This window comes from Apium graveolens, chromosome 4, assembly GCF_009905375.1.
Source record: "Apium graveolens cultivar Ventura chromosome 4, ASM990537v1, whole genome shotgun sequence".
In the NCBI taxonomy this organism is placed as follows: domain Eukaryota; kingdom Viridiplantae; phylum Streptophyta; class Magnoliopsida; order Apiales; family Apiaceae; genus Apium; species Apium graveolens.
In genome coordinates, this window is record NC_133650.1 from 293,850,715 (window position 1) to 293,922,803 (window position 72,089).

General features: G+C 34.9%; 4 protein-coding genes, 2 long non-coding RNA genes and 1 other non-coding gene across 12 annotated transcripts; 5 read left to right on the forward strand and 2 right to left on the reverse strand.

The window, feature by feature from the left end:
- Positions 1-7,457: 7,457 nt before the first annotated feature.
- LOC141717224 (uncharacterized) lies at positions 7,458-10,240 on the forward strand. Its single transcript, XR_012573560.1, has 5 exons — positions 7,458-7,764; positions 8,919-9,152; positions 9,717-9,825; positions 9,900-10,000; positions 10,117-10,240. It is a non-coding gene; the product is annotated as an uncharacterized LOC141717224 (long non-coding RNA).
- A 1,407-nt stretch (positions 10,241-11,647) lies between these two features.
- Positions 11,648-15,408, forward strand: LOC141721218 (phosphatidylinositol/phosphatidylcholine transfer protein SFH6-like). The gene is made up of 10 exons (XM_074524035.1): positions 11,648-11,802; positions 12,264-12,570; positions 12,965-13,064; positions 13,896-14,162; positions 14,266-14,343; positions 14,435-14,539; positions 14,655-14,704; positions 14,813-14,912; positions 14,989-15,087; positions 15,216-15,408. The coding sequence occupies exons 1-10, from the start codon at positions 11,769-11,771 to the stop codon at positions 15,222-15,224; spliced, it is 1,149 nt and encodes a 382-aa protein (XP_074380136.1). The 5' UTR covers positions 11,648-11,768; the 3' UTR covers positions 15,225-15,408.
- Positions 15,409-16,768: 1,360 nt separating this feature from the next.
- Positions 16,769-17,760, forward strand: LOC141721219 (phosphatidylinositol/phosphatidylcholine transfer protein SFH8-like). The gene is made up of 3 exons (XM_074524036.1): positions 16,769-17,081; positions 17,257-17,334; positions 17,437-17,760. The coding sequence occupies exons 1-3, from the start codon at positions 16,806-16,808 to the stop codon at positions 17,485-17,487; spliced, it is 405 nt and encodes a 134-aa protein (XP_074380137.1). The 5' UTR covers positions 16,769-16,805; the 3' UTR covers positions 17,488-17,760.
- Positions 17,761-18,945: 1,185 nt separating this feature from the next.
- On the forward strand, positions 18,946-19,407 carry LOC141719842 (uncharacterized). Its single transcript, XM_074522210.1, has one exon. It carries the CDS (start codon positions 18,946-18,948, stop codon positions 19,405-19,407), a length of 462 nt encoding a protein of 153 aa, XP_074378311.1.
- Positions 19,408-24,425: 5,018 nt separating this feature from the next.
- On the reverse strand, positions 24,426-26,192 carry LOC141721221 (uncharacterized). The gene is made up of 3 exons (XR_012574675.1): positions 26,168-26,192; positions 25,906-26,019; positions 24,426-24,562 (listed from the first exon to the last, which is right to left on the reverse strand). It is a non-coding gene; the product is annotated as an uncharacterized LOC141721221 (long non-coding RNA).
- A 3-nt stretch (positions 26,193-26,195) lies between these two features.
- LOC141721220 (inositol-pentakisphosphate 2-kinase-like) lies at positions 26,196-32,582 on the reverse strand. Of its 6 annotated transcripts, none has more exons than XM_074524041.1 (9): positions 32,354-32,582; positions 32,155-32,261; positions 31,346-31,549; positions 30,912-31,059; positions 30,144-30,184; positions 29,912-30,022; positions 28,994-29,599; positions 28,275-28,473; positions 26,196-26,390 (listed from the first exon to the last, which is right to left on the reverse strand). In XM_074524041.1, exons 2-9 carry the CDS (start codon positions 32,254-32,256, stop codon positions 26,386-26,388), a joined length of 1,416 nt encoding a protein of 471 aa, XP_074380142.1. In that variant the 5' UTR covers positions 32,257-32,261; positions 32,354-32,582; the 3' UTR covers positions 26,196-26,385. The 6 variants fall into 6 exon arrangements, with proteins under 6 accessions (XP_074380142.1, XP_074380141.1, XP_074380138.1 ...); XM_074524040.1 differs by having other exon boundaries at positions 28,265-28,473; positions 32,354-32,581; XM_074524037.1 differs by lacking the exon at positions 26,196-26,390 and adding an exon at positions 26,554-26,891 and having other exon boundaries at positions 32,354-32,581.
- Positions 32,583-42,350: 9,768 nt separating this feature from the next.
- LOC141723073 (small nucleolar RNA R71) lies at positions 42,351-42,457 on the forward strand. Its single transcript, XR_012576066.1, has one exon. It is a non-coding gene; the product is annotated as a small nucleolar RNA R71 (small nucleolar RNA).
- The last annotated feature ends 29,632 nt before the right edge of the window (positions 42,458-72,089 follow it).

A 72,089-nucleotide genomic window follows, 5' to 3' on the forward strand; every position in this document is an offset into this window, starting at 1 on the left:
ATAAACTTTGTAGGCTGTTCTTTCCAATGAATATCCCAGAAAAATTGCTTCAAAAACTTTAGAGTCAAATTTTCCCACATATTCAGAGTTGTCTTTTAAAATATAACACTTGCTTCCAAACACATGTAGATGCTTCACTATAGGCTTCCTGCTAGACATGATTGAGTAAGGTGATTTGCCATGAGCTTTGTTTATGAGATATCTATTTTGAGTGTAGCATACAGTATTAACAGCCTCTTCCTAAAAACTAGTTGGCAATTGAGCATCTTATAGCAAAGTTCTAGCAGCTTCAACCAATGTTCTATTTTTCCTCTCAACTACTCTATTCTGTTGAGGTGTTCTAGCTGCTGAAAATTCTTGAACAATGCCTTTGCTTTTGTAGAATTCACTTAATGTTGAGTTTCTGAATTCTGTTCCATTATCACTCCTCAATCTTTTCACACTAACTTCTCATTCAGCTTGCTTCTCAATTTTCTTGATGTGCTCAATTATAATGTTTGGAGTTTCATCTTTAGAGTACATAAACTCAACCCAAGTGTATCTTAAAAAATCATCAACCATGACAAGGGCATATTTATTCTTTGAAATGGACAAGACATTTACTGGCCCAAACAGGTCCATGTGAATAAGTTACAGAGGTGCACTTATAGAATTCACAGATTTTGACTTGTGGCTTGATCTTTTCATCTTTCATTTCTGACAAGCTTCACAGAGTTCCAGTTGAGCAAATTCCAGACTGGGCATGTCTCTCACAAGCTCCTTCTTGACTAAGGTGTTGATTGCTTTGAAATTCAAGTGAGATAGCTTCTTATGCCATAATTTGCTTTGCTCTTCTGATGCCTTGGTGTAGAAACAACACACTCCTTCCTTATTTGTTGAGTCTAAGTCTGCAACAAACAAGCTTCCCTTTCTTACTCCTTTAAGAGCAACTTCACCAGTCTTTTTGCTAATAAAAGCACAATCTTCTTTGTTAAAAACAACTTGAAAACCTCTGTCTGCAAATTGACTAACACTAAGAAGATTCACTTCTAATCTAGCAACTACAGGAGTGAAGGGCCCATTCTTGAGCTGGAATAACCATATCTCCATCTGTGGTTTCCTTAACTCTAACTACAGGAGTGAAGGGCCCATTCTTGAGGATACCAATGTAAAGGTGATTGGCCATTCTTATAAACAGCAACATTTTCTTTTTCCATAAAGTGTAGTTGGCCTTATCAAAGGGAGGAATCTTGATACTACTGATTTTCTGTGTATTCATTTTTCCAAGATCTAATATGTTTACTTTCAGATTTTGCTCTGATACCACTTGTTAGGTATGAATACAATACAGAGGGGGGGGTGAATGTGTTTTGGCTTAAATGTTTGATTTTTAATCGACTTAGGCTTTAGCAGTTGATTGTTATCAATGATTTAGTAGAATAGATGTTAAAAATAAATAACTGTACAAATATGTAAAACAGAGATCTTCAAAACTCACTTAATTTTATATTAAAAATCAAGAAGTGTTTTGCTACAAAATCTCTAAGTTCTTGTTTTAAAACTTAGCTCTTTTCTTGAGAGAGAATACAGGATTTTCTATCTAGATTGTTACAACTGACTAGAGGACCAGTGTTAACTTTATAACTCAGTTAACTGCTGGTTTACACAGAGGATAATAAACATGCTATTAGCTTTTCTAAACTGTCACTTGTCATTTTTATTTATAGAAAAACAAATCTTCCATTTCTAGCTTAGCATATCTTTAGCATCCCGTGTTTACTTTAATCTTCCTCTGTCAGTTAATCTTTGCCATTGATCTTGCACATCTCTCAAGCTGCTTTTTGTAGACTTTTCAATCCAGCTATGTGAATTGTTTATTGATTTGCAACCTTGGATATTAAACTGTTCTGCAATTTTGTACTTAGAGAAATTTCTTCACTTCAAGATCTCCAATTAAGCTGTAGAGAACTCGACATCTCGATAGGCATGTTGGCTTGTCAATATCTCTGAAACTTCATTGTTGACTTGACTTATCGACAACTCTGAGTTCTCTAGTGAATTTTGGTTTATCGATAACTCAGAGTTCTCTAATGGACTTTGGCTTATCGATAACTCAGAGTTCTCTAATGAATGTATACTTGTCGATATCTCTGAGTTCTCGAAAGGTATCTGACTTATCGATATCTCCAATAGCATTTCCTGAGTTCTCGATAGACAATTCCTGAGTTCTCGATAGGCAATTCTTGAGTTCTCGAATGACTTCTCTATAACACTAATTCTATGACTTGTAAAGATCTTGACTTAGAATGTTTTTCACCAAACAGAATTATTCAACTCCAAGCTTCTTTATAATTCTTCTGAGGCATGATCTTCTTCCATATAGAATTCTTAGGTTTGACACTGTTTAGAGAAAAATGCTCCAGTCTGCTCCATTTACATTTTACAGACATTAAGTCATACAAGTATAAATTACAGATTAAGGTTACAATACAACTAATCTCAGGGTTGGCCCCAAGCTTGACTGATTTCTAGTGACATTGTTAACATCAGTAATCTTTGACATCATCTATTATATATTACAATCTCCCCCAACTTGTTCACTATAAAATTATGCATAAGTTCAGATTATTGAAGATTAATGACATTGTTAGCTCCAGTAATCTTTGACATCATCTATTATATATTACAAGCTTCAAGCCTACTCAGTTGAACAGCAGTAACTTCTTGACTAGGTCTATTAGCCAAAGTAAAGTTTATCATACTTGGATTTATAAATTCAGCTTCCTCATGTCCAATTCCTGGTCTAGTATGTGACCCCAAAAATCTGAGACTTTGTGCTTGTCTCAACCAAGAAGGTGAAGCTGAATTATTGTTTACTGCATGCTCAATTTGTGTTACTTCTCTCATTCCATCCGGAAAAAAGTTCATCTGTCTAGAACAAACTATGTCATCTATTCCTTTCCATTTTCTTTCCACTTTTCTGATTGGAACGTGACTTCTTGACAATACCACCATTTTAGGATTTTGAACAAGCCACCTCTACTTTCCAAACTTCCTGAGCATAGCATAAAAGTCAGCATTTGCTTGTTTACTGCCTCTTCTCTTTTTTCTTCTTGATCAACTTCAAAATTATGAGAGTCAACAAAGACAAAAAGAATCATGATATTTAGTTGATCTAGACACCCTTGATCCTCTTCTGAGTTAATATGTTTTACTTCAGCTTCAGAATCAAGATTTCTAGAAATAGGTCTTATGTCAGAATCAGGAGTAGAGTTGTCAGGATGACTTGTGTCAGGATCAGAATTAGGAACATCGGGATCAGGATTTGAAGGTTGCTCAGAACTTGTTATTCGCAGATGTCTTGGTATTTTATTTAATGGAATTTCTGGTTCCTTAACGGGTTCTTCCATGAAGGGATTCATATTTCTTACTGCATATGCTCTTGGCTCATGATTAGGAAATTTTGGATCAATAAGAATTTTTGGAGCTTGAGACTGAGATGTCTCAGGAATTTTTTCAATCCTGACACCACTTGACCTTGTTCTTCTTTGAGAAGGAACAATGACTTGACTTGTTCTAGGAGTCCTTCATCTTCCTCCTCTTCTTGTGCTTCTGAAACCTCTAGTTCTTCCTCTTCCTCTAGAGGAACCTTCACTTCCAGTTTTAAATTGTTTCAGAATTTCCTCCAGTTGCTTTAGCATTAGTTCTTATGTCATGTCAGGAAATTCATCCACCAGATGAGTAAAAGCTTTTCTATCAAACAAATCTTCAACTATTTTGTCCTTGTGATCAAGTGTAACAATCTCACCCTTTTTGGTTTTGTAAGACCTGCAGAATTTATGTGCATCTTCAGGATTATCAATGATCACTTCATCTTCTTCTGGAATTATAGACAAGGTTTTTTTTTCCATCAGTATATGAGAGTGAGTCACTGATTCAGTTATAATAGTCTTCTTACCATCAGTAGAAACATGAGTTGACCATGTAGTTTGTGTTTGAGTTCTTATTCCAGTTCTTGATTGTACCACAACAACATCAGAGATTCTTGTGCCTTGATTGTTACCATCACCATTAGTATTGGCATTATCATTCCTCAATACTGACTCAGGTGCATATTTTATTTGACTTACTTTCCCACCCTTTTTCGCATCAAGACCATGTAGCAAGGACAAAATATCATCCATCTTTTGATTAGTGGAGTTTTGATTGTTCTCCAAAATAGACAACCTTTCTTTCATAGAATCTTGATTTCTTTCCACAGCAGCAAGCCTTTTGCTTAAATCCTGGATAGTTGTTAGTGCCATTGATATAAGTAGTCAATTCATCTACTGAATCCTTTAAAACTGAATTTGTTGTCTTGATTCCAGAGATACTAGAGTTCAAACCCTTGATTAGAATCTTGGTAGCCTTGACAACATTCTTGAGATCTGGATTTCTGATGGAATTCGCAGCAAAATCAACCGAGGTGTGAGCAGCCTCATAAGAGATGGTCTCATTTTCCAATCTCCAAGAATTGTTCCATTCGTAATTTCTGTGATGATTGAGAGATGGAGCCTCTAGAACTGGTGCATGTCCTGATGAAGAACCAAAAGCAGAGTGCTTAGAAGCCTCCAAGATAAATTTAAGAATATGTGCATTAGGATCACCATCGTCATCATCATCACCATTAGAAGGTGGAAACTCAAGATCGGTATCAGGAAATGGTTCTTCAGCTATACCTTTAAGCTTTTGATCAGCTTTGGACAGTGTAGGTACAGCATCCTGCTCTGTTCCTGAAACAAATGAACTAGTAACACCTAGGTCTCTCTGTTCTTTTAAAGTGATCCCATCACTTCTGACACTTATATTACTTTGAAGAGTAATAGTTTGCTCACTCTTTTCACTCAAGTCTACCTCTCCTTTTGCCAGTACAGGAGACTGCCTTTCAGCAATTTAATTTTTTATTAATTGTTTTATCAAATTGTCTTCCCTTTGAATCATGATTTTCTTTCTTCTTGAACTTTCTTTTGTCACCACCGGAATACTTCTTATTGAAACCACCATTTCTCTGTGATTTTTTAAATCTCATCTTCCTGAACCCTTTGACTAACATTGCAGCCATCAGAATCACTTGAGGATTATTTAGCTCTATTTAAAATCCTCATCAGTATTAGTGTCAGTATCTGATGAATCATCAGTATCTGATGAATCATCAGTATCTGACATCACAGAAACATTTCTTCTCCTTAAATTTCCACTAATCTTCTCCTTGGATTTGTGAGTTTCAGCATTCAGGTGAACAAACTTCATCTTGTTTCCTTTCTCATTCTTCCTCTGTCGAACCTCCAAATCATGAGTTTTCTGCATTCCATAGATTTCATTTAGTGAGAACTAATCTAAATTATATTGATACATGATGATAGAAGTCTGAGTATCCCATTCTTCGAGAAGGGCTCTTGAATAAGAATAGTTCTTCTATTCTTCTTGATAGCCGGAGTTCCTTGACACTGTGTTTACAGTGCATCCCAAATCTTTTTTGCAGTCTTACAGGCAATCACTATGTTTGACATAACAGTGTCTAAACTATTATGAAGAATGTTCCTTACTTAAGCATCCTTAAGTTAAGCATGGCAGCCTTTTCTTCAGCTGGCCATTCTGATCTTTCTTTTATGATGTAGTGTTTGGGAACAGTGGGGGTTAATGGAACAAGATCATGTGGATAGGGAGGACCTTCATTGATTATGTCAAGATAATCACAATCAACAGATTCAAGAAACATCATCATTTTCACCTTCCATGTTGAGTAGTCAGCCTTTTCAGTATTGGTATTTCATACTTTCATACTTACTTCCTAACATCCTTAATCTTCTCTGATTAAAATTAAATCAGACCGCTCTGATACCACTTTTTACCACTTTTTACCCGGTAAAGATATAATTGTTTAAGGGGGTTGGATATAATTATACCAATAAATCAAAATTAGGATGTAAGATATAATAACAGTTTATTAATTCTGATAAAACTGTTACAAAACTCTCTAAAAAAATCGGATATTCTTGATAGGTGCTCGGTTACAATGATAATCGTGATAAAGCTAATCTAATTAATAACATATTATGTGTTTATATACTAAACAGTTGTTCTATCAATTACAAGATATGTTATAGAGATGATTATTCTGTTCTCATACATATCCTAATCAACAGATGTGTTCCTACAAGTCAGGAACCGACAAATCAATCTCTCCTAAAACACTGGGACTGTATAAATCAGTAGATAATGATTTATTCTAAATATCCTGATAAGCACACATATCCTGACGCCTGTCTTTATCCTGACTATATGTAGATCCTGACATCCTACATATCATGACGCCATGTTTTCTCCCCTGATTTTATTTAGAGCATTTTCACCTAACAAATTTAAAATTAAATCAGACCGCTCTGATACCACTTTTTACCACTTTTTACCCGGTAAAGATATAATTGTTTAAGGGGGTTGGATACAATTATACCAATAAATCAAAATTAGGATGTAAGATATAATAACAGTTTATTAATTCTGATAAAACTGTTACAAAACTCTCTAAAAAAAATCGGATATTCTTGATAGGTGCTCGGTTACAATGATAATCGTGATAAAACTAATCTAATTAATAACATATTATGTGTTTATATACTAAACAGATGCTCTATCAATTACAAGATATGTTATAGAGATGATTATTATGTTCTCATACATATCCTAATCAATAGCTGTGTTCCTACAAGTCAGGAACCGACAAATCAATCTCTCCTAAAACACTGGGACTGTATAAATCAGTAGATAATGATTTATTCTAGATATCCTGATAATCACACATATCCTGACGCCTGTGTTTATCCTGACTATATGTAGATCCTGACATCCTACATATCATGACGCCATGTTTTCTCCCCTGATTTTATTTAGAGCATTTTCACCTAACAAATTTATTTTTACATAAGTTAAATTCTGAAATATCATGAAACGAATCAGGATTAAATCTTTTAGAATGAAAAAAATAAGGTAAAGTTGTAAGGTGTTTCGAATTGATATAAGATACATGGTTGAAATTAAATAAAGATGTGAGTTGAGAAACTGGATTCAAAAATGAAAGATAAAGATCACTGTGTTAATAAATTAATCAATCTACCTTGGTGAAAAAGGCAAGAAAATCGTATATCCAAAAATAACTAGTAAAATAAATTAAAAATATTTCGGACTTATAATTTATTTTATTATTTATTGTATTTGATATATCTTAAAGTTGTGTGAATTTACAAGAGCATATAACGTCTAAACCCAACCGAATGTATATTGGACCCAACAACCCCCTATATATTAGTCCGAAAAAATTAGCAATTTAATACACATTAATTGTTGACTTGTATGCATAAAATTCTCAAATACTCTTATTATTCTCAAACACTATTCTCAAACACTCTTATTATTATCATTGTCTGCACCCCTCTTATAAACTCTAAACTCTACGTCCTCTTATAAACTCTAAGTCCTGGTCGAGTTCACAAACATGGAACCCGGGAGTGCCTCTACATCTCCGGCCCGGCAGAACTCTAGTATCAAATACATCACTGTTACAGTATACACAGAATTATGAATAGTCAATCACTCTGCATATTCTTCTAAAAAGACTCAACAATTTTTAGTCTTTTATCATTTCCACAATTTTCTTTAATCAATATTTACAGTAATTCGATCGAGCACCATATAACCTTCGTGTTCTTCAATCTGGCTGATGCATGCCCTCGGCTGCCTCAATGTTTGGTACCTTCTTTTATTCTCTTTACAAAAGCCATTTTGATTCTACTTTTACATGTATATTTATGATGACCTTTAGTCTACGCATGGTCTTCATCAAAGCATTGTAACAGTTTATAAATTGATAAATGGATCAGTTTAAACTTTTCTTTTTGTTTTTTTGTGTATGAGGAGTATTATTTGGGATATGGGAAAGACTGTTTCTAAATGTTTAAATCAGGGCACGTATTGACTCAAAGGGGGAATTGACCAGCAAGATTTCAGTAAGCAGTGTTTATATAAAGCAAACAATTTTGTAGATTCTGATTCTGTATCCAAGAGACTTTGTTGTTACTAGCAAAATGTCATATGGAGACGAGGACATGCATTTATGCATGCAGTAAAATTATACTACCGCTTTCTAACCACAAATTCTCAAGGGGGACGACAATATTTTTTTTATGACTAATCTGGCTTATACGCTTTACAAATGAGTATATATTCTCAAAGAGGCACGGCAATATTATTTTAACATTTGTCTTATAATCGCAATAGATAATAGTACAATGTATAAGAATTCAAGTGTGTAATTTCCACCGATGAAGATTGAGCGTCTTTTAGAATTCGAACTCACAACATTTTGCTAAAAATCTCATGTCCAGTCAAAATTCATTGTGTATATTACTAATTTTTAAAATTAGGGGACATGTTCGCCTATTCCTCCTTCTAGATTCGCCATTTACTCTGTCCCAAACTGAAAAATGGACTCACTGAATTATGTAATAAGAGCATGGATCATTGCAATTGTTTTCATAGTCACAAATAGATGTTCGAAAACTACTTATGTGAGTTGAACTGTGTACTACTTACTACTCAGTACTCACCATAGCATTTTCTAATCCAGGGCCTGGTGGAAATCCAACCCTTACTCACTGAAATATGGACCACTATAACATAGCAAAAAAGAAAAATGAAGTACCAAAATAAATGCAGAACTTCTTTATGTAGGTTCCTGTTTGTGTTTGTTTGAAATTATCCACTCTATAATGGTGAGACAGGAGATCTGTTCTGATTTGGTGTATGTTTGTGCATAGTAAATGTACCTTGGTCCTGATTTATTAGAGGTGATAGATGAGTTCTCTACTAATGTTCATGTTAATTTCCTGATGATGTTCATGCAGCCCAAATTATTGTCCGGACGCTGCCTGTTAATGGACCTGTTAGGAAATGTAGAATTTTTCACCTAGTGGATTTTGGGGTGTGAAAGGATAATTTGTGGTAGGAGTTGAATGTCATCGACTGCGATTGCATAATGTGAAGGTTGTAAATTTATTGTCAGCTCATCGTATTTATGATGGTAATGGTAACATAAGGAAGAGGAATATGTGAATTCCTGTGCAACTGTAGCTAATCAGGTATTTACTAAATTATCGACAATTCTAAATCTGATTTCCGTTCTCAGTTATTATTCTCAAAGGAGATAAATTTAATATGCATATGAATATTTATATTCCTTGGACCAAAATATGCAAATTGGAGATGTTGTGTCTTTTAGCATGTATAGATGTACTTGTTGCACTAGTTCGAAAACACACTGTAATTATGGTTTTGGTTATGAGAGGGCATAGGCAGAAAACAGAAATTGACAGATGCTACGACGATTGTTCTCGAGTACAACGTGTAGCATGCTGTTTCATGTTACAAAATGTCAGGAATCATGAATTCTGAACTAACATTAGAAAACATAAACTTGGAGTTGGTATGAAACTAAAATCCGTTCAGTTATAACTTCTGTTGCAGCTATCTTTGATGAACTGTAAGGGCCTTGATCACCTGTGTAGCTTTATCCTAATAATAGAGGTTCTGTCATTAATGCATTTATCAGGACTTATATACAGGGGTTCTACTAGTAGATAGATAAATTAAAGAATTGATTTAAAGACTTTCCTTGAATTTTTATTCATCTTTTTTGTCTATAGTAAAACTTTCTCATCTCCAGACCACAGTCACTTCAAAAATGTTGGATTGCTCGACACTTGATCACCATTGCAGAGTACTGAGGGCTTCCCACGGAATCTTACACACCTGGTAAATGAGTTCCTGTTTTTCCTCATGACATAATTTATTATGAGGAGTTCACTAATAACACTGAATATTTTCAGGGATCTGACCAGGAAAGGAATACAGTCGCAGATAGTGAAATTTATGTAGGAAAGCAATTTAAGTTCCATTATATCTGACATCTGGCTAATCCCTGTAATTGGTATGCTTTTCTTAATGTTAGGTCCAGGTTACTTAATTTTGTTACAATGTCTGGCCTCATTTAATTTTTCTAGTTGTAATTTTTCTTCTGATTTTTTCTATCTCACCGGGGAACAGGAGGAACAAATTAAACCATTTTTGGTCGAAGATGAACTGGGCTTACAAGGTATTGAACAGTTTAAGCATGTCCAAAAGCATTTGATTTAAAAAAACCAACTGATCGGTTTTCTTATCTCTTGAGCCACTTCTACAGGAATAAGAAAATTTCTCATAGATATTGGAAATAAGGATTAATACATAAGTACTTACCTGTAAAATACTTCTGGATATCTGTATATCATCCTCTTAATATGAACAAATTCATAAAACTAATGTCAGATTAATCGGTATTTTTCTGTTTTCATTGTACCCTCTTGGTTAATTTGCGTTCAGTCATTTCTCAATTATTATTGTTTATTAGACTAACTATTAAGTTTTAGAAATTGTTAGAAAGTATAAACCTCGGATGGATAATTCTGTTTAAAATATATTCTAATGAAAGATAAATAAATGGCAGTAGCACGCAAATATAAAAGGGACTATAAATGGATATTTGTCGAGCCGTTCACTGGCATATTTATAACATAACTGTAAATCATTTAACTTAAATATTGAAATACATTATCGAGATGGAAGGCAAACAAAGAATCAGCACTGCTAGCATTTTTAAATGGCAAAACTAATTCTTTTAAGTTCTAAAGGAAACACTAATAGATAGACCTAAATTCATGTGCCTAAATGTTGGACTGTTTTAAGAAGTTCTGCCTAAAGTTATATGCATGAAGTCTTAGACTATTTTAAGAAGTTTTGCTGCCCTGGTGCTAGGAAATTCAAAGTGTCAAGCAGAAATGGTGTAAACCAATATTGATTTCTTCTAAACCTTTTTCATGCTTAGTCATTGACAGGAAAAATTTCACAAATTCGTTCAGATATCAAAACATCTGCATTTTATTGACAGTTCCTGCTGCAAGCGAGTTAAAAAGTTTGAATGTGCCTTATGTAAAAAATAATCAACTATGTATAAATCCAAGAACTGCGCTTCAGGCAAGTCCTTTAGCCCATAATAGCCAGGCATAACCGCTGCACAAGTTGTTTTCACAATTATGTAGTTGATAACAGTTGAGAATTATCAAAGAAAATTAGGTCCTCACTGAGGTAAATAATAATTTTCCATTGTGTTTGGTCGAAATACAATATCATACGATTTAAAGTAATGTTATAACAATAAAGAAATGCTGTTGTATATCGATTGATTTGATTTTTATCTATCTATTTTGTTTGACAAGCTAAATATAGAGTATGAGTTCAGGACGTGAACATATGACCTGACATTTATAACAGAACAAAAGAAGAGTTATATGATAAGGTACTTCATTTCATGTATACATGGTCAAATGGGAGAAATTTTCATATTAAATGACATCACTGCGTGATATTTTGTTTCTGGTTGAGAATATGCGTAAATATTTGTCTCTCTCTTTATGATAATGGATAAAGATAGAACAAAGTCCAATGGAAATGAACGTCATAGTTGATATTGCAATTTTAGTTGGGGAGTACAAGTTTTAGAGTTACAGTTTACAGATAAGAAGATAACAGGACGAACAATAGCACTCATAATTTGCCTTATAAATACAGACTTTCTAATTCTTCAAAGTTATCATGGTATACAGGCATAATTTGGATATCAATATTACTCTTATTGGCACCAAATTTGAATTAGCAGAAAAATGTCAGGAGGTTACGATCGCTTTCAAAGACCTGGTAATCTCTGACTGCACAATGATTCTTTTACTGATTTCTCAGCCTTTTTATGACTGAAATCATAAATATGCATAGTGATTTGTATGTCATCATATCATTATATGAATTTACTCATAATTTTAATGCGCAGATAATAGAGAATTTAGTCTATGCATATGCGAAGAAATTATGTGTTTGTGGGTTTGTGTTCTCTAGAGGATGTTAATCTCGGATAACTCATCGAATCTTAGTACATACAGAAAACCCTATGATATGAACTTCGGTCGAGGTTTTATGTCTTAATTGGCACCCATTAAACTGGTTTTGTGACTTGTGGGTTACATCAACTTAGTTCCATGTGTATTTTTATGTCTCCTGAAAGCAAATTACTTTTGAAACTTCAGAATTATTACTTCTTGGCTATCTCTTAGACTATATATATGTTTTCTGATTGCAATTACAATACTTCTTTTGGTTTGTAGGCAATGGAGGCTCCATTTCTTATGAAGAAAAAAAAGAATTGCAATCAGATCAACAAAATGCAGGAGATGAATATACGAGAGAGGGAACTTTAAAGGAGAAAGAGATGCATGCACCTAATGACTTGGAGATCTCTGTAGGAAAGGAAACCAGGAGTAAAAACAGGATGAAGGGTGATGACAAGGTTTCTTTTGGGACAGAGAGCCTCCTAAGTTCCGAGGAGCTAAAGGCAATAGAAGCTTTCAGACATGCATTAGTTAAAGAAAACTTGCTACCCGCTAGATTTGATGACCAACATATGATGCTGAGGTGAATTCTCTCCTTCCTTCAATTTATTGAACAAACGTAGTTCATTGACAAGTTGCCAAACTAGATTACAATAACAAACTTAGTTCATTGAAAAGCCGCTCATTTAGGTTACTATACGTTGTTTACCTTTTTGCTACAGAATTTCTATCCAAATTTCTTATTGTGACCCCCTTGGAAAATTATATAATTTTCTATTTTACTTGTTCAATAGTGGGAAACCGTATGTTAGAAGATTCTTTCTTCCTCCTTTTTTTTATGTCAAAGTTGAAATCAAAACTGTGTGCATAACATTTATCTAGGTGGCTTGCTATAAAATATGTCTTTTCAGTTAAAATTGTTGCACTAGTTGGTCACTGTCCAACAGCTTTCAACTGATTAATTTCGGTATTTCCAGGTTCCTGAAAGCCAGAAAGTTTAATGTTGAGAAAACTAAGTGTATGTGGGCGAATATGCTTCAGTGGAGACTAGACTTTGGTACTGATACTATTTTAGAGGTGATTTTCTTGGCTAATATAATGTGCTGCTCTCTTACACTGGTTTTCTCATTGGACTCGCTACCTTTTAGTGGTTGATGCTGATATATTAGATATTCATTAATCTATTGTTTGGTCTGGTCCATAATTGTAAACTTAACTCAGGTGCTTGAAAATTTTGAGAGTGCCTGCACTTTCATCAATCTTTTAGTGGTTAATCAGAACTTAAAAAGAATTAAAAAGGAAAACAGAACGCAAAAATCGATTAGTTACAATATTGTTTGGTCTGGTTCATAATTGTAAACTTAACTCAGGTGTTTGAAAATTTTGAGAGTACCTGCACTCTATTTTATAGTTATGAAGATCATTTCTGGGGGATACCATAACATTTACGCCTCTGTTACTGCCCTTATTCCTAATGATATACAATCTTCCTATTTGAAAAAATGTTATTGTAATGTAATTGGTTATAGCCACTGCAAGGATTTTTCTTGCTTCGTTTCAATATATGCATGATACATGTATTTCATGTTACATTTTTATGTACTTCTTTTGATTAGATTGTGCTGACTAGAGCATAATGTAGTATCTCAAAAATTGAAATGACATTCTCCGCACCTCGTATGTTCTATTGTATTTGCAAAAAGATGAAAAGGGAACTCTAGGAATGACTGAAAATATCATTGAAATTGTCAATAACTAATTGATGCAATCAAGGCAGTTTGACATAAACCAGATAAACCTTAGCTTTCATGTTTGATGCCCATCTCATAGTGTGTATTATGTGCTCTCACTCTATGGATGTAAGAGTTTCAAGGGATTTTAAATGTTTCTGCTAATGTTTCATATCAGGATTTTAATTTTCCCGAGCTGGATGAAGTCCAAAAATACTACTGCCACGCTCACCATGGTGTTGACAAGGACGGAAGACCTATTTACTTCGAAAAAATAGGTACAATTAACCCAAGTAAGCTTATGCAGGTGACAACATGGGATCGTCTTGCGAAGCATCACGTGCAAGACTTTGAAAAAAGAGTTTTAATTAAGCTTCCAGCCTGCTCAGTATCTGCAAAAAGACATATAGATTCAATTACAGTCATTCTCGATGTTCAAGGCGTGGTATTTAGATTTTTACAATTTATGTTACATTCAAATATATAGTCATGCTTTAGAGTTGTTATATACGCTTTGTGTCATATGCTTTCGGTATCTTCTAATGCAGGACCTAACGAAATTTGCTGGTCCCTTTGGTGAAGGTGCAGATAAGATGAGGTTGATTGACCTCAATTATTATCCCGAAGTAATTCTCAAAAAATCCTGTCAAGTGGTCTATAATTATTATGCAATTTACATTTGTTTGTATAATTACTTTGAGTATGTATTTTGTGCAGATACTTCATCAAATGTTTATTATAAATGCTGGTCCTGTCTTTTGGTTGGCCTGGAAAATTATTTGTAAGAACTATATGGATCCTGCAACTCAATCTAAAATACAGGTGTGTTCAGAGAGTTCGCTTATCGTTCTAATGTCAAATCGCTAGAGTAGTAATGTCTTTTAGTGTATCTTGTTTTCTGTCCCTCTCTATTTAATCTTCGTTTTACCACTGTCAGGTTCTTGGCAAAAATTACCAGAGCAAATTGCTTGAAGTAATAGACAAGAGGTAACTCTCATATGTTCTTGACAGTACTTACATATTTCAATTGAAATGCTTCTCCTTCGGTAGCCTAGTCATTCTTCATTCATAGCTACTTCGCATTCTTGTTGCTAGTGAGTTGCCAGAGTTTCTAGGTGGTTCTTGTACGTGCATGGATCAAGGAGGCTGTTTAAGATCTGATAAAGGGCCATGGAATGATCCCAATATATTAGAAGTAAGGAGGCGCTGCTCCCGCATTTGTACTTATTTCTATAATTTTCAAATCCAACCTAACATTACCTGTCATGCAGATGGTTTGGGGTAGTCCAGCAGAGTGTTCTACACAGAGAGGAAACACATCAAAAAGTGATGGAACAATTACAGACGAGGATAAGCTTTCTCATCCACAGGTGTGAACGCGAATTTGTGTTAGCTAAAAATTTTTAGGTTTATTGGTATGGTGAACTATGTAAACTTGTGTTTGCTAAAACCTTTTATGTTTCTTATTTGTGTTTGGGTTTTTTTATCATCAACACAGATATATTGATGCTAAAAAAACAAAAAGGCACACCGTGATCCAGTTGGGAGCTGCAAGCCAGGAGTGTTGGAACTTTTATCATGTTTTAATGTATTTTTAATTATAAGGGATTTGTAACTCATATTAAGACTACTTATGTGGCAATAATAATGTGTATGTAATTTGTATGAGCTCTATTGAAAGAGCATTATGATAAATAAAATCATGTACTTTCAACAAATATTATATCTCTTCTCTTCTTGTTAATAAATAACTTACATTGATTTTAAGAAATTTGCGAGTGTTGCAAGTGCGTAGCTATGATGTTTTATCTGAGAGGTTCAAGTTCATGAATGGTTGAATGTCGGAGGGAGATGCAACTTCTTGAAAACAACCAACACTAAGTCGAATTAATCAATAAAAATTAGCCAGAATGAGGGCCGCCCTACTAGTGTGGTTGATTTGTTGTATAAGACTGAAAGTGCAGAACTGAAATCAGAAGCATTCCACACATCTAGAGGTTAGAATGCAGTTCCTTGAGTTCTTTGTTACTCATCGTAGTTGTTGGCCCAACTGCTGTAACTTATTTTTACAGACTTTAACCTGTAAAGAGCTTCTTGTACATTCTTGAGCTTGCACTAAAACTTGTAGGCGTGCTAATGTGTGCATAAGCTTACTAAGCTGATTCAAATGCAACAACTTATACTGTGTGTAAATGACAGGACCAATTCTGACAGAAACAACAAACTTATTCTGGAAAATGCACTAGTGAGTGAGAGATGTAATGATGCATAAGACAAGCACACAATCTTCAAGATTGTTTGGCATTTTTTTGTCAGTTCTTATGCTTGATCATCTTTCTTCTTGTTGTCTGTTTACTATGAACGTCGTATATTCTATATTTCATTGTTTAAGTACAACTGCACAAGTCCAGACGACCTTAAAATGTCTTGTGCATAACGTTTTCATTTATTTTATGTACTTCTTGTTCTTGTCAATGTTTTTATCCTCATCTCGTCGTTGATTTCAGAAATCACGGATAAACATAGCCAAGCACACTCTCACCAAAACACATTCATAGTTTCATACTTGTCTACGCTTCACAAGGTTTGCATAAAAGACAGCAATTGTCAAATTTCAGATCACATAAATTTGTCCTATTGATTGTGTATCTCCTAATTGGAGGGACTTCTATCTTGAACTTGTCCAAGAAATGAACCCAAGAACTTGAAACATGAAATTGTTTTCTGTTGCAAGCACGGGAAGATAACAGTATTGTTCAAGTACAAACCTTCTTGATTAGCCTACAAACTAAGGGGGTTTACGAGGCATTAAAATCATCAGGACTTCATTTTTGGATGAATTTTCCTTTTGATTGAGCATGGTAGTTTGATCTTCCGGTTTGTCCCTATATCAACGCTTCGCACATTTTCAATTTTATGCAATAATTTATCAATATCTTTATAAAAATCATACTCTGCTATGCAGAAGGACTTCATTTGCCGGGAACATCACTTTTTAAGAAACTTCCTAGTTCGTGCTCGGATATGCACCATACTTATGGTCATCATCATGGGAATTTTCACTTTCATTCTCTCAATAATATCTCACATGAACAAGATATTTGCATCTACAATTTCAGCCCTGAAATCCATAGCATGGACTAGTGAATTATCAGATATTAAGGAATTCGTGGATCCTCTAGATGATGACTTCCGTGATGAAGATAGACTCTCAAATCCCCTCCAAATGATTCAGGAACTGGAGGGAAAGGTAAACATGTTGCAGGTCAAGTCATGTGCAGTACCGAAAGAGAGAGAGAAGCTGATTAATGCTGTTGTTTGTCGTGTGGATGCATTAGAAGCTGAACTAATTTCTACCAAGAAGGTAAGGATGCATCTTAACTGTCTTTCGCTCTCTAACCACTTAAAGTCCTTCATAGTGTAAGCTAAATTATCGACTTCTTGCATTTGCTGCATACTCTCCTATAAATAATTTTATACGGGTTTGATGGCCAAACATTCTGTTGTATTCTGTACTAATTTCGTTTAATCCTCTAAAGGCTCTGCACGAAGCTCTGATGAGGCAGGATGAACTGCTTGCATATATAGATAGTCAAGAAGCTGCTATGACTCCAGTAGTAAGCTAACAGCATATACGTCTTCCAAGCTAAAAATGCAGTCTCTTTAAACTCTTGATTCTACATTTACCCTCTTGTTGGTTGAAATTGTGGAAAAAGCAGGGAAAGAAAAAGAGATCGCACGCGAGAAAATCGTTAAAGAAAATCTACTAGATCAAAGGCCATGGACATATGGATTCTTCTCAGCAGGGCGGCGCCGGAAGCAAGTTGATTTGAAAGAACTCTTTTTATAGTTTCCGATCTCTTATGTTGTCATATCTGTGACTACATCTCTTCGGCCTTATTACTACATTTTACCGTCTAGATGATTGGAAACAGCAGTATGTTCCTAACTACATAGGTAATAGCCACACTAGAAACTTATACAATCACACCGGATTGAAACTCTTTTCTCTCTTTTAAAATTTATTATGTGTTGCGAATGGATGTCCCTAAAATTTTTTAAATTTAATTTTTTGATCTTTCATAAATATGAGTCCGTTGACTTATCAAGTTCATGTATCTTATATATCCTACACCTATAAATAGCGAGTTTGTAAACATACTTGGAAATAATATATATTCTCTCTTGTTCTCTCTTTCTCTTCCTCTCTCTTGATGTATCTATACTATATTTAAAATACGTAACGATTTGCTTAAAAAGTTTGGAGGCCACTTACCGTACAAAAATCATCTACATATCTTCTTCATTTAACTCACCTAAGTATGTAATTTTTTATGTTAAGATAACTTGATTTGTTATTATATCTTTACATAATCATATATTCAGAATATGTCCATTTTTGGTACTATAATTCTTTGCACTAGACATATAATAAAAAGAAAAATTACATGCATGTGTCCCGCCTTGTATTTATTTTATATGTACATAATGTTAAACCTAGTTAGAAGATTTATCATATGTTAGACTAGTTAATTACCAAAACAATTTGTTTTAATGTGCCCAAAATATACAAAATTATTAGTTTATAAGCATTTATGTAAATGTATAGTTTCATTTTAAATCATGGATGCAAGTGATCAAAGTTGTTTATGGATTATATGATACTTGTGATATAATAGGCATCAAAATATTATATGGTAATCTCTAGAAATATTTTATTCTACCGACATCAATGATAATTATAAGTTTTCTAGCATATATAATTTGTTTAGCTTCACATGCATGTATTTAGACATCACAATTTTATTTTTGTAAAATTAGATAAACATACATGTTTGAAATAATAATAATATATTTTTGTGATTATTTTTCTAAGAATGGCAAACTTCACCAAACTTGAATTTGAGACTCTTGATATCACCGAAAAGAATTATTTATCATGGATACTAAACATTGAAATTCATTTGGTCGCACAAGGTCTTGGAGTCACCATTAAAGAGGGAAACAAATTAAAACTGAATATCTTACTGTGAAAGATCCACTTGAACTTTGGAAAAATATGAAAGATAGATATGATCATCAAAAGACTGTGATTCTTCCCAAAGCTCGATATGATTGGATGCATTTGAGGCTTTAAGATTTTAAAACCGTCAGTGAATATAACTCCGGCGCTTTTTCAAATCAGTTCTCAACTAAAATTATGTGGAGAAAATATTACTGATGCAGACATGTTAGAAAAAAATTATTCAACTTTTCATGCCTCGAATGTACTCCTCCAGCAACAATATCGAGAAAAAGGTTTTACAAAATATTTAGATTTAATTTCTTGTCTTCTTGTTGCTGAACAAAACAACAAGCTTTTGATGAAGAATCATGAGTCTCGCCCACCTGGCTCTAACCCTTTCCCTGAAGTGAATGCGTCAACTTATAATTTTGGGCATGGACATGGACGCGGTCGAGGAAATCAAGTAAGAAACAACTATCCTTGTAAACAAGGAAAATCAAATTACAACCCGAAGTTTGTGAAAAAAGATGAAAAGGTGGAGAAAGATAAGAGAGGGCAAAAGAATGTTGAGAATATTTGTTGTAGATGCGGTATGAAGGGTCATTGGTCGCGTAGCTGTCGTACGCCTAAAAACTTAGCTGACCTATACAAAGCATCCCAGAAGGAGAAAGGAAAGATTGCTTAAGCAAATTTAGCTTTCCAGAATGAAGGACCCGAGTACAACCCCTCTGACATGACACATTTAGATGCGTCTGATTTTTACGAAATCCCTGAAGGAAGCGGCAATATGAATGATACAGATATGATATAAATAATTGTTTGCATGAAAGTTTTTTATGTGTAAGACATTTTATGATTATTATCATTAAATTACTAATTATATGTACTTTTATTTGAAGTATTATGGATATTTCTCATTCTCGATTTGATCACAAAATAAACGAAGATATTTGTCTTGTGGATAGTGCAACTACTCACACCATTCTTAAAAATGAAAAATATTTTACTCATCTACAAAAATGTAAAAGTAATGTATATACAATTTCCGGAAGTACAAGTATAATCGAAGACTCCGGAAGAGCTCATCTTTTGTTACCTGAAGGAACAAAATTTATTATAAATGAAGCATTATTCACTCCGAACTCACAAAGAAATTTATTAAGTTTTAAAGATATTCGCAGAAATGGATATCATGTCGAAACAATGAGTAAAGAGAATAAAGAATTCCTTAATATCACATGCATCATTTCGGGTAGGAAAAGTATCAAGGAACAACTACCCGCCTTTACTTCCGGATTATATTATACAAACATTCGTATTATTGAAGCAAATGCTATCATAAACCAGAAGTTTATTGATACAAATAATTTTATGATTTGGCATGACCGGTTGGGACATCCGGGATCAAGTATGATGCGGAGAATTATTGAAAACTCAAATGGGCATCCTCTGAAAAATCAGAAGATTTTTCAGACTAATGAATTCTCTTGTGCTGCTTGTTCTCAAGGAAAGTTGATTATTAAGCCCTCTCCAGCAAAAATAGGAGTTGAATCTCCAAAAATTTTGGAACGTATTCAGGGTGACATATGTGGGCCCATCCACCCTTCATGTGGACCATTTAAATATTTTATGGTACTAATTGATGCATCAACAAGGTGGTCACATGTGTGCTTATTATCGTCTCGTAACCTGGCGTTTACGAGACTACTTGCACAAATAACTTGATTAAGAGCACAATTCCCGGATCATAATATTGACACGATCCGTTTAGATAATGCTGGGGAATTTACTTCACGTGCATTTAATGATTATTGTATGTCAATTGGAATAAAGGTTGAACATCATGTTGCTAATGTTCACACACAAAATGGTCTTGCGGAATCATTTATTAAAAGACTCCAATTGATTGCTACACCTTTAATTATGAGAAAAAATCTCCCAATTTCAGTTTGGGGGCATGCTATTTTACATGCAGCAACACTTATACGCATCAGACCCACAAGTTATTATAAATTTTCTCCCTTACAATTGGCCTTTGGAAGAGGGCCTAATTTTCCCATCTTAGGACTTTCGGGTGTGCGGTATATGTCCCTATTGCTCCACCACAACGTACAAAGATGGGTCCCAAAAGAAGATTAGGGGTATACATCGGTTATGAATCTCCCTCTATAATAAAGTATCTCGAACTTTTGACCGGTGATATGTTTACAGCAAGGTACGTTGACTGTCATTTTGATGAAACAGTTTTTCCAAGTTTAGGGGGAGAAAACAAGATAATCTTAAAATCAGGGGAGAAAATAAACTGCTGGAAAAAGAAATTACATGGAATGCATCAACATTAAATATTTATGATCCTCGTACAAATCAGTGTGAACTAGAAGTTCAGAAAATAATTCAGTTAAAAGGCATTGCAAATCAATTACCTGATGCATTCACTGATATAAATAGAGTGACTAAGTCACACATACCAGCTGAAAATGCTCCTGTAAAGATAGAAGTCCCAGAAGGACAAATAATCAAAGCAAGTGAATCAGGACCTCGCATGAAGCGAGGTAGGCCGATCGGTTCCAAAGATAAAAACCCTCGAAAAAGAAAAGGGGTAAAAAGTGGAGTTGCCCAAATAGAGGAAATAAAATCTCCAGAAGAGACTCCTCAAGAGACCTGTGACACGATAGATGAAACCTCAAAAGAGGACCAGGTACCTGAAAATGTTGAAAGTGAAGAGATCTCAATTAATTATGTTGTCACAGAAAAGAGATGGAACCGATATGACACTGCCGTCGACGAAAATTTTGCTAATATAGCGCTCGATTTAATGACAGAAAATGAGGATCTTGAATCAAAAACCGTCGATGAATGTCGACGTAGAAATGATTGGCCAAAGTGGAAAGAAGCAATTGAAAGTGAATTGAGCTCACTTAATAAACATAAAGTGTTTGGACCTGTAGTCCGAACCCCTGAAGGGACAAAACCTGTTGGTTTCAAATGGGTATTGTGCGAAAGAGAAATGATAAAAATGAAATTATAAGATACAAAGCACATCTAGTTGCTCAAGGTTTTTCGCAAAAACCAGGCATTGATTATGAGGAAACATATTCTCCTGTAATGGATGGAACGACCTTTCGTTATCTTATCAGCCTTTCAGTGATTGAAAAATTAGAAATGCGTCTGATGGATGTTGTGACAGCATATTTGTATGGTTCTCTTGAAAAAGATGTATATATGAGGATCCCTGAAGGATTCCGAATACCAGAAGCATCTAGACCACATTCTCGCGACCTTTACTCGATCAAGTTGCAAAGGTCAATATATGGATTAAAACAGTTTGGTCGAATGTGGTACCAAAGGTTAAGAGAGTACTTGTTAAGGGAACGATATATAAATAATCTCATTTGTCCATATGTATTTATAAAGAAGACTGAGTCTTCATTCGCTATAGTTGCTGTGTATGTTGATGATTTAAATATAATTGGAACTCCTGAAGAGCTCCAGAAAACAATTAATTATATTAAGGCAGAATTTGAAATAAAAGATTTTGGGAAAATAAAATTTTGTCTTGGACTTCAAATTGAACATTTTAGAGATGAAATTTTTGTTTACCAATCAACATACACTGAAAAATTACTTAAACGATTTTACATGGATAAAACACATCCATTCAGTTCCCCCATGGTTGTTCGATCACTTGATAAGAAAAAGGATGTGTTCCGGTCAAAGGAGAAAAATGAAGAGGCACTCAGTACTGAAGTACCTTACATTAGTGTTATCGGTGCACTTATGTATCTTGCTAAAAATACACGACCAGACATTGCATTTTCTGTAAATCTATTAGCAAGACATAGTTGTGCTCCAACTCGGAGGCATTGGTATGGAGTTAAACATATTTTTCGATACCTTCGAGGCACAACTGATATGGGATTATTTTATTCTAATAAATCCAAAGCAGTGCTAACTGGTTATGCAGATGCAGGATATTTATCTGATCCCGATAAAGCTCGATCACAAACAGGTTATTTGTTCACTTATGGAGATACGACTATCTCATGGCGATCAGTGAAACAATCTTTGGTTGCTACCTCTTCTAATCATGCAGAAATTCTTGCAATCCATGAAGCTAGTCGAGAATGTGTTTGGTTGAGATCAATATGTCAGCATATTAGGGAGTCATGTGGCATGCATCATGACAGGAAAGTTTCGACAATAATGTTCGAAGACAATACAGCATGCATCGAGCAGTTAAAGAAAGGATATATCAAAAGCGATAATACTAAACATATATCCCCCAAGTTTTTCTTCACACATGATCTTCAAGTGAATGCAGAAATTAAAGTCCAACAGATTCGCTCAAGTGACAACCTTGCAAATCTATTCACGAAGTCGCTACCTCCATCAATTTTTGAGAAGTTGGTACATAAGATTGACATGCGTTTGAACTAAATTTTTATAATCGATGTACTCTTTTTCCTTTACTAGATTTTTTTCCCAATGGGTTTTTTCCTAGAAAGGTTTTAACGAGGCACAATTATCGAAAAATGGACATCCAAGGGGGAGTGTTGTGAATGGATGTTCCTAGAACTTTCTAGATTTAATCTCTTGATCTTTCATAAATATGAGTCCGTTGACTTCTCAAGTTCATGTATCAAGTTCATGTATCTTGTATATCCTACACCTATAAATAACCATCTAAATGAAGTTTGTAAACATACTTGGAAATAATATATTCTATCTTCTTCTCTCTTTCTCTTCTTCTCTCTTGTGTATTTATACTATATTTATAATATTATGCTTACTTGTTAAGGATTTTTATCGTTAATTTTTATCATATTTATCAATACACGTACTTTGAAAATTGATCAGTACATTTCGGTTGTTACTAGTTGGCATGAAAATGACTGACTAGTGCTAGGGGCACCCATTTGGGGCCATTCCTGAGTCTTCATCAATAAGAATCTCTGTTCTCTTCACGTTGGTCTCAGTAGCATAGCCCTACCTTCATTACATTTTTTTCTTCGCATAATATCGTAATCAAATCTACATATAGAGACCTATCTTAAGTATTCTTAGTATTGTTATAAATGCAGCACTGTGATAATAGAGGAATGAAACCCTCTTTCCTGACGAGGCCTATTGCTTGTTTAGTTATGGGTTTCTTCAGATCAGCTAACCTTTACTAGTTGTCAATTTCAAACTAGATATAACTAAATAACCATTTGAATCATCAAGCCATACTATCTGGTAAAGTAAACTTGCACACAGAATACGATTAGTTGCATTCAAAGGGAAAAACCCAGAGATTAGAATTTTGACAATGTCAATGTCTAATCACACAATTACTGGAGAAATAGAGGTACATGTACGATACGAATTTGGACAAAGGCCAAGTTTGACAGAATCCAGATTCTTTTTCTTAATAATTTAAATCAACATCTGCAAGCAGACACAACTGTAGCAGTAACAAATAGCTAAAGTTCATAGGTTTGTCCGAAAATTTATAAAATGTAGCATCTCTTTCATCATAAAATGTGGCAGGGACTATAATCTTGACCAACAACATACCAGACATCACATCTCTGACATGTTCTTGGAAGAGAAGGAAATGCATCTTTCTTTTCGTCCCTTTTTTCTTCTACCTTTGGAGGCCCAATACTTATAATCTGTGCAGTACTTCTAAACTTTCTCACCTGTTTAATGATGAATACTGGATCAGATTCACCAATTACAGTTACCGTATTTTTTGATGGGTCAAGGACAATAGAATTTATCCCTTCTATTGACGATATTAACTTCATCACCTTCTTCCTGCACTTTGAACAGAGTAAATCCACTGACACAACCGTTTTCTGCAGCAAAATGGCAGAGCAGAAGATAAGGTTATAAAGTCTGCTACATTCGACCAAAAGTACAGCAGACTGTCAGTATATATAAATATAGCAAAAACATGGCAGAGTTTGTATATAATAATAACTACATGCACAAATAAACATTACACAAGAACAAAAGCATGTAATTTAAGCAAAACAGAACCTTTGACATGGTATCTCTAGCAAATTAAGCTCTGTCCCAAACAGATATGGAGGTTTCTAGTGCATATATATTATGGAATCAATAATCTATTTATAAAAATACTAGGACTTCTATTACTAAATTTTCTTGCTGGAAAATACTTTCCTACCCTTCACAAGGTTTTATCTAATGCATTTCCAGTCAGAGGGCTGGTAGAAAACTAAATAGTCTGACAATCTTAGTAGGTAAACTATCAATGCTTGCGGTTAGAAGTAAATAGAGGTCTGACATTTTGCATTAAACATAAATTTTGTACTTTCTCTGCACCACAATTTTTAACCAAAAAATTCTAGTGTGCAACCAAGTTAAACACCAATTAGCATATTGAGCATTGTTTTTCCTGTAAATAGAAATTTAAAAAGGGATATTCTCAATGATACGGTATTGACTTTTCCCAGTAGTACCGTCGCGTATTTTTTACTAGCTCATGGTGCACCTAGACTTTTAACTTATCGAACTTATACTCTTATTGTTAGTCAAATTAAGAAACTCCTTCTAACTATCATTAATATTTTAAAATTAAAAACAAGATAAATTTAGTTTAATGATCTTCCTCTTCTTAAGCAACAAGTAATTTGGTATATCCATCTTCAATCATCTAATCTTCACTATCTTCTCTCTAATCGTTTTCCTTTTGCTATTTTATTTTCTTATGTTAATAATCTGCATTTATGGGATTCTCAATTGTACCACTGGTGTCTGGTACCATTCGGAAAAGCCAATACTATTGAAAATGGTACCCATCGGAAAAGCCAATACCATGATGGTACCATTAGGAGTATCCCATTTAAAAAATCAATCATCTACTAGATGTAAGTGACTACATCTAATACTCTTAAAAGGTGTATAACTCGTTCTTTTGCACCCCGGACGGTAAGGTTTATAATATGTGAGACATCATTCCGTAACACATTAATGTCAGATATTAAGAAAAATCCATGTACCAGCATGCCTTTCAGTTGTAAATTTCATGCTAATAATGTTAAAAAACCTGTATGCCTAGAACATTGACCATTTGGTTTGCTAGGATGTGATTAATCTGCTACAATTCCTGACAGTAGAATATTTGAGAAGCATAGTTCCAAATTAATTACCATATACAGTATCCAGAAGGAACGACCTGTCAGAAGCCCTGTAATCAAGGTTCCCTGAGGGTAATTTGCAATGGGTACTGAGCATAAATGGTCCCCGCAGATATAGTGTATATCTTCAATGGTCCTACCAGACTCATTACCTGTTTCCGTTTTGTTTTCGTTAGGCTTTCGGATCACCCTCAATAATAGAATAGTAGCCACTTTTGTGTGTGTGTGTGAGAGAGAGGGAGGGAGGGAGGGAGGGAGGGATGGAGAGAGAGAGAGAGAGAGAGAGGGAGAGAGGGAGACCTTGAAAAGCATAGAACCATTCTAGGCTCATACAGTAGACTTTTCAACTTCTGCATGGAGTCCCTCACATCAGTATTCGTCAAGTTCTCTGCCATCTGGTTTCCCATTTTTTGAGGTGACCACCATCAAGGTTCCCTAATCCCTATTCTACAAAAAGCCTAAAGTGCAATTGTTTGGTAGATACAGTTAACTAAAAGATTACGCCGAGTTATGTGTCTTCATCCTGTTCATACGGCATTTCTGACTTGTAAGCATAGAAGATATATATTATCCTTTTAACTTGCATCAAAGCAATTCCACTATAAGTTTATGCTAGCAAACAAGTAATATTTCAGAGGCATTACGACCTGCAGAACACTTCCGTACGAAAAGAAATATAGGCCATCTTCACGAAACAATCTATTACACTACTTTGCCAAACAGACCACTCGTTCTAGAGGCTTCATTAGAAACCTGAATGTACATTACAGAAACCAGGTACGCCTTACGACTAATCTTTCACTACATACAACATAATATACAGCAAAAAATTTCTAGATGGTTTGTATTCTACTTGGATAGCACCTGTTTTTTCGAATTAAGTTAATGTAAGATCCAACTCTGCAAAAAAACACCGCATGTGAATTTAGACAGAAAGGTGGCATGACAACAAAGTTGTTGACATATCACTTTCCTTGCAGTAAAGGAAAAGTCTGATCTGGTGCATCCCATTAAGCTCCAATTACTACAGCAGAGAATAAGCCAATTATAGTAACTGTGCAACTGAAGACAGTTGATATTTAAGCACTATTTCATAAACATATCTAGATAATCAGATGGAGAGTAAAAAAGATTTTGGTACTTATATAACACATTTGTACGTAGATATTGAATAATATATGGTTGATGTTTAACGTTTACTGGAAACACATTTCTAGAAAATAAAAAGTGGCAAGAGTACATTTGGTCAGTTTGAAGAACTGGTATCACAGAAAGAAGGGAAAGGAAAAGAAGATACGCTAACTGTACATGTGTAATTGTGTTTCTAAGTATAGTATTGTGTGCTTGAGATGAAGATTTGGTCCACCTTCCACATTGGTAAAGACTTTCAGAAAAAACCTATAGGCTAACAGAAATTGACGATCCTATGCATCAACAAAATTACATCATAAATGCTTCAATTATCATTGCTCTCAGAACTTAAAAGGTGTGTGTATACCACATTTAATTTATGAGTAAAGAGAAAGTACAACACTTAGACAAGATAGACATGTTAGCATAAGCAGAAAGCAAAGGGTAAAACATATTTTCATCCTGTTTTCCTTCAAGCACTATGACATTGGCAAGGGGTGCAAGGAAGCAAGGTTACAATGCATTTACATGAAGATGCCTAGAACATAAAATTTTAATTATATAACTATTTATCTAATATGTAGTGATTATAATAACCTATAAGATAATCAATTACCTAACTGAACTAAATTAGCCAGATATTAAGCAACATTATTCAATTAATTACTTTGAAAAGTGTAGATCACAAACTCATACATTTAACAATAATATATTACATTACTATAAACAATATATTAATACATTACTACAAATAAATTTATGGAGTAACTATGAATCCACCCTTGACTTATCGGGAATTATTTACAGATGAAAAGATGTCTCTGTGTATTAGACAGTTGACACAATCATGAAGATCCCAGCCATGCTGGCAGCCATCATTGACTTTCATTAATTCATAATTCAAATTTGTCATTAGTGGAGGATGATCATATCACATATAGCAGCAAACTCTATACAGTATTGGATAATAAGAAACTAGTATTTAAATTGCCAAAAGATAACTATTACCAAATATTCAAATTTCTAATATATAACTATGTCTATTACCATATACTTTAATTCTAGAAATTTACTAATAAGATAATAGAAATATTTTACTACATATACACTTAAATTAAATAACAATACAAAACAAAGAATTTACTAAATATTTTTCGTACTTGGGTACTTAAAATATTTAGTAAAAGTGAATTCATGTAAAAGAAAACAAGTGAACTGATAACATACTCGAAAATTTCCAAGAAGAAGACAATCATAGAATCTTACTATCAATTACCAGAAGAATCTCTCGTGTGAGAAACATCTTCCACTGCACTTGTTTGTTCATGGTGTAGAGTATCCTTGATGCTTGCAACTCTCTCCGAGTAAATGTTTGATTTAACCATTTGTGAGTAATGTCTAACAATTTTCTGGTCCAACTCGAAATAGTAAGCCATCTTCTTCAAAGGCTTCATATCCAGGTCAATAAATGATGCCTACCAAAGGTTTATTCAGTTAGCTTTACCAAAAAGCAAGGGAGGCTTCATTCGATTTGGTCTCTATATATTAGTTACGAACTGATTGCGAACTTTCACAGCTTTCAGAAATTTTCTAATTAGTTCAGGCAGGATTAATGACATGCATCATTTGTTGATGGCATTAGATATTAAAGAAATACAAGATACTAAGAATTCTGAAACTAAAACTTCAATTAGCATTCAAATGCTTCAGCAGATTGAGAGGTTTCTATGCTAAAAAAACAATACGAAATACTTCTGTGCTACATACATTCTCTTCAAATACATATAACTCTAAGAATCAAGAGAACTTGTTATCTAACAGTTGATGTCATTAAAAGTACTAATCCTAATCCATCATTTCAATGTTGCAATAAAAAAATGGGAGAATTATCAGGCAAGGAATGAACCATCCGAGGACCCCCTACATTGTTTATTAATTATTAAAAGTATTTAGCAAAAAAAAAAGCAAAATGGAGATCTTTTGGAGGGAGCATACCTTGTATTCAAAGCATTGACTGTTTGATTTCAGCGAAACAATATCATTAGAAGATCCCATGAACCGTTTCTCCGTGGGTCTAAAACTAATCATAATACTCAAATCCTTAGCAGTCGCAGCTATCAGATATTCCTTAACAATTCTCAAGCTCTTACTTAATGGGTCTGAATGCAAAGAGGTGTATCTTTCTGAAAGTTTCTTTTTGTCTTCCTTCAACACTCTGCATATTGGACAAGGCTGGGAAATGACATTGTAATATGCATGGATTGCCCCTTCTATGTCAAGTTTATCAAGCTTCTGGACCTTAAGAAGCCTATCTAATAATCCTGGTCTGGAAACTGCTTCAGCAACAAGATGTAAGAAAGTAGTTGTACGAATGCCATCTTCTGCCAGAATTACACATTTCAGTGCCTCTTCAAGTAGTTCCTCATTCAAACAACTAGTGCTATCAGCAACACCACCTGATCCCCCAAAAATAAGGGAACCGTTCAGGAAAACACGAAGATTGTTCTGTGGTGTGAAAAGAAGGTCCTTCATTGCTTTATCTACTCTCTCTAAAGACCCAGAGAACAAATCCAATGGATCATATTCACTTATATTGGATATCTGACAAATTTTGGAACTCATTAGACAAAATAGCAGAAATACAATTATAATAAAAAAAAACATATTAAAAAAACATTAACTTCAGGTAGTGAAAAATCTACCCAAGCTTGATTTTTTATTGTTGTTCTACAGGATAATTTTCAAAGTTATCCATGATTTATATTTAAAAATTAAATGATATCCCCTCCTGCAAAAATGCCATGAAATGGGATGCTTTTCGAACTAAATTTTACTAAAAATTATGTCTAATCTCCATGTCCAACTAACAGTAGCTTGTCCTCCAGGATCAAGTAGAGGGGTGATAAAAAATACCTTTCCTTGATGTAGTTTCAGTGCCTGGTGCATTTTGAATCGTGTTATACATCTTTTTACATAATTTTCATCTGCTATATATCTTGAAGTTGGCAGAAATCCGCATTTAGGCTGCTTTGGACAACCATAAATATAAATATAAAATAAGTATAATAAATTGTTTCTTTAAGAACATTGAACTAACGGAAACACTCAAGAGTAAAAAAACACAAAGGTAACAAGGACAGAGTACCTTTATCTCAACAGAGATGCAGAATTCATCTTTAAGAGCACCTGGGTAGAATAAAAAAATTGCAGGAAGCACATCATGAAGCAAATCATCAAGCTTCATATACTTATATAGATCATAAACTCTATTCGTTCATGGATCCCTTTGTATATATGCCTATGCTTCAGCTACTTGATAACGTTTATGGCCACCCTGATCCGCAAATAACTCAATTGCATAATCAACAATAACAGCCATGTTTAAGAAAATGTTTAGTTGTTCTATAGTACTCCCTACTACAAAGTAGAAGTGATCAAATAAATGAAGATCAAAAACGACTCTCCCTTCCAACCTTAGGGCCTAGTGAGGTTTATTCATTATTTCCATGCAACAATTACAAATATGCATTACAAACTCAGGAGATCCTCTTTTAAAATAGAGGTCATTTTTACTGTAATATCGTAGTCTGCCAACATTATGTCAATCATATAATCTTATTTTTTTTTATTATATAAAGAATTTGGATGTGTGTTACATTGTCCTCTCTTTACAAAAGTAATCAACTGCAGATCTGACCAGACATCTCAATTGTTTTCTGCTAAGTACACATATCAACATTAACCAAACAACAAATTCTTCTCATTTGAATCTCTTTAAAGCACATACTTCAGAAAGCTTGTAAATTAAACAGGAGAAATTCTATTATTCAGTACCTCCTCATTTATCAGAGTAGAAACAGTTATAAAAATATTGTCTTGGATTATGTGAGGCCTAATAAAAGTTTGTTCTTACTGTGGGGAAAGACTGAGAGATCAGATAAAAGAAGTGCAGATTCACATTGTGTGTTGGCTTTTGCATCATTGACTCGCCAGGAAGGACGCTGAGAAAGAACGTTTCTTTCAACAGCCTCCAAAAATTCCTTGGCCACAAAAACACAAGTCTGCCAAATGTACAAGAACAAAGATCAGAAGATTCCGTTACAGCAGTACGAGCCACATAAATGTTTTAGCTTGTAGAATATAGCAAGCTTTAACCACAAATTATAAAATAATAATTATAATGGGCTGTGATTAAGCAACAAGATAAACCTATAAATATAGAAAGTGCTTTCATTAACCAATAGGCACGCTACTATCCGTAGTGCACTCATTGTAATTTTGAAAACGCGACTCTGAAAATGATGTACAGACACACACAGCACATCCTTCGTGTCTAAAATACCTTACCCCAGAGTCAACATGTTCAGGACCTAGCAGTGGGCACATTACATGTTGCACATACAGATGCTCAGCAATTTCCCTAGTAGGGGCTAGGACAAGGTCATCGATTTCCTTCCATAAAAGGCACTCATGAATGGTTAAAGCAGTGAGGGCAGTCTCACATTCAGATACAGTCGTCGAAACCTTATGCACACGTAGTACTTTTCCAACCTACAGATTACATAGACAACAATAAGCAAAAGAATAGAGTATACCAAAAAAAGAATCGTAAGCACTATAGGTGATCTAGCTACACTCCTAGATCTCAAGTCAATTTCAGTTACCAATACATAATGGAAACTCGTATAAATAATACTCATAAATTTGATGCCAAAACCAGCAAACGTTTATATATTTTACAGAGTTGAAGAATCATAAAATAATTTCGGAAGCAAAAGCTGAGATCAAATTGGTTAAAAAACAAGATGTACAAGACAAAGTATGGTTGGTTTAATAGCTGCCACTAACACTGGCAGCAGTAGTTGTATACACTTCCTTGGTTTGTCTCGTAAAAAAATACAATTGAAACTAGTTATTCCAGTAAAGTAAAACTAGAACTAGAGTAGATTTAACACTAGAAAAAAGAGAATCTAAAACATAGTAAGAAAGAATGGAGACAGCTAGAAGGACAAATGGTCCACACAACAGTTAAAAGAAAAGGAGGGATATAAAAAAGGTTCACTGAACTAAAATCGAAAAAATCATAGACAAAGGTAAAAACAGGGGGTGAATATTCGAAAGAAATGCAAAATGTAGGGCTGGGGGGGGGGGAATACAAAAGAAGGAGAAGATCCAATGTAAGCGAGAACGAGATTAGCAGCTCCTTCGCCTCTATAAGTCCAATCCACTGCATCTTTTGCCTCTAATAGCACTTCCATCCCCCCTATCAATATCACACGATTAATGTACATATAATAAAATTAAAATAAAGGGGAATTGAATTGTAGTAATTGATAGTAGGTGAGGAGTGAGTACCCTTAGATTGGGGGATGAAATATGAAACAAATGGAACCCTAGCTCCCTCCTTAAGATCGCGTACGGTGGCAGCAGCTGTAGTAGTAATATTGTGTAGAAAACTCGCGCACGCAGATATTTTAACAGCAAATGTGACGTGCGGTACAGTAAACTTGTTGTATCGCAACTCCAGGACAGTAAAATGCTTCACTGCTTCTAAAACCCTCTTCCCAATTCGCCAGATTTTTTCACAGAGGTAATTTATTTAAAGCCATACCAGGCACGGCTGTGTATATATATATATATATATATATATATATATATATATTTAAATAATTTTTTGCACATTGTGTGAGTGTATAAAATATGATTAATAATGATTTTATTATTTTTTATTTTATTAATATTAAAAAAAATAGAGATTGCATATCGTTTTGACAATAAATTTGTTATATTAATTTGATTAAGTTTCATATATTTTGGATAAATATATGTACTATAAAAATCACACAAAAATATTTTTTAATGTCTAAAATAAATAATTTCTTACAACATGATATTAACTTTATCAAATTAAATATTTGAGTATAATAAAATAATTATTTCCGCATAATCGCTTGGGTATATTAAGAACATTTATAATGTTTGTAGAGCAATTCCAACAATATCCTTATATAGGCTCTTGAGTCAAATTTTGAAGAAATGAGGATAAAATTTTTCTCCAACAAGCTCCATATCCCCCTCTATAATATTAGGAGTTTCGAATGCTTCCTCACTTTTAGGAGTGAATATCCTCTCAACTATTATTATATTATATTTTTCTTAACCGTTATTTTATATTTAATGAATGAATATAAACAGGGTAGTGAGTGTACGTTTAAAACGAAACGATTAAACTTAATCGGTAGAATGCTGTTAGTATATTTACAAATAAAAACTGCAAATTAACATATATGTTGAATACATAGTTGACCAAAATCTTGAATTTTATTTAAATAAACTATATGTATTACTCTATATTATTACTGAGTTCACTGCTAACTTACAATTAACTTGCTCAATTTAAAAAGATAAAAAATGCATAACTGAAGTCAGAATGACTTGCAATCATAATATACAATAATGTAAAATTTACATTATTGTTAATATTAAAGTTGATTTTAATGAAAAATATTTGTTTTTGAAATTCAACGTATGTATGTATGGGAAAATGTTAGTTTTTTATTTACACTATTGTTTAAAAAGTAAGATTAAGTTATATGTATGCGTGTGTGTTGGCATGTAAATTATTGTATGTTACATCTCTTTAGTAAATTATGATGGTTTCAATTATTTATATGCTAAATATCTGATTTATGTACATATATAATCATTATTAACATCTAGTGAGATAATTGATTACATAAATAACATGCATTTATAATTATTCAAAAATTAAAATTATGTAATAAATAAATTGCTATAATTTATATAAGGTATTCACATTATCATTGACAAACAATCCATATCTATTTTTAACGCAACCGGGTATCAATCATGGTTGTAACATAAAAATGAATTATATATTTTTAAGACTTATTATTGATATTCATGATTTTTTTCTAGAATTCGAAAGAAAAAGTTAGTTTTTTTTTAAGTGAAAAATGAAAAATAAATCGATTTAATATATCATCGTACTTTTAACAAATCTAGTGAGATTTCATTTCAAATTTCAAATATTCTTAAAACTGGGACAAATCCCAAAAATAATAATGTGTTACCAATGAAGTTAGTAATTTTAATATAAATAATCAATAGGTTTGTCCAGTGTGTGCCCATCACACATTAAGCACTAAATTCTATGGATTTGAAATATTTTTATTGGTGGAATTAGTGTAAATGCAGGGGGTCCATCAACATTTATGATTGAAAAACCAATCACATTTTGACACATATCTTCTTATTATACATAAGAAAATTGGTATGCCCATGGACACACAGCAAAAAATTCGATAATCAATTGACTTGATCCTATAAATATCTCAAACACATCAATTTATATTAACATAAGATATTAAAAAATTTCACGTTATTGGTAAGATATTCTCGCCGAACTTGTAATTTAAATTTACTAAACGTAGAATGTGACGATGTTTTTCGGTCGGGTCGTAAAGTCAAATTTCGAGTATTGTTTGAACAATGGGCCAAGTTCTAAAATGCATTGACTCATTATAATTCGAACTTATCTAAATATGTAATACCAATATAGATTATTTATGTATAAGCGATTCTATTTTCAATATTTTTTTAAAAATTATATATGTACATTTTAATTACTTTTCATAATAAAAAAATATGTTAAAAATATATTAGATATATTTTCAAACTAAAAAATGATTAATAAATAAAATAATAATCCATTTGTGTAATATGCCTAATTTTATATCTGTAATTCAATTCTTTAAAATTAACTGTACAAATATTCAACTAACTATCCTTTTTTTGCGGAATTCAAGTAAGTATCTTTAAAGTTAAATAAAATATTCATTTAGCACACTTATATATTATGTGTATGATAAAAAGCATATGTGATAATATGGTGTAGTGGTAAGATGTTGTATAGTTGAATGAAATAACTTGAGTTTGATTCTCACAAACTACATCTTTTAGATAAATATTAAAAACAAGGGTAATTTAGTCTTTTCAATGAGACTTTTTAATCTCATGAAATTATACCCTTGTTCTCCTATTATATATTGAAGAGATTTTTATAGCTTTTGCAATTAATGTGTATAACGCTATTGCAACAACTCATTAATCGCTCATTAATCGCGTATTTTTGTTTAGTGTCATTATTACTTTTAGATACAAGTACACTCTATATAATTTGTAAGGGTTTCATCTATTGCGTCTATCTTGTATCCACGTAATTACATTATTTCCATGTTGTTATTATTATTTTTCTTAGAATATATGCATGATAGGTAAAATATTGCATTAAATAATATTATTTTGTATATCATATTCCACAATCACTATTTTATGGACAATCTCGAAAACCTTGTATATTTAGAAAGTACATTTTATAAAATGTATTGACGAATAAAAACTATTCAATTTACAAAAGACATATTGTTTAAATTATTAGATATATTTCTTTAGACTACTTATACATTTTAATTATCTTAATTCTAAATAATTGGGCGACTAAACATATCTAATTTGATTCAAATATTTTAAAAAGAATATCTTAAAATTATGTGATGTAATTGTGTGATATAATAAAAAATGGATTCTATAACTAATCCTTTATTGAAATATCTGATATAAGTATTATATAAAGTTTTATATAATGACTAAGTACTTTACATATGTTTATCATGTCGATCGTGAAATAGTGGGTGTGAATTATTTTTTAATTAATAATAGACTATAGTTTTTTGTCAATTAGTTTACCATATTAATTCATAAGTAGTATGCATGTTTTTTTATATTTTTCGTAAAATATTGGCGGAACTTTTCGTAAAAAATTTTGGTTAATGTTTATTCAAGTAGTGTAACTAAAAATGATCCTATATATTATTTGATCATACTTGACCCAGGTTGGATGGATCACAAAGACACAAACTATGAAGTTGGGACAAAAAGAGTATGATACTCACTCGTATTAGATATAAACCTGAATTCTAATACATGAGATTGACTTATTTTCTAATAAAGCGGAACTAAACTCAAACTTGAAAATGAAAAAAATATTGATCCCAAACTTAAGCACAAGGGTGTTCGATTCTATAACACTTAACATTCTTGTCAATAACTGACTAATTCAAAAGTACAATAAGAAAAATATAATTATTATACAAAAAATAAAAATATAATTAATATCTATTAAATCGTAAAAAGTCAAGCGCAATAAAAATTATCAAGATGATTGAATACATAATTATAAGTAAAACTACGGGAACTACAAATATGGAGTAACATAAATAATATAAAGTAACATTTTATTTACTTAAAAGTAAAATTAAAAAAAAAGTCAACAAAATGTCGCTGCAGTGGTTGAGCTCGTATACCCCTTTGCGAGAGGTCAGGAGTTTGATAAAAGTTTGATTTTTTGCGTGTTTAATCACTTAGTAAAAAAATTTTATTAAAAAAAACATGATAAAAAATGATGTGGTTTATCTAATAAGATGTTTAAAGTAAACTCAATGATCTATGTAGCATAGTGGTAGTAACATATAATTTATAAATAGAAGGTTAGGGGTTTGATTCTTTGTCTTTACATAAATTATACTTATTTTGGCATAATTTAGATAAGGATGATATTTGTGAAATTTTTTAAAATAAAAGGACAATAAAAATATTATTAATAACTATTAAATTGTAAAAAGTCAAGCGCAATAAAAATTATCAAGATGATTGAATACATAATTATAAGTAAAACTATAGGAACTAAAAAAACGGAGTAATATAAAAATATAAAGCAACATTTTATTTACTGAAAGGTAAAATTAAAAAAAAAGTCAACAAAGTGTCGCTGGAGCAGTTGAGCTCGTATACCCCTTTGCGGGAGGTCAGAAGTTTGATTCTCGGCGTGTGCATGTGTAATCACTTAGCAAAAAAAATTCTATAAAGGGAATATGATAAAAAAAAAAGATGATGTGGTTTATCTAATAAGATTTTTAAAGTGAACTCAATGATCTATGTAGCATAATGGTGGTGACAAACACTTTATACATAGTGTTGTGCATGACATGCCTGTACAATAACAAGACTAAGTCAAATTGACAACCCTGAGTAAGTTGTATTGTAATCTAAGTTTGCATTTTGCATTGTACCACTTAAGTCTGTAAATATGTTCAAGGGCAGACTGGAGTCTTTTTCTGTAAACAGTATCAAGCCTAAGAATTCTATCTGGAAGAAGATCAAGAAGATCATGCCTCAGAAGAATTATAATGAATCTTGGAGTTGAAAAAATCTGTTTTGGGAAAAATATTCTAAGTCAAGGTCTCTACAAGTCACAGATTAAGTGTTATAGAGAAGTCATTCGAGAACTCCAGAATGACTTATCGACAAGTCAGGAAAAGCTACTAGAGAACTCAGAGATATCGACAAGCCAATTTGAAGACATGAAGAATGGAGATATCGACAAGTCATTTCTTCACTGGAGAACTCTGAGTTATCGATGAGCCAATTTGTCACTAGAGAACTCAGAGTTATCGATAAGGCAATTTTTCACTAGAGAACTCAGAGTTATCGATAAGTCAACTTGTCATTAGAGAACTCAGAGTTATCGATAAGCCAAAGTGAAGACATGAAGATGAGAGATCTCGACAAGACAAATTCTCTTATAGAGAACTCAGAGACTTCGATAAGTCAAAACAACTGTAGAGTGATTAGAGATCTCGATAAGACAATATACTTATCGAGATGTCAAATTCTCTATATACCAAACTGGAGATCTCGGGGTAAAACTCAAAGTACAAAGTGCAGACCAGTTCAATATCCAAGATTATCAATCAACAAACAATCTAATCAGTTGGATTGACAAGTCTACAAAAGCAGCTTGAAGAGTACAAGATCAAAGGCCAAAATTAACTAGCAAAGTAAAGTCACAGGCGTGCAAGATTAGCAAAGATACACTAAGCTAGAAAAAGAAAGATTTGATTATCCAAAAATAGAGTTTAGTACAGATTCAATTTCTTCAAAGCCCAATATGCCTTATGCTCGAGCTCCACAGGAAAATGACACCCTTTACCATAAACCAACTGAAACGGCGACATTCCCAAAGGCGTCTTATATGCTGTTCTATAAGCTCAAACATCTTCTTCAAGTTTCAAAGCCCAATCTTTCCTCAATGGACACACAACCTTCTCTAAAATGCGCTTGATCTCTTTGTTAGATACCTCAGCTTGACCATTTATTTGAGGATGATAAGCCATGGCAATGTGATGATTCACATTATATCTTTGCATCATAGCAGTGAAATTGCGATTGCAAAAATGCGACCCCTCATCACTGATTATGACTCTTGGAGTTCCAAACCTTGTGAATATCTGCTTGTAAAGAAAATTAAGCACCACTTTCGCATCGTTTGTTGGCAACGCCTTAACTTTAACCCATTTCGACACATAATCAACCGCCAACAAGATGTACTGATTGTTACAAGATGAGACAAATGACCCCATGAAGTCAATTCCCCAAACATCGAAGACCTAACCTCTAGAAGCACATTAAGAGGCATCTCATCCTTCTTAGACATATTTCCCACACGTTGACATCGATCACATTTCAGAACGAACTGATGAGCATCTTTAAACAAGGTCGGCCAAAAGAAACCTACCTGAAGAATACGAGCTGCTGTCTTTTCTCCACCATAATGCCCTCCGTAAGCCGTTGAGTGGCAATCTCGCAAGATTCCCCCCGTTTTGCTGTAAGGAATACATCTCCTGATGATTTGGTCAGCTCCTTGTCGAAAAAGAAACGGCTCATCCCATATATACCACTTCACTTCATGTAGAAACATTTTCCTTTGAGCATAAGATAAGTCGGGAGGCATGATATTACTCACAAGGTAGTTCACAATGTCTGCAAACCATGGTTCTTCTTCTTGCACTCCAAACAGCTGCTCATCGGGAAAAGACTCAATTATAAATATCTTATCCAATGAAGTAGCATTAGGGTTCTCCAAACGCGAGAGATGATCAGTGACTTGATTTTCAGTCCCTTTTATATCCTTGATCTCTAGTTCAAATTCTCGGAGCAAAAGAACCCATCTAATCAATCTAGGCTTCGAGTCCTTCTTTGAGATGAGATATCGAATTGCGGCGTGATCAGTGAAAACTGTCACCTTAGTCCCAAGTAGATAAGATCGAAATTTCTTAAAACCATAGACAATAGCCAAAAGTTCTTTCTCCATAGTAGTATAATTCAGTTGAGCACCATTTAGGGTCTTACTAGCATAGTAGACCACATGAAATATGTTGTTCTTCCTCTACCCAAGAACTGCTCCAACTGCATAGTCACTTGCATCGCACATCATCTCAAAAGGTTGGCTCCAATCAGGTGCAGTTATGACAGGTGTCGTGATTAAACTCTTCTTCAATGTTTCAAAAGTTGCAAGGCACTCGTCATCAAACTTGAAAGGAACATCATTTTCTAGCAAACTGTACAACGACTTCGAAATCTTAGAAAAGTCTTTGATGAAACGCCTGTAGAAACCCGCGTGACCAAGAAAACTGTGAATTCCCTTAACAGAAATATGAGGAGGAAGATTCTCAATGACCCCCACCTTGGCTTTGTCCACCTCAAGACCCTTACTAGAAACCTTGTGCCCGAGAATAATGCCCTGTCGCACCATAAAGTGACATTTCTCCCAATTAAGAACTAGATTGGTCTCAACACACCTCTTGAGAACGTATCCAAGATTTTGCAAGCATTCATCAAAAGAATCGCCAAAGACTGAGAAGTCGTCCATGAACACCTCCACATTCTGGCCTATCATATCAGAAAAGATGGCCATCATGCATCTCTGAAATGTGGTTGGTGCACCACACAAACCAAAAGAAACTCGTCTGAAGGCGAAAGTACCAAATGGACAAGTGAATGTAGTCTTCTCCTGATCCTCTGGAGCGATATAAATCTGATTGTAACTCGAATAGCCATCCAGAAGACAGTAGTACTCGTGACCAGCTAATCTGTCAAACATCTGATCAATGAAGGGCAAAGGGAAATGATCCTTCCTAGTGGATTTGTTCAGCTTCCTATAGTCCATGCAAACTCTCCACCCCGTGACTGTTCGTGTAGGAATAAGCTCATTCTTCTCATTTGCTACCACATTATTACCACCTTTCTTTGGCACACATTGAACTGGGCTCACCCATGAACTGTCAGAAATATGATAGATGATCCCTGCATCTAGCCATTTAAGAATTTCCTTCTTCACTACTTCCTTCATGATTGGATTAAGCCATCTTTGCTGCTCGACCGTAGGCTTGCTACCTTCCTCTAACTGAATTTTATGCATGCAATAAGAAAGGCTGATTCCCTTGATATCTACTATAGTCCAGCCAATTGCCGATTTGAACTATCTTAGAATCCTCAAAAGCTTCTCCTCGTCACTACCTGAAAGGTCAGATGCAATAATAACAGGCAGAGTAGATGCATCACCTAAAAACGCATACCTCAAATGCTCAGGTAAAGGCTTAAGCTCAAGAGTAGGAGCTTCCTCAATAGATGGCTTGAGGCGTTTTGGAGCTTTGTTCAATTCCTCCATTCCAAGAGATTCAAAAAGCATATCTATCTTCCTCTTCCACGGAGAAGCATTCAAATATTGCAACTGTTCTTCACCTTCGTCATCTTCACTTTCTGAATTCCCAATAAGGCTTTCTCTGAGGCATTGGACCTTAGCAATTGATCAAGTTCTGAGGTAACCACAGACTCAACCAACTCCAATTTTAGGCACTCCTCATTTTCCGTAGGAAAATTCATAGCATTGAACACATTAAAAGTTACATCCTGATCCAGCACTCGCATTGTGAGCTCACCCTTCTATACATCTATCAAGGTTCGGCTAGTTGCCAAGAAAGGTCTTCCCAAGATTATGAGAATCTTTTTATCCTCCTCGAAATCAAGAATGACGAAATCAGTAGGGAAGATGAGTTTATTAACCTTGACCAAGAAATCCTCCACAATACCTCACGGATATGTAATAGAACGGTCGGCCAACTGCAAGGTCATATAAGTTAGTTTTGGATCAGGCAAGTCCAACTGCTTGAAGATTGACAAGGGCATCAGATTGATGCTAGCTCCCAAGTCACATAAGCATCTGTCAAAAGACACTTTTCCAATAGTACACGGAATAGTGAAGCTTCCAGGATCTTTAAGCTTCGGAGGCAACTTCTGTTGCAGCACATCATTGCATTCCTCCGTGAGAGTGACCGTCTCTAAATCATCCAGCTTCACTTTCCGAGAGAGAATACCTTTCATAAACTTTGCATAACTAGGCATCTGCTCAAGAGCCTCAGTGAAAGTTATGTTGATATGATGTTTCTTGAACACCTCCAGAAACTTCTCAAATTGCTTGTCCATCTTTTTTTTCTGCAGCCGCTTGGGAAAAGGCGGTGGAGGATAGATCTGTTTCTCCCCTGTATTACCCTCAGGAGGAGTGTGCTCAACAGTAGTCTTCCTTGGTTCCACTTCTACATCCTGCTGCCCTACTTCTTTCTCAGCACCAGCTTCTTCAGTCAACTCTTGAGTTTGTTCGAGATTCGCAACCTTTTCAGACCTCAACGTGATTGCCTTTACCTGCTCCTTAGCTTCCTTCCTTCCTGGCACTTCAGTGTCAGTAGGCAATGTACCAGGTTGACGATTTAGTAAGGCATTGGCAATTTGTCCGATTTGATTTTCCAAGGTCTTGATAGAAACAGCTTAACTCTTGCACATAAGCTTCAACTCCTCTAATTCAGATTTTTCTTTAGCTTGTTGCAGCTGGAGTTGTTGTCTTGGTGCATATTACGGTTGCTGAAAACCTGGGGGGTTGTACTGCTTAGCTGGATACTGCTGATAAGGTTGTTGAACCGCATTCTGAACGTTGCTCCAGCTAAAATTTGGATGATTGCAGTTGTTAGGATGATAGGTGGCTGGCACAGGTTGCTGCGATCGCTGAAAATTGCTCACGAACTGAGCTGATTCACTAGAAATAGCACACTGATCAGTCTCATGGGCACCAGCACAAAGCTCACAGACACTAGTGATTTGATTAACTCCATAATTAGCCAAAGAGTCCACCTTCATCGTCAAAGCCTTAAGTTGGGCAGCTATAGCAGTTGATGCATCCAACTCCAGAATTCCTGCTACTTTTCCCTGAGCCAGTCTCTGGGAAGGATTCTAGTACTCATTAGCAGCCATCAGTTCGATCAATTCATAAGTTTCATCGTAGCTTTTAGCCCACAAGGCTCCTCTTGATGCTGCATCAAGCATGGGTCTTAAAGTAGCACCCAATCCATTGTAGAAACAATTTATAATCATCCAATCAGGCATGCCATGATGTGGGCACTTCCTTAGCATCTCTTTATATCGATCCCAAACCTCACACAGAGATTCTCCAATTTGCAGAGCAAACTGAGTAAGAGCATTCCTGATTACAGCAGTTTTCGCCATAGGGAAGAATTTAGTGAGAAACTTTTGAGCAAGATCTTCCTATTTAGTGATAGACCCTAGTGGTAGCGAATGTAACCAGCACTTAGCTTTATCCCTCAGAGAGAATGGGAAGAGTCGCAGCTTGATAGCATCTTCAGTCACAATATTGAACTTGAAAGTATCGCAGATCTCGATAAAATCCTTGATGTGCATGTTGGGGTCTTCAGTAGGAGAACCCCCAAACTGAACTGATTTCTGTATCATCTGAATCGTGCCTGCTTTGATCTCAAAAGTGTTAGCCGAGATGGTTGGTCTGATGATGCTTGACTGAATGTCAATAATCTTAGGCTGAGAATAGTCCATCAAGGCCTTAGGATTTTCTACTTGATCTCCCATCGCTATATACCAATATACTTATCGAGATATCAAGTTCTCTATATACCAAACTGGAGATCTCGTGGTAAAACTCAAAGTACAAAGTGCAGACCATTTCAATATCCAAGATTATCAATCAACAAACAATCTAATCAGTTGGATTGACAAGTCTACAAAAGCAACTTGAAGAGTACAAGATCAAAGGCCAAGATTAACTAGCAAAGTAAAGTCACAGGCGTGCAAGATTAGCAAAGATACACTAAGCTAGAAATAGAAAGATTTGATTATCCAAAAATAGGGTTTAGTACATGCTAATGCATGCTGTGTAATAACCAGTGTTTACTGTTCTATTAAATAAACACTGGATGCTTTGTTGGATGTAACAATTTAGATAAGAAGAATCTTGTATTCTCTCAAGGAAGAAGCTAAGCTCTTTATCAACAAAAAGCCTAGAAATTTTGTAGCAAAACATTCTTAATTTTAATATAAAATTAAAGGAGCTGTGAAAGATTTGTGTTCACTGTTTTATTTGTCTAAATTCAGTACTAACACATTTTACTACAAGATTTTAATTTACTTTGTTCACCATCAAAAACACTTCAAGAAAAGCAGAAAAATACAAACACACATTCACCCCCCATGTATGTGATTCATTATCTAACAAGTGGTATCAGAGCAAAATCTAAAAGTACACAGATTCAAGATCTTAGAAGAATGAATACACAGAAAATCAATAGCATCAAAATCCCTACTTTTGATATGACTAACTACACTCTTTGGAAGAAGAAAATGTTGTTATTTATCAGGATGGCCAATCTATTATATATTTAGATTCTCAAGAATGGGCCTCTCACTCCTATGGTAAGAGTTGAGGAATCTACAGATGGAGATATGGTCATTCCAGCTCATTATGCTCCTAAAGATCCTTCAGAGTACACTGAGCCTGAGAAAGAAAAAGTCTCCCTAGACAGTGGCTTGCAGCTGATCTTGATAGAGTAATGTATAATAACATTGTCAACTGTGAAACTGCTAAACAGATCTGGGAAAAGATAGATATACTTTGTGAAGGAACAGAGGAAGTTAGGTCAAATTAAAGAAGGATACTGATCTCACAATATGAGGGTTTCATGGCTAAGCCAAAGGAAAGTATTACTGATGTGTTTGAAAGGTTTGACAAGCTAATTAATGATTTGCAGCTACATGGTAAATATTATGAAGCTGAAGAAGTGAACTTGAAGTTTTTGCTCACACTCCCTGACCATTTGAAACAGAAAATTTCAGCAATCAGAGAAGGGAGAGACTTGAGTAGAATAACTCTGGAAGTTTTATATGGAATCTTAAAAACATATGAATTAGAAATGATTCAAAGGAAGTCATTAAGGGCTGGTCAAGGGCATGTTGTAGATGGCTCAAGTGCTCTAATTGTCAATGAAAGCCAGACCTCTAATGATGAGCCAAGATCCCAGACTCCAGTTGCCTCAACAAGTGAGCAAAGAAATAATGATTTACAGGAACAAGTCATACTGGAATTGGAAGAAGATGAGTTTTACACCCTGGATGAACTTGATGAGCTAGATTAGTCAATGGCCTAACTTGAAAGAAAGTGCTCTAACATTAGAGTAAAGAAGCCAAGTTTCTTCAAGGGTAAAGGACAATTGTTAGTCGCTAAACACGTGCTAATAATACACGCAAGTATACGAGTTCACAAGTAGTATAGAATCTTTTCTAGTTCGTTCCCACAGAGACTGGCTTTGGTTGACTAATTAATTTATGCACTTATACACCGATGATATGGTTATTATTCAATACTAAAACGAATAACAAAATTGAGTTGATTATAACTAAGAATTAAACTAACAATTAGAACTAAAGGATGAAATTGACTGAATAAATATGTATGACAAACATGGGATTCTAACTTCATTAAATACTTCATTTATTAGTCTTATTGTTCTCAACCTTAACATGCAATGGTGATGACACTAATCTGACAACACGAAACTGGTAAACGCCAACTTTCGTTGCACGAGTACCATACTACCAGACATTCACAAAAGAGATAGAAGCTGAATAGATACCAATTATATTGAGACCTTATATGTCTATAAAATTTGACAACATAACGGTTTAAGCACAAGTTATCCGTCTTGATTACATAGGGTAAGTAAGATGGTTAAAATTACCTACGAATCATGCATGATAATACATGAACATATGCTAGCATGGCAAGTTCTAAATCCTTAAATTCACTTTCGCTTCATTAAGAATTAACACACTATCTTATAAGTTTACGACGCTCATAAGACAAATACGCACAACCAATACTAGGCTATCATACAATCACCACATGCTAAGGCATCGAAACAATTTAACTAAAGAAATCCATATATAAATCCGTTAGAACTCCATAATAACGATTAGCCCAAGATCGGACTCATCATCAACGTGGGTTCCGTTGAAAGCATGATATAACAAACGTAGTCTTTATAACGAATAAATAAACCCAAGTACAAAACAAGATTAAGGTTCACAAGTAAGAAAACTAGCATCCAAGTTACAACTTAAACAAAGATTCACAAGTAAAAACAAGATCTTCTTTGTCTTCATTGAATTGTGCTAATACGGTCTTCTTACGGCTCTCCTTGATATGTCTCTCGCTTGATATCTTATTAAAAACGACCTAAAGTTATTTATATAGCAGCCCTAATCAACAGAGAAGTTATTTACTTCGGGCGCGGCCGCGCGCTTAATCAGCGCGAGCGCGCTGGGCTTCTTCCAAAACTTGACTTCTTTCTTTTTCTTGCAGATTTGAGCCGGCTTTCTACGAGCTTTTATTCCAACACCACCTTGACACCAAATTAGCACCAAAACAATGCTAATTCACATGATTACCTAGATAATGCCTGAAATGCAAAAACACTAGAAAACACATTAAAATACTTAACAACTTGAGTACAAATGCATCAATTCAAAGCTTATTAGAGCATAATAAAGTGTCATAAATGCCACTCAACAACAATCATTCAACAAAGACAGCAGCCGGAAAGGAAAAGGGAAGTACACATCTGATAGCAAAAATGATTACAAAACCGGAATCGTTGACAGATCAAAAATAAGGTGCTATTACTGTGACGAGCTAGGCTATTTTGCTACAGAATGCAGGAAACCCAAGAAAGCAAAGAAAGACAAAGCTTATCTTGAACTGGAAGCAAAGTATGAAGCTCTTTTGAAGAAACAACAAAGCAAAGCCTATATTACAGAGGGAAAGAGTTGGGATGATTCTGATAATGATGAAGATGAGGAAGTTGGAAATTATGCACTTATGACCTTGGAGCAAGGAGAATCATCCTCATCAAAAATACAGGTACCAACTCTTACCACCATTGATTTAAATGTGAGTCAATATAAGGAAACTGTTGAAAAGATGAGCACATAAATGATTCACATTCATACAAGTATAGTTGCTGCTAATGAAGAGGTTAGCAGATTGACAAAGATAAATGAGAAACTTTAAAATGAGAAACAAGAAACTGAGTTGTTGCTGGTAGAGCTTGAAGCTGTGAAACAAGAAAATACATATCTAAAGAACAAGATCAAGTGTGCAAATGAGATTGAAGCTGTGTTAAGGGAGAAGCTAGAAAAGAATGAAGTCAAGTTGAAATCTTTCAGGAATGCATCTGAGTTGGTTTGACAATACCATGAGAAGAACAAGCCATGTGCAAATATTGTTATTGGTCTTGATTATGATGCCTTGAACAATAAGAAGAAAGTTGTAGGTGAAAAAGGGAAAGCAAATGAAAAAAAAGATGTTCCAACTATGCTGAAAATGGTTGGTTCACCTACGTTCAAAGCATGTGAAGTAGATTTCAGTGAAGAAGAATTGATCATAAAGCAAGAAATTGCTTATGAAGACAATGAGAAGAAAAATGCAGAAACAACTCAAACTTCCAAAGCTAAAAAGAAGCTCATGGATAACCAAGTTTCCAAGACACCTGTTAAGGAAACAAAAACTGAAGATGCAAGAAAGAAGAATAATAGAAATGGGAAGATTGGGATAAACAAAAGCAACAATTTTGCTTATGTTGTAGATGCTCTAAGAAAGAAATGTGAAAGTGTAGCTCTGTCAATCACCTAACTCATCTTTGTAAAAAGGTTGTTAGCAAGCCAGTTGAAGGAGTCTTCAAGTATAATGAAGCCAAGGAAAATGATCCCTATTCATTTTGTGATAATTTTGACTGCATTCCCTGTAACTTAAAAGTAATGAAAAGTTTCCACAAGCTGAGAGTAGATCTCAAAGAATTCAGTATTGGATCTACAGCTGCAAGGGAAAATGCACAAATATCTATGAATGCTATTCTTTCTGAAACTTCTACATCTACTTCTGCTAAATCAGTTAACAAGAAGAAAGTACCCAACACTTCTTGGGTTGCTAAACACACTTAAAACTCATTGTGTGCAGGGCAAAATGGAGAAGGTAATATGGATCATAGACAGTGGATGCTCCAGGCATATGACAGGTGATAAGGCCCTGCTATCACAATTTGAGGAGAAGGCTGGCCCTTTGGTGACCATTGGAGACAACAACAACGGATTCACAACGGGATATGGCAAGATTGTTTCTGGAAATGTTGTCATTGATGATGTAGCATTAGTAGCTGGTCTTAAAGTAAATCTTCTCAGTGTCATCCAGTTTGCAAACAAAGGTTTTAAAGTTCTATTTGCAAAGAAGAATGTATCTTCATCAGCAAGAAAACCAATGAAGTTGCTCAAAAGGAGCAAGGAAATGAAGCTTGTTTGTTGCAGACTTGGACTCAACAAATGGGGATGGAATTTGTTGCTTCTACACAAGGAATCCATAGAGCAAAGCAAGTTGTGGCATAAGAAACTCTCACATCTAAATTAAAAGGCAATCAACATGCTGGTCAAGAAAGAGTTGGTGAGAGACATGCCAAAATTAGAGTTTGCTCAAATTGAAGTCTGTGAAGCCTGTCAGAAAGGAAAAATGAAAAGATTAATTCACAAGTCAAAAACCGTGAATTCCATAAGTGCACCATTGCAACTTATTCACATGGACTTGTTTGGGCCAGTAAATGTCTTATCAATTTCAAGAAACAAACATGCACTTGTGATGGTGGATGATTACTCAAGATACACATGGGTAGAGTTTATGCATTCTAAAGATGAAACTCCACACATCATAATTGAGCACATAAAGAAGATAGAAAAACAGGCTGAAGATCAAAGCTGTGTGAAGAGATTGAGAAGTGATAATGGAATAGAATTCAGAAATGCAATATTGAGTGAATTCTTCAAAAGAAAAGACATTGTTCAAGAGTTCTCTGCTGCTAGAACACCTCAAAAAAATGGGGTAGTTGAAAGAAAGAATAGAACATTAGTAGAAGCTGCAAGGACAATGCTGCAAGATGCAAATTTGCCAACTAGTTTTTGGGAAGAAGCTGTAAATACTGCATGCTACACTCAAAATAGATATCTCATTAACAAGGTTCATGGCAAATCACCTTACTCAATCATGTCTAAGAGAAAGCCTACTGTAAAACATCTTCATGTGTTTGGAAGCAAGTGTTACGTTTTAGAAGACAACTCTGAATATGTGGGAAAATTTGACTCAGAGATTTTTGAAGCAATTTTTCTGGGATATTCATTGGAGAAAACTGCCTACAAGGTCTATGTAATTGATCAAAAGAAAATTATGGATAGCACAAATGTGACTTTTGATGATGACAAGTGTCCAGGCTTGGAATGTCTTGATGATAATGAAGCTGAAGCCCTTGCATTTGAAAATCTCAACATTAAAAGTGATTCTGATGAAGAGGATGAAGGCAATGCACAACAGGTGATGAATGAAGAGACTACTGAACATGAAAATTATGAAAATAGAAGCTCATCTCATACACCTGAATTTGATAGCACAAACTCAGGGGGAGAAAGAGAAGAAGAATCTACTAGTCATACCAATAATGAAGAAAATGATGAAGGCACCAGTCAACAAACTCACACCAAAAAATGGGATAGGAGTCACAATCAAAATGCAATAATTGGTGATCCCAATGCTGGTGTAAGGACTAGAAGTACAACTGCTAATGAGTGCCTACATGCATGCTTTATGTCTCAAGTAGAGCCTAAGAAAACTGAAAAACCTCTAATGGATCCTGGTTGGATATATGTCATGCAAGAAGAGCTTAATCAGTTTGAAAGTAAACAAAGTTTGGGAGTTAGTTCCTGCACCAAAGAACAGAAGTGTAATTGGAACAAAATGGGTGTTCAAGAACAAGATGGATGAAAATAGTATAGTTACCAGAAACAAGGCAAGGTTGGTTGCAAAAGGCTACTCACAGGAAGAAGGAATTGATTATGATGAAACTTTTGCTCCAGTTGCAAGACTTGAAGCAATAAGGATTTTTCTAGCATTTGTTGCACATTCAAACTTCAAAGTGTATCAAATGGATGTCAAGAGTACTTTCTTAAATGGTGAGTTGTAAGAAGAAGTTTATGTGTAACAACCTCCTGGCTTTGAAGATCCAGAATTTCCAGATTTTGTGTACAAGCTACTCAAGGCTCTATATGGACTAAAGCAGGCACCTAGAGCTTGGTATGACATACTGACAGATTTTCTACTTAAACATGGTTTCACTAGAGGAACTGTAACACCCCCAAATCCGGGGTCGGGGATTCGGGTTGTCACGAGTTCCATTTCCCCTATCAATACTTAATCTTAACAGTCAACCAACTACTGCGTACTGTGACCCCATAATATACACACACACACCACAAGTTATAGTCTCAGAGATGAATATCCAAAAATAACACAAGTCATCTTATTCCACAATTATAAACCATTTCACCATAAAAAGGGTTTCTGAATAATTTACGTATTCCTTGTCATTATTACAATTCATATTATACATAAGTCTGGTTCATCAATAGTTGAAAACCTAGCCTATTGGTAGCTCCTACCTCAGCTACGGCGGCATCAACGCTTCCCGAAAACTGCGGAACGTTTCCTAACCGCTTGCGAATTGGGAGCTTGGTCCTGTTCATCCTTTCTATCTGTTGTTGTGTGATGAAAGAAGAAATCAAGGGTGAGCAACAAGCCCACCGAAATAATATGTATAATAATTAACAATATATGAGCATTCTCATAGTACTCATGAAAGTCTTGGTCAAGAAGAAATGAACCAAGTTTGATCTCTTAACGCGACCAAGTCGCAAAATATTCAGTATATATGTACATATACTTTTCAAAATCTTGGAAGTCCTCTTCCATGCATAATAAACATAGAGTTCCAGTTTATAACTGTATAAAAATATCGTTGCAAGGTGTCTCATATATCTAACCTTGTCTCAACGTTTTTCTGAAAATCTTTGACATGCATAAGATAATCATTTACTAGATATAAGTTTAAAAGATGAAGTTAAAAGATACTCCAATATACTTATATCTTTTCCGAATACTACTTGAACTACCACCGTTCAAGTTATAATTAGTTTCAAAAGTTCATCACATAGATGAGACTAAAAGACAAGATTTGAATAGATTCAATATTTATAATATCATTCAAAAGAAATGAAGTTACGAGATACTTCATTAAGTCACGATATATATATCCATATATATCTCTCGTACATTTCCTGAAAACCTCTGTCATGTAAAGTATGAACAGAGTTTGTAACATCCAATGAATTTTGGAAAGGAAAAGAATTTTGGCATAAACCCGATATCTTGTTGATCAGGCAAAGATACCAATAAGTAACCTTTTCTACTGTAGATGGATGAATTCCTCGCCGGTCATCACCCTGGCCGCATTAGGACCTCGCGTTAGACCGTTACCCGACCACTCACGCGTGGATGGACTGTTACCCAGCCTCTTACACCTTCATAGACCGTACCCCGACTTGTCGCTTATGCCGACTCAATTAGATGGACTTACTTCCCGAACGTTGGGCAAGTAATCAAATTGTTTTCTCAAAACAACAACCTCGTTGCGAATATAAAATACACCACAGAGCCGGATCCCCAAGATTTTTGAGCGAATATTCAAGTCTCATTCGAAAGGAAGATCTTAAATCTGAAAACGAGTTTTGGGATCCGCTCTAACTTTTAAAATTATTTTGAAGACTCGAAAACATTTTTAAGAATGTTTGGAGTAATGCTGATTTAATGAAATAAATCAGCCCTGATATATTAGAAAATATCTGAATATTATTATTTAAATAATATTCCCAAAAGGATAATCTCTATATAAACAATTTGAAGTAGAAGTTTTAAAACTCATACTTGAAATGAATATTAAATAACCAAAGATATACTTATACGAAAGTACTATCTTTATTTGAATAATCGAAAATAAGTTTGATTATCGAAACATTATTCTTTAATAAAATAAAGAATAATATTTAGTAAATAAGCGGAGTCATAAGTCCTCAAATGAATATTCAAAAAATAATATTCATTAAATAAAATAACGGAGTCATAAATCCTCGAATGAATATTCAAAAATAATATTCATTAATTAAAATAACGGAGTCATAAATCCTCGAATGAATATTCAAAATAATATTCATTAAATAAATAAAATAAAGTTATCGAATAAACCTTATTCGATTAATAGTTTTGAAAACTATATCAATATATATATATATATATATATATATATATATTATACTCGGGAACATCGATTCCCGGTTTAGAAAAATGTTCACCTTTGGGTCCCCTATACTAAGGGTATACGCAACTACTGCTTATCTCTAGCATAGGTATTATGCAACTATAAGCATTGAAATCAACAGATAGATAAACAGATTACGAAACAGAAATGCATATATACCATATCACATGCTCCAATATATGGCAAGATTTGCTAATTAACCACCATGCATCTATCACAAGATAATGCATATACATATGTATACATCATAACAACAATATAACGGGTAGAAAACTTGTCTGAGTGTTCCGGTGTAGACTTAAGCTTAGAGTGGGTCCGGTAACCTATGAACAACAATATAAGCCGGAATTAAACCAAAGTCGCTTAAGAATCTATACTTTAACCAACTAGACTCTAACGCTCGCTTTTGCGCTTAACGATTCACTTAAGTCGCTCGAGTACCCTCGGCTCCACCATTTTTTATAAATTAACCATTAAGAATTTTAAAGCGATTCTTTCACGAGTACCTTAAAAACTGCCTAATCCACTTAACATAATTGTTTCATACCCCAATTAGTCATTTAAAGTCCTTAACCAAGGTTTCAAAGTAAGACGAGGGGTAATGGTTCGGTCGCGAAACGCCGTTACTTAAAACGGTCGTTTCTCCTAAACCGTACATCAGATTCATACGAACCATATATCAAAACGAAGCTCGTAACATGAACTATCTAATCAAGGCAATGGTCAAAACCTAACAGTGAGTTCTCGGGTCCTGATGTTAAGAACAAAACAGTCTAAAGTAAATTGGACATTACGACGGCTATGTTTACGCGATTACCAAAGTTTATACCACTCCAATCAATCCACAATTCAACCCACAATCAACATTACAACCAAAATCCCTCCAAACCTCACCACATCAGTCCATTACTTCATGTTTTATCTAACTTATTCAATCACAACAAAAGCTACTAACCATACTAAGGTTCATTAACTAATAACCAAGATTCAACCATCAAAATCTCTACAACTCAACCAAACTTTAAACAAACAAGCATCATGCTTCTCATATACTATATCAATCATAACCATTCCTAATTACTCAAAACTAAAGATAGGGTTTGGAGTTTATACCTTCTTGAAGCTTCTTAACACAACACAAGAGCTTTGAATGCCTAAAAGAACCTTGATCCTTGCTTGTATAACCTTAAACATTCATAAAAATTCAAGAAAACTAAAGTTATTTTTTGAAAGTTACTATTCACCATCTTCTTCCTTGAATTATTATAAGAGATTGTGAAGGAAATTGAAGCTTAGATTCATGGGATAGCTATATCTATGTATAAGGAACCTTGGATAATTACCTCATGATTTAACAATGCTTGGATCTTGGATTTTGATTTTTTTCTCCTTGAAAATGAAGAAAAGCCGAGAGCTTCTTGTTGGATAATGAAGGTCAACTTGTGTTTTGTATTTTTTGATTTGTTTTGCTTGGTTGACATCCTTTTGTTTGTTTAATTAACTTTTTACCATGGTAAAGAATGAATGGTTCACAATCAACCAACTAATCCCTCCTTTTTTGTCATGCTTAAGTCATCCCCTTATGTCATCATCCCACACTTGTCCTCTTCTTGTTGGTGAGATGACATCACCCTCCACTAACTCTTTGATTAACTCCTAATCACTTGGCTAATGACCGCTGATCGGTTATACGGTTCGCATAACTTTCGTTCTCGTTTATTGTTTGAGGGATCATACCCGGAATCTTATTACTTGGGTTCCCTTAATCTTTCTCAATACATTAAATTCCTTTTTATGATCCTCTCTTATAATCCTTGAATTTAAATCCTTTTTATCCTGTTACCTTATACTCAATTCTTTCTGTATCTGGTGGATTTTTGGGAAAAATCAAAGTATTTGAATTTGGATTCTGACGATCTTTACATACACTTATATCCCATATAAAGTACTAATAAGATCTCATAATAACAATAGAAGAACCCCTACATAGTGTGGCATGAAAAGTTTTCTTATTCAGCATAATCAGCAAAATCACTATTCATAAGGGTTTCAAAAAAATTCCAAAAATTGGGGTTATTACAGTCTCCCCTCCTTAAAAGGATTCCGTCCCGGAATCAGATAGAAAATGAATAGGGATACTTTCTTAGCATTGCACTTTCTAACTCTCAAGTAAATTTTCCCACATTGTGGTTCTTCCATCAAACTCTGAATAGTTTGATAACCCTTCTCCTAAGCACTTGTTCCTTTTTCAATCTATAACCCTTCCTGGTTGCTCCATATAGGTTACGTCTGGTTGCATGTCTATGCGCTCATATGCCCCTATTTATCTGGCATCCGAATTACACTTCCTTAACATTGATACGTGAAACACGTTATGACTTGCTACATGTTCGGGGGTAGGGCTAGCTCGTACGCTAACTTCCCAATACGTCTTAATATATCCAAGGGTCCAACAAATTGTAGACTTAGCTTTCCTTTCTTTCCGAACCTCATCAATCCTTTCCAAGGGATACCTATAACATTACTAGGTCCCCTATTTCATACTCTTTGTCCTTTCGAGTCAAATCAGCATACCTCTTATGTCCATCTTGGGTTACTACCAGCCGTCCTCTGATTAGATCTATTATATCCCTGGTCCTTTGGACTACTGCGGGTCCGAGCATCTTGCGCTCTACAACTTCATCCTAACATAAGGGATATCGACATTTTCTTCCCTCAAGGATCTCATAAGGCGACATCTCGATAATGACATATGATCTATTGTCGTAAGAAAACTCAATCCGTGTTAAGTGATCATTCCAAATTCTTTCAAGTCTATTGCACAGACTCTCATTATAGCTTTTAGCATTAGAGCTTTTGCTTCTCAATACCCGTTCTTTTTCGGTTCGTAACCGCTACTACCTTCCGTTCCTAATATTATACTAGTTATACTTTTGCTCGTTAGTGTTCTATACCCTTTTAATAACCACGTCAACCTTAGTATCACGAATGTGTTTCCATTCCGAATACCACCATAACTTTACTACTCCTTTTTCAGCTGTTTCTATTTTCCAAAGTTTGATCAATCATATAGAAGTAAAGGAATTTGTTGAGAGATCACTATGATCATGAACACTTGTTCTATTGCATAGTTAGTACAGAAGGTGGCCAGCCTTTAGTACTTGACAAGCAATTAAACAACATGTGGTATCCTACTAGGCTTCTATCACACAGATAGATAGAGGTTTGTCACAGGAGAACAAAACATATATGTATTTATATCAACATCAAGTATTATAGCATCGTATTTCACACGCCTAAATATTTTCGCTATTCCGTCCATCATTCTATGGACCCATGCTCTTCCTCGAGCTCATACACAATCACCTTTGAAACTCCCTCGATATCCAAAATCGAATCTGGGATCTCATTCTAGACATCATCGTTACTAGAATTCTATGCTTGCACTACAACCTTCCTCGTATAGTAATACGACTCTCTATTGATAAGAAGGAATAAATATTCAATAGGTAAATAATCGACCTAGTTTTTTTTCTCTATCAAAGATAACTTATACGTCAACACGACCCGATTAGTGGTACTCAATCTCAACATCCATTCCAATACAACTCTCACGGTTGTAATCAGCTCATTACTCGCAGAATCATTGCTGCATTACTATGGTCCACCACTGACCAACTGTCGTCATTCACTTTCCATGAAATCTTAATATCTAACCATACGGAGTCCATACATGTCGTATAGAATCCTTCTAAGGAGTTAACATAATCACCATTCATAATTCATGAAGAACACTCCAAATTCTGACGTACTTTCATGATATGAAGCAAATAAAATTGCAGAAGAGTTTCAACCAAAGCAACGATAGCAGGTTAATGCCATTCTTAATCATATGCCTTCAACAGAAGACTTAACTCAAAGGTTCATTTATTGAAACATGGTCCTGGCTTATTCTCAAGATAGGACCTTCTAAGATCGATAGCCCACTCACGGTTATTACATGAATTAAACCTTTACCAAACTACTATTACGGTTGGGTATTGCACAGTCATCAGAAGGAATGTCAATCTTCCAAACCATAATACAACCTTCACAGCTTTAACCATCATCACTGTATTCCTCTGGCACGAGCGCCTATAATTGTCCTCTTACACTTAAAGTGTCGGCCATCTCTTTGGCCTTTCCTGATAGTAAAATTTCCTTACAATCAATGTCATTTTAACCACCTTCAACTAAATTTTCTACCTCATTTCCAATCACTGCTTGTGTGAAAATGCTCTTCCTTATGCTTTGGTGAGAAAAAAAAATATTATCATTTTTCCATAAGTTATTGCCTCGGTCTTTAGAGGTTAATCATTGTCACGACTGACTCTCAATCATACTTAGAACATCTTTTATCTTAGGTCCTAATTTCCCTGAACAATTTCGACCTTTACTGGTTCGATCCATACTTTCTCGTGGTTTAACACGTGCCCCACTTGGCATTATTATAATTACATCATATTTCCTTTATCAACATTTCTATTCTTGAGAATTTTGAATATTATCTTTCTCCTTGTAAAACCTCTAAGGTTATCCTTGAATCGTTCCTCCTGTATTCCTTAGATACAGGGCATATCAAGATTTATTAATACCAGAATCATTGTCTATATACTTCTGAAAAAATTTTCCACTGATTCTTAAAGGTTGTTATTACCTTAATCCTTTCCAATTCATACTGTCAAAACTCATAATATCCCTATTAAAGGTGAAATGCCAACCTTTATGCATTCCCCTAGGATTCGTTTTAAGTTACCGATGTTCTATCCTTAATTCCACCTTTAAAAAGGTATATGTATCCTTCTATGGATAAATCAAGTTATATATCCCTGATAAGGGTGTTTTATTCAATCATTCCCACTTCGATAGTATATGCCTAATTTCATAATAACATCTGTATTCAAAATGAGGTCAATCAATATGGCCTTCAAAAGATAACAATGGTTACCCGCTTTTCGTTCCTAATTTGGTAATGACAACATGGATGTTCTGGAAGATATTGGTCGCGTTCAACGTGAACTTCTTCTTAATAAATCCTTATTTACTTTTGTTTTTTATCTCAACAGTCATCTCAATGTTAGGATATCTTTCATACCTGGCGTCTCCCTTTCTGGGTATCAAGCCACCGGTCTTACACTTCACATTCTTGAAGGTCACTTCCTTCATCCAATTTTCCTAATTTCTTACTTTCTTGTCTCCCCAGTCTATCCGCGTCTCATTATTTATCCTTCGAACTATCTCAAGATTTCCTCGAATTCTCCCAACTTAAAGGGGGTACAATATGTACATCCCTTATGCCTTCAACCATCAACTTTTAACTCATAGTGAATCATCCTCATCCTGACGATCACATACTTTTCTATTTATATTACTATGATTCTTTAGGGTTTCCTCATACTCAACTCCCTCTCATCCCGTTATTCTGGATTCGTGTCCTCAGAACGAATCTTGACAACTTTTACAACTTAGATTCATAATTCATCATACTCGTCTGCCTTTGTTCTGGCTCTAAAGCTTTTACACTATCTCTCTATCTTCCTTAGCCTTCCACCAGCGGGTGGTCTCTCTCTTAGGAGGGTAAGTGACAAAAACAGTCTTTTGTGATTCGTCAATCATTTAGAATCTCAAATGATTCCTCTATTTCCTTTAGCCAGGCTCTTGCCTCGGCTAGCTCAGCTTGTTCCTTGGAACTCTGAGAGCTTAGCGACTTAAAGGTCCTGAAAGAATTCCCACCGCATTGCTTCCTCAGGGTGGTGGTTGGGGATAATAGTCTAAGTTCTTTTTAGACAGGTCCATGAATTGCCGTATAGGAGTACCGTCTCGGTCTCCTTTCCTTACTCGACTTTCTGTTTCCTTAGTATGAAATGTTTCATCCTTCTCCCATACTTGGAGTTATCTTATACGTTAAAATCCTTGTTTTCGACTTCATTATGTTCTGGGTTCCTTATATCTTAATTGCGACCTCCCTGATTATCACATTCAAGGTTTGCCCCTAATCTTATTCCTCGTGGGGGCATAATGCTTGGAAAAATTTTGAGAATCTCTGGATATTTATCTTACTTACTTTGCTTAAGTCGTTCCCTCGTTCAGTCCTTGCATGATTGCAAATTATGAATTCTCAAGTTCTATAAACTTCATGACACTCTCTTAAGTGTTAATAGTGCAATTAACAATATGAACTTATCACAAACAAACTGATTTGAACTGAAATTAACGAATATATACATAACCATTTGTTCGAGGGTACAACAACTGAACATATTAAAGAGAATTACATCATTTGATCTGATCGCTTCTATCCCAAAAGTACTACCATAGATAATAATCTAGTCATTAAAACTAATCATTCATAACTTAGGCTAATTCTCCAAAAGCGGTGCTACATGAAACCCTTGTCTGATCGCTCTGGCTCTGCACAGTACCATGGATCAAGAAATGCGGGCACGCACGACATCCCTAACCTGCTCTATCACAGAGGTGATGAGGTCTAAGATAGTCGCAAGTAGAGCTGGATCAACCTGACCCTCAAGATGGCCTCTAGCTATAATTCGGGTGGTAGCCTCAATCCTTTCCATGCTATAAGATAATCCTGCCGGAAGTACCCCGCCCTCAATCCTTGGTGCAGTAAGTCAATCCAACAGATCACTCCTAACATTACGAGCCTCAGACAGGCCACCCAAAGTCATATAATAATCGACGATAAGAGAAGCCTGAGTGGTAGCATCTAGCAGTCCATGGGGTGCAGGTGGTGCAGACCCAGGAGATCCAAATGGATAACCAAACACGGTATCAGGTGACAATGGTGCAGGAGATAAATGTGGCATTTCCTCAGTAGGTGCTGGGCTCTGTACAGGGGAGGGAATAGGAATTGGTGGAACCTCATGGATGTCTTCAGGAACCTCTGGAAGAGGGTCTGATACTGGTATAATTGGTGTTATGGAAGGCCCCACTCCTTCTGCTCTCAGTAACCTTTGTGCCCTTGGTAACTCTTCATCCTCTAGGGCCACCCTCGCGGCCATTCTTGCTCTGGTAGTCGCCCTGACTACTGTCATCAATTCCTCGGCGGTCCTCTCTTTATTCTCGTCAGGATCCTCCACAAGATCCTCCTCAGCAGCAATCCCTTCTGGGATAACATCCTCAACCGCAACATTCTCAATATGAATCTCATCTGGTCCCTCATTAGGGTACTCTATCGGATTCACAATTTGATCTCCGTCATGTAATAAAACATCCTCAGGCTGATGCTCCTGAACCTCAGGGTTCGGTGCCCCGCTGCCCTATACGAGAATGAACTATGTTACTATCATGATATTTATAAGGGTTCGCATAAGGGTTTTAACTGTCAGTACTACGTTAGGTAGTCCGACTATGAACTTGGCAAGAGTTCTTATTATCTTAGTGAACTTATTATTTTAACGTCATATCATCTCTGAGGTTTATAACGCTTGGCTCTGATACCATTTCTGTAACACCCCCAAATCCGGGGTCGGGGATTCGGGTTGTCACGACTTCCATTTCCCCTATCAATACTTAATCTTAACAGTCAACCAACTACTGCGTACTGTGACCCCACAATATACACACACACCACAAGTTATAGTCTCAGAGATGAATATCCAAAAATAACACAAGTCATCTTATTCCACAATTATAAACCATTTCACCATAAAAAAGGTTTCTGAATAATTTACGTATTCCTTGCCATTATTACAATTCATATTATACATAAGTCTGGTTCATCAATAGTTGAAAACCTAGCCTATTGGTAGCTCCTACCTCAGCTACGGCGGCATCAACGCTTCCCGAAAACTGCGGAACGTTTCCTAACCGCTTGCGAATTGGGAGCTTGGTCTTGTTCATCATTTCTATCTGTTGTTGTGTGATAAAAGAAGAAAGCAAGGGTGAGCAACAAGCCCACCGAGATAATATGTATAATAATTAACAATATATGAGCATTCTCATAGTACTCATGAAAGTCTTTTCAAAATCTTGGAAGTCCTCTTCCATGCATAATAAACACAGAGTTCCAGTTTATAACTGTATAAAAATATCGTTGCAAGGTGATCTCATATATCTAACCTTGTCTCAACGTTTTTCTGAAAATCTTTGACATACATAAGATAATCATTTAATAGATATAAGTTTAAAAGATGAAGTTAAAAGATATTCCAATATACTTATATCTTTTCCGAATACTACTTGAACTACCACCGTTCAAGTTATAATTAGTTTCAAAAGTTCATCACATAGATGAGACTACAAGACAAGATTTGAATAGATTCAATCTTTATAATATCATTCAAAAGAAATGAAGTTACGAGATACTTCATTAAGTCATAATATATATATCCATATATATCTCTCATACATTTCCTGAAAACCTCTGTCATGTAAAGTATGAACAGAGTTTGTAACATCCAATGAATTTTGGAAAGGAAAAGAATTTTGGCATAAACCCGATATCTTGCTGATCAGGCAAAGATACCAATAAGTAACCTTTTCTATTGTAGATGGATGAATTCCTCGCCGGTCATCACTCTGGCCGCATTAGGACCTCGCGCTAGACCGTTACCCGGCCACTCACGCGTGGATGGACTGTTACCCAGCCTCTTACACCTTCATAGACCGTACCCCGGCCTGTCGCTTATGCCGACTCAATTAGATGGACTTACTTCCCGAACGTTGGGCAAGTAATCAAATTGTTTTTTCAAAATTGCAACCTCGTTGCGAATATAAAATATACCACAGAGCCGGATCCCCAAGATTTTTGAGCGAATATTCAAGTCTCCTTCGAAAGGAAGATCTTAAATCTGAAAACGAGTTTTGGGATCCGCTCTAACTTTTAAAATCATTTTGAAGACTCGAAAACATTTTTAAGAATGTTTGGAGTAATGCTGATTTAATGAAATAAATCAGCGCCGATATATTAGAAAATATCTGAATATTATTATTTAAATAATATTCCCAAAAGGATAATCTCTATATAAACAATTTGAAGTAGAAGTTTTAAAACTCATACTTGAAATGAATATTAAATAACCAAAGATATACTTATACGAAAGTACTATCTTTATTTGAATAATCGAAAATAAGTTTGATTATCGAAACATTATTCTTTAATAAAATAAAGAATAATATTTAGTAAATAAGCGGAGTCATAAGTCCTCAAATGAATATTCAAAAAATAATATTCATTAAATAAAATAACGGAGTCATAAATCCTCGAATGAATATTCAAAAATAATATTCATTAATTAAAATAACGGAGTCATAAATCCTCGAATGAATATTCAAAATAATATTCATTAAATAAATAAAATAAAGTTATCGAATAAACCTTATTCGATTAATAGTTTTAAAAACTATATCTATATATATATATATATTATACTCGGGAACATCGATTCCCGGTTTAGAAAAATGTTCACCTTTGGGTCCCCTATACTAAGGGTATACGCAACTACTGCTTATCTCTAGCATAGGTATTATGCAACTATAAGCATTGAAATCAACAGATAGATAACCAGATTACGAAACAGACATGCATATATACCATATCACATGCTCCAATATATCGCAAGATTTGCTAATTAACCACCATGCATCTATCACAAGATAATACATATACATATGTATACATCACAACAACAGTATAACGGGTAGAAAACTTGCCTGAGTGTTCCGGGGTAGACTTAAGATTAGAGTGAGTCCGGTAACCTATGAACAACAACATAAGCCGGAATTAAACCAAAGTCGCTTAAGAATCTATACTTTAACCAACTAAACTCTAACGCTCGCTTTTGCGCTTAACGATTCATTTAAGTCGCTTGAGTACCCTCGACTCCACCATTTTTTTATAAATTAACCATTAAGAATTTTAAAGCGATTCTTTCGCGAGTACCTTACCAACTGCCTAATCCACTTAACATAATTGTTTCATACCCCAATTAGTCATTTAAAGTCCTTAACCAAGGTTTCAAAATAAGGTGAGGGGTAATGGTTCGGTCGCGAAATGTCGTTACTTAAAACGGTCATTTCTCCTAAACCATACATCGGATTCATACGAACCACATATCAAAATGAAGCTCGTAACATGAAATATCTAATCAATGGTCAAAACCTAACAGTGAGTTCTCGGGTCCTGATGTTAAGAACAAAACAGTCTAAAGTAAATTGGACATTACGACGGCTATGTTTACGCGATTACCAAAGTTTATACCACTCCAATCAATCCACTATTCAACCCACAATCAACATTACAACCAAAATCCCTCCAAACCTCACCACATCAGTCCATTACTTCATGTTTTATCCAACTTATTCAATCACAACAAAAGCTACTAACCATACTAAGGTTCATTAACTAATAACTAAGATTCAACCATCAAAATCTCTACAACTCAACCAAACTTTAAACAAACAAGCATCATGCTTCTCATATATTATATCAATCATAACCATTCCTAATTACTCAAAACTAAAGCTAGGGTTTGGAGTTTATACCTTATTGAAGCTTCTTAACACAACACAAGAGCTTTGAATTCCTAAAAGAACCTTGATCCTTGCTTGTATAACCTTAAACTTTCATAAAAATTCAAGAAAACTAAAGTTATTTTTTAAAAGTTACTATTCACCATCTTCTTCCTTGAATTATTGGAAGAGATTGTGAAGGAAATTGAAGCTTAGATTCATGGGATAGCTATATCTATGTATAAGGAACCTTGGATAATTACCTCATGATTTAACAATGCTTGGATCTTGGATTTTGATTTTTTTCTCCTTGAAAAGGAAGAAAAGCCGAGAGCTTCTTGTTGGATAATGAAGGTCAACTTGTGTTTTATGTTTTTTGATTTGTTTTGCATGGTTGACATCCTTTTGTTTATTTAATTAACTTTTTACTATGGTAAAGAATGAATGGTTCACAATCAACCAACTAATCCCTCCTTTTTTGTCATGCTTAAGTCATCCCCTTATGTCATCATCCCACACTTGTCCTCTTCTTGTTGGTGAGATGACATCACCCTCCACTAACTCTTTGATTAACTCCTAATCACTTGGCTAATGACCGCTGATCTGTTATACGGTTCGCTTAACTTTCGTTCTCGTTTATTGTTTGAGGGATCATACCCGGGATCTTATTACTTGGGTTCCCTTAACCTTTCTCAATTCATTAAATTCCTTTTTATGATCCTCTTTTATAATCCTTGAATTTAAATCCTTTTTATCCTGTTACCTTATACTCAATTCTTTCTGTATCTGGTGGATATTCGGGAAAAATCAAAGTGTTCGAATTTGGATTCTGACGATCTTTACATACACTTATATCCCATATAAAGTACTAATAAGATCTCATAATAACAATAGAAGAACCCCTACATAGTGTGGCATGAAAAGTTTTCTTATTCAGCATAATCAGCAAAATCACTATTCATAAGGGTTTCAAAAAAATTCCAAAAATTTGGGTTATTACAGGAACAATAGATAAGATACTATTCTACAAGCTTCATGGTGGTGATATGGTCATAGTTCAGGTTTACGTGGATGATATCATCTTTGGTTCTACTAATGAGAAGCTTTTTCAAAGATTCTCTAAGCTTATGCAGAGTGAATATGAAATAAGTATAATGGGGGAATTAAGTTACTTTCTTGGACTTCAAGTCAGTCAAAGAAGTGATGGAATCTTTATTAGCCAAACTAAATATGTTAAAGATTTATTTAAAAAGTTCAGCATGGTTGATTGTTCACCTGCATCTACACCTATGTCTACTGCAACAAAGTTGGATGAAGATAAAAAGGGCAAAAGTGTAGATACTTCAAGCTATAGAGGGATGATTGGATCATTGCTTTACTTAACTGCAAGTGGACCAGACATCATGTTTTCTACATGTCTGTGTGGCGCCCTCCAAACCCGGGTCAGAAGTTTGGGGTCCACACACACATACACATACCTTATTTATAACCTGCTTATAACAATAATAAAGATAACAATAATATGCAGTGACCCTATTTACCAACTACCACGGATCGCAACAGGCTAAAGTATGCACACAAGCCACACATCTACTTATATTACATACCGTTCAAATCCCAATCATTCAAACTCAAACTGAGTATTAAACTTTATTACAAACTTTTACAGACTTAAATTATTCCAAAAGAAGCCTACTAGCTCAGCTTTCTCAACCTGAACCCCTAGCTCTCACGCTGGACTGGGGATCCTTGTTACCAACTGATTCTTTTTTAGCTGGAAAGAATATAAACAACATTGCACAAATGAGCTAACTAGCCCAACAAGTCACAATGACAAAACTGAGAATAATGATCATCAATAGAACATGATTATGATATCAAGTGAACAATGGATTATGATTTAGAATTGGATATTATACTTTTAATTTAAAAACCAAGGTTAGGCTGCTGATCAGTCACGCACTAACCCCGAGCAAGGCACACAACATTGCTCTAACTACTGGATCCAAGGCACACATTGGCCTAACTTGACCATTATATTGTCTGACCACGAATCTGGTCCACAATTTTATAAAAACAATCCAATTCTAACATAATAACTGAATAAGCAATAATAAACAATAACCAGAATCATTAACAACAATGAGTGTTTAACAATGAAAGGGTTTCAATCCTTGTAAGGATCAATAAAGTAATTTCAAAGCTTGGATGCTGGGTAATAAAAGAATTGGATAACAAAGGAATCAATATTTCAGGGTTTCAAGGATTTGGTCTTTCAAAGGATAAGATATCATGGATTGAGTATATAAGTAATTCAGTTCAGCGTTTGGTATTTAGTTTGTATGTATTTGTGGAGTAGTATCGTAGATTCGTGGTTCGTGTTTGGGTATACAACAATCAATGGTCTAGAAAGAATCAGGTTACGGCTCAAGATCAATAACTGGAATCAGGGTTTAGGTTTCTGTGCTTCAAAGCACTTGCAATATCACATGATTATCAAGTACCACAATATCTCGAGAAAGTTCAGAACACTTGCCTGGTACTAGCTTACTATTCTGCTCTCGCTTCCAATCACAATCGTCTTATTCCTCAACTACCGGTTTTCCTTTCCTACGCCTTGCCTCTTCTGCTCACATATCATAAACATCTATCAATAATCGACTCATAGAGTTCTATTCAACACATACTTCTATCTACCCTTCCTTTTACCCAAATCCGATTAACGGATTGAAAGTTATGTAATAATCAAGTAAACACCGAATATATAGACTGATAGTTAATTAACAAGTCACATATAGCACATAATACATCACGTACTCAATGATATATTATTTATAAAGAAGTCTCGGGTCATAAATAGGCTTTCGGGTATTTAAAATGATTTTTAAAACATTTTTTTCGGAATTAAAACTGGTCGTTGGATCAATTTCGGGTTAATAAACAGGGTTCGGTTGGCCAATTCTGGCTCCGAAACAATTTTATACTAATTATCGAGCCTTGGAAATAATTTAGAATAATATTTTAAAGCTCGAAATTATTTTTCGGAATTTTTAAATCATTTTTAAGTAATTATATCTAATTAAATAATTAATTAAAATCAATTAATAATTAATTAAATCAATTAATCAATTAATTTCCAAATTAATTGACCAATTAATCGATTAAAAATTAACTGAAATTAATTAACTAATTAATTCAGATTTATTTCTGAATTAAAAATAATTTTCGGAATTAAAATACAAATTTTTAGAATTTTCAGAAATTAAAAACAAATTTTTATAATAAAAATAAATAGGAAATATGATTTTTAAATATTTTTAAAACAGGAATCCAATTTTTGCAAAGTCTGGAAACCTGGGGGACCAAACTTCATCGTTTTCAAAAGTACAGGGACCAAACTGCAATTTTGCAATTCCAGTCGCCGGAAAAGTCGGGGGTGGCCGGAGAATTCACCTCCGGCATCCTCCCACCACCATCACCTCCAGAATTAAACTACACAACACCAGGAACCTATATCTGCAATCAAAATTCATCAATAACCCCAGACTTGGCCGAAATTTGATCAAGAAACTCACCGGTTTCCGGCGGGTTCGACGTAAATTTCAAAACACAACTCCCTTCTCTACAGACCTCGTTGATTCATGAAACTTGTACAACTAGATTGCAAATTTCACAGAGAATACAATACACTATACCACAACATCAATCTATTTCAGAATAAGAAACCCCCAAATTTCAATTAAGAACATTCATACGGGTTATAAATCCTAATTTTAAAATTCGAAAATCAAACTCAAATTTGAACATGTTATTGAACTCCAAATCAGACGTATAATATATCAAAATCAGCAGGAAAACAAGCTCTACAACATGCAGTCATCAAATCATACAAACAATCATCCGAACAAAAATTCATATTTTTAATAAATTTAATTCAAAAATAAATAAATTTCCAGAAAATAAACCTTTGATTCTGCAGTGAAACAAAGCTCAAAATCTGATAGAACACTTCAAATCCTTCATTTTGGTTACTCAAGCTTTGAAAACAGAGATCGGTAACGCCTTCGTTTTGCTGTTTGATTCTTAGAACAGTTTTTTTGTAATTAGGGTTTTTCTCTGAAAATTATAGAATTAACTATCTGCAAATGATTTTGATACGAAATAAAATACGGAAAAAGGCTATTTATAATTACGGAAAATTAGTATCCCGTTGGATCATTTCGGATATAAAACAGTACGTTTATTTATAAAAACTGATCCAAACGGTATCGGTTTTCGGGATAATTATCCAAATCAGTACAATTTGTACTGCGGTCTTGGTCTCAGCGCCTGGTTACACGTACTACGAAGTGATAATTGGGATAGTTTAATAAAAAGCTCCCGTTTATCGAAAATACGGGTTTTATTGATTTACCGAAACGAATATTGTATCGAAAATGTTGCGCCGGGACCCGCGCAGAACAAACCGTACGCCGGATCGAAAAAGTCGAAACATGGAATATGCTCGGAATATTACAATTAGGTTAGGAAGGAGTTCTCAGAAGAGTTTCGGGTTCCAAAAACGTAACAACGGATGACGTCGATTGGTTCCCGTTTTTATAAAATAGATTTTAAATACTCGGAAAAAGATTTTATAAATTTCATATGATCCTTATAAATCCATAAATCAACATAAAAATAATTAGGAAGATATGACAATTATCTATGTTTTATTTTGGACATATAAAAATTAAAATACTCAATTAATATTATTTTTTGAATATCCAAGTACATATAACATTTAACAATTAACTCACAGAATAGATACTGAACACACATAATAATTATTTAATAGCAAAATAATTACACGATATATCCTGGATATTACATCCTTCCCCCCTTAAAAGGATTCTATCCTCAGAATCTCCTAAGAAAACAAATGAGGGCACTTTTCTTTCATATCACTTTCTAACTCCCAGGTTGACTCTTCAACCTTTGGGTTTCTCCACAATATTCTTACTAACTTTACCACTTTATTTCTCAATACTTTCTCTCTCTCCTCTAGAATCTCTATCAGACTTTCTACATATGACAAATCTGCCTGAAGCTCTATTGGCTCATATTCTATTACATGCCTGGAGTCTGGATTATATTTCTTGAGCATCGATACGTGAAAAACATTGTGAATGTGCTCCATGTGCGGGGGTAACGCCAACTCATAAGCTACTATGCCAACGCGCTTTAAAATCTCAAAAGGTCCGACATATCTTGGGCTTAGCTTTCCTTTCTTTCCAAACCTCGTTAGTCCTTTCCATGGTGATACTTTCAGTAATACCAAGCTTCCTTCTTCAAATTCCATGTCTTTCCTTGACTGATCTGCATATTTCCTCTGACGATCTTATGCGGCTATCAATCTCTTCTGGATAATTTCAACAATTTCCTTTGTCTGCTGTACCAGTTCAGGTCCAAGTATCTTGCGTTCTCCTACTTCGTCCCAATATATTGGAGATCTACATTTGCGTCCATAAAGGGATTCATGGGGTGGCATCCCAATGCTGGTATGATAACTGTTGTTGTAAGCAAACTCTACCAGAGGTAAATGTTCGTCCCAACTTCCTTTGAAATCAATAGCACAAACACGTAACATGTCCTCGATTGTCTGGATCGTTCTTTCACTTTGGCCATCCGTCTGGGGGTGATAGGCCGTACTCATATTCAGTCTTGTTCCCAAACATTCTTGAAAACTCTTCCAAAATCTTGAATTAAACCTTGGATCTCGATCAGATACAATAGACACAGGAACTCCATGACGAACTACAATTTCCTTCAGGTACATATGGACCAACTTGTCGAGCGAAAATCTTTCATTTATAGGCTATAAAAAAGGGGTTGACTTGGTAAGTCTATCCACTATAACCCAAATGGCATCATGATTAGCCCTTGTCCTTGGTAATCCAACTATGAAATCCATGGCAATATGTTCCCATTTCCACTCTGGAATCTCCAATGGCTGTAACAATCCACTTGGTCTCTGATGCTCTGCTTTAACTCTCTGACAGGTATAATATTTGCTAATCCATTCCGTGATTTCCCTCTTCATGTCTGGCCACCAATAATTCTTCTTTAAATCTCTGTACATTTTGGTACTCCCTGGATGGATGGAATACCTTGAATTATGTGCCTCCTGTAAAATTTCATTTTTCAGCTCCGTCTCTGGTGGAATCCAAATTCTAGATGAAAACCTCAGAATACCTTGATCATCCTTTTGCGTGCATAACTCTTCACCTACCAAACGATTTATATCTTGATGCATTACATCTTCCTGACATTTTTTTATTTTCTCAAATAATTCTGGTTGGAAAGTCATACTGTATACTTTCGCTTCCTCAGGCTTGCAAACTTTAATCTCCAATTCCAATTTCTGAAATTCCTTATATATGTCTTCAGGTACTGATAACACATTCAACCTTTCCTTCCGACTTAATGCGTCTGCTACCACGTTCGCTTTACCGGGATGATAATTAATCGAGCAATCATAGTCTTTGATCAACTCTAACCATCTCCTTTGTCTCATATTAAGTTCCTTCTGTGTGAATATATACTTTAAGCTTTTGTGATCCGTGAAAATCTCGCACTTTTCTCCATACAAATAATGTCTCCAAATCTTCAAAGCGAAAACTATGGCTGCTAGCTACAAATCATGAGTAGGATACTTCTGTTCGTGTGGTTTCAATTGCCTTGACGCATACGCAATCACCTTTTCGTGCTGCATTAGAACACATCCTAATCCTTTGTGAGAAGCATCACTATAAATTACAAAATTCCCTTGATCATCTGGAAGTGATAAAAGAGGTGCCGTGATCAATCGTCACTTCAACTCCTGAAAACTTTCCTCGCATTTGTCGTTCCATATAAACTTCTCATTCTTTCGTGTAAGCTTTGTTAATGGTGTGGCAATCCTCGAGAAATTTTGAACAAATCGACGATAATATCCCGCCAATCCTAAGAAACTTCTTACCTCGGTGGGTGTTTTCGGTCTCTCCCAATTCGTAATTGCCTCGATCTTTGCCGGGTCCACTTTGATCCCTTTATTACTAACTATGTGCCCTAAGAACTGAACTTCCTGTAGCCAAAACTCACACTTCGAGAATTTAGCATATAACTTCTTTTTCCTTAAAATCTCCAAAGCCGTTCTCACATGTTCCGCATGATCCTCTTCCGTCTTTGAATAGATTAAAATATCATCTATAAACACAATAACAAACTTATCCAAATACTCCTTGAAAATTTTGTTCATCAGGTCCATAAACGCTGCCGGGGCATTGGTCAATCCAAAAGACATCACTAAAAACTCGTAATGTCCATACCTTGTTCTGAAAGCTATCTTTGGTATATCTTCTGGCTTGATTTTTAGTTGATGATATCCTGATCTTAAATCAATTTTGGAGAAATACTTGGCTCCCTTCAACTGGTCGAACAGATCGTCAATTCTGGGTAACAGATACTTGTTCTTGATTGTCAGCTTGTTGAGCTCCCTATAGTAAATACACAGTCTCATTCTTCCATCTTTTTTCTTGACAAATAATACCGGGGCTCCCCACGGGGATACACTGGGTCTGATTACTCCTTTCTCTAACAACTCTTGCAATTGCTTCGCTAACTCTTTCATCTCAACAGGCGTCATTCTGTATGGGGCCTTGGATACTGGTTCTGTTCCAGGTGCTAAGTCGATCGCAAATTCAATTTCTCTATCTAGAGAAAGTCCTGGTAATTCGTCGGCAAATACGTCTGGAAATTCATTCACAACTGGAATATCTTCTAGTTTTGTTGGTTCTTGACTTCTGTCAATCACATATGCCATAAAATGCTCACATCCTTGTCGTAGTAACTTCTTGGCTTGAATCATCGTTAAAAACTACTTTACTTATTTTTGACCCTTGAACGTTATTATCCTTTCGTTAGGCGTCTTCACCATTACCTTCTTATTTCGACAATCTATCTGGGCATCGTGCTTAGATAACCAATCCATCCCTAATATAACGTCAAATTCTCCTAACTTAAATGGTATCAAATCTACAGAAAACTTACTACCAGAAATCTCAATCTCACAATTCCCACAAACTTGATTAACAGATACATGTTCTTGATTTGCTAATTCCACAGTCATTATTTCATTTAAACACTTAACTGGACAATTTAACTTACTAACAAAATCTTGTGAAACAAACGATCGAGTTGCTCCCGAATCTATTAACACTTTGGCACATAAAGAATTCACATTAAGCGTACCTGGCACGACATCCGTATCTTGGATCGCATCCTTCACCGACATGTCAAAACTCTAGCCCTTGGAGTCTCATTCACTGCTGGGGTAGATCCCATAATCCTTAATGCATTACTGACTGGGGCTGATGTCTTGCAATCCCTGGCCATATGTCCTGGCTTTCCATATTTAAAGCACGTAAATCCAATGGCTGGAACCTTTACTGCTGGATTCCGGATAGGCTGATCCTTACTTGCTGGTTCTCTTGCTGACTGATTTCGGCACTCCCTCAAATAATGCCCTTTCTGGTTGCATTTAAAACATACCACATTCAACTTATTACAAACTCCTTCATGCTTCTTTCCACATACTTGACAATCTGGAAAAGTTAGTCTCAACTGATTTGGCTGATTTGTATTAACTGGACGGTTGCTCTGGCCTCCATCTCCTGCATTCTGTTTTCTGAAATTAAAATTTCTCCCTGGCTGAAACTTGCCCTTCTTAAAATTTGGAAACTTCCCTGGTTGTGACTGACCCTCACTTCCCTCAACCTTCCTTTTCTTGCTTTCTTTCTCCTTCTGGAACATCTCACTCTCTGTCTCTGCGATCATAGCCTTTTGTACTACTCCTGCATAGGTATCCAATTCAAAAATGGCTACCTTCCCTCTGATCCAGGGTTTCAAACCTTGCTGGAATCTTTTAGCCTTCTTTCTGTCAGTATCCACATACGACGGTACATACCTTGACAATTCCTCAAATTTACCCTCATAATCTGTTACCGACATGTTCCCTTGCTTTAATTCTAAAAACTTCAGCTCCATTTGATCCTGAACAAACTGAGGAAAATACTTTTCTAAAAACAATTCCTTAAACCTTTCCCAAGTAATAACATTTGTACCTTCCAATGTCTTCACCATCTCCCACCAATAGGTGGCTTCATTCTTCAGATAGTAACTTGTAAACTCAACAATCTGTTCCTCCTTTACTTTCACTAAGGCAAATGCCTTCTCTATTTCCTTTAACCACACATTTGCTTCAATTGGCTCTAAGGAACCCTTGAATTCTAGTGGGTTTACTGCCTAAAAATTTTTGAAAGTTACATGGGGGTTGGTCTGCCTTTGTTGTTGTTGTGCCAGGTGAACTGTTTGTTGGGCCAAGATTTGAAGAATATGGGCTATTGCTGGGTCTATGGGTCCTGGGTTCACATTTGGGTTTGTATCATCTTGGTTGTTATTGTTGTTGGTTCCTTCATTCTGGGTGTTGGTGTGGGTATTTCTTCTGGGAGACATTTTCTGTAAAGAATCAAACAACTTATTCAGCTTTTGAATCAAATCTTTGTATAAAAGAAAAGTTTTGTAAAACAGAGGTATCTCTTTTTGAAAATAGTTGTAACTAAGTAAATTGCATGCTTCTTTACAGAATATAAACAGTCATGGAAAATAGGGTACATGGTATCACAGGGGTATAACTGGTGCAATAGACAAGGTAAGGTAAAATAGGTGCAATAAAATAAATGACAGTGCTGGAAAGGAAAAAGGTACTGATATATATAGATCAAAAGTTTTTGGTAGTACAAGCGTAAAGACGCTTCGGAAGTAAAAGCAAAAGGGTACAACAACCTACTCACTAGTCATCATAGCTAGTCTATAAAGATAACTCAAAATCTACTGATACACACTACACACTACTGTACATACTACATAACCATAACAACACTGCTCAGCATCTCCATCTCTAAATCTCTGGCTCATGGCAAATCTGGACCTCCAATCTCCTCAAGCTCCTCTAGAACCCACTTAGCCCACTCCACTAAGAAATTAGGAGT

Coding starts and splice junctions, on each gene's coding strand:
- LOC141721219 (XM_074524036.1), top strand. CDS start 16,806: ATGAACAAGATATTTGCATCTACAATTTCAGCCCTGAAATCCATAGCA. Junction 17,082..17,256: donor AACTAATTTCTACCAAGAAG/GTAAGGATGCAT, acceptor AATCCTCTAAAG/GCTCTGCACGAAGCTCTGAT. Junction 17,335..17,436: donor AAGCTGCTATGACTCCAGTA/GTAAGCTAACAG, acceptor TGGAAAAAGCAG/GGAAAGAAAAAGAGATCGCA.
- LOC141719842 (XM_074522210.1), top strand. CDS start 18,946: ATGTTAGAAAAAAATTATTCAACTTTTCATGCCTCGAATGTACTCCTC.
- LOC141721218 (XM_074524035.1), top strand. CDS start 11,769: ATGTCAGGAGGTTACGATCGCTTTCAAAGACCTG. Junction 12,571..12,964: donor GACCAACATATGATGCTGAG/GTGAATTCTCTC, acceptor CGGTATTTCCAG/GTTCCTGAAAGCCAGAAAGT. Junction 14,705..14,812: donor CTTGAAGTAATAGACAAGAG/GTAACTCTCATA, acceptor TCTTGTTGCTAG/TGAGTTGCCAGAGTTTCTAG.
- LOC141721220 (XM_074524037.1), bottom strand. CDS start 32,256: ATGGAAGTGCTATTAGAGGCAAAAGATGCAGTGGATTGGACTTATAGA. Junction 31,550..32,154: donor TTGGATCTTCTCCTTCTTTT/GTATTCCCCCCC, acceptor TGTAATCTGTAG/GTTGGAAAAGTACTACGTGT. Junction 30,023..30,143: donor GCATCTCTGTTGAGATAAAG/GTACTCTGTCCT, acceptor TGTCCAAAGCAG/CCTAAATGCGGATTTCTGCC.